We start from the raw sequence: 65,108 nt of genomic DNA, 5'->3' as shown, positions 1-65,108 counted from the left end.
CTACCCCCGTCTTTGTATTTATTTATTTATTTATTTATTTATTATTTATTTATTTATTTTTTATTTTGAGATGGTCTCACTAAGTTCCTCAGGCTGCTTTGAACTGTAGCCTGGGTGGGACTTGAACTTGTCATCCTCCTGCACTGGCTTCCCAAGCTGGTCTATAGGCTGTTTTCACATTATATTGAAACTTAGATGGTCTTTTAATAAAAAACCCAGAGCCAGATATTGGGGTATATTCTGAAAGATCAGAGAGACAGAACAAGCCACAGTCAACCTCACCTCGCCAGCTCCTCAGCTGATCTTGTTTCCTCAGACTGAAAGCCTCTGAGTCCTCACCTGAATGGATCTCAGTTGAACTGCTGCTAAAAGGTTCTAGTTCCTGGTCCTCATGCCCTATATACTTTTATCCTATTTTGGTGAATCCAATACAAAATTTGTATACAATATACAAAAATCCAATCCAATGAAAATATTTAAAACTAGTAGTTGCTTTCTAAAAGTAGATTCAATAATCGACCTTTTTATCTTATCATATCCATATTCTCTCTTTTTTCTTTTCAGAGTAGATTTAGTAATCTATCTTTTATCCTATTATTTCTATAGCTCTTCTTTTTATTTTCAGAGTAGATTCAATAATCTACCTCTTATCTATATTCTCTTTTTTCTTTTTCTTTTTCTTCTTTGTTTTTCAATCTTTTTTAGCTTTTTTTTTTCAATCCTTGTTTAGCTTTTTTCCCCCTGACCATTATCAATTAACAACTTGTAACCAACTATCCTAAACAATGACAATTATCCATAACCCACTGAATGACCAAAAACCACCTATCCCACCTCTTGGGAATGTGGGGATCATTTTCTTAAAATTACTTTCTGCTGTCTGGGGGCAAAGGCATCTTTATGGAATCCTGAACAGAAAATTTTTAGGTTGTCAAGTCCTGGGAGAGTTATCTGTATCATTTATTGTCCAGTCTCTGCATAATGTGAAAGTGCAGGGCTTATCTCAAGTCCTTGATTGAGTAGTCTGTGAGGCTGGATCATCTCCAAATTGTCCTGAGCAGTTTGTAGTCCAAAGCCGATCTTTGGGTGGTGTTTCATGACAGCTTATTGGTATTATCGTCATCCTGATGGAATCATCATTGTGGACATCTCAGCTAGCCATCTTGAAATTGCCTTGAGCAGTTTGTAGTCCAAAGCCGATCTTTGGGTGCTGTTAATCAGCTTAATGGCTTTATTATCATAGTCCATGTGGAATCATCATTGTAGGATCCCATCCTCTTTTCGGAGATTTCAAAGTCACTGTGAGGAGGGTCACGGTTCCCTGCAGATTTTTTTTTTTTTGTGCCCACTCTGTGGTTTGGAGTGATATCAGTTGTATCTGTGGTATCTCACAGATGTATCTTAGTTGTATCTCATAGCCGGTCCCAAGTTTGCAATACAACAGGCAACAGGTTCCATTCTTCTTCACCAAGATATTCTTTGATTTCAAATCTCTGTGAGCAACCGCTGGCTTTCCTTGGGTACCAACAATCTCCACGTGAAGATGGGCAAGACCACTTGCCACGGACAGAGCGAGTGTGATCAACCCTTCCACTGTACAGTGTATCTATTCAAGTAATCAAAAAGGGATCCACACTCATGATAATCGGACACCAGCCACAGCTGAGTCCATGGGCCATTGTCTCTGTTGTCTGCTGCTATAAATCCTAGGATGTTTTCATGGTGTAACATCACAGTCTGGTAAATCTCTGCCTCTCGGAACCACAAACGTTCTTCCCTAGAAGAGAAGATCTTTACAGCAACTTCTCATGGCCAGTTGCCTCACCAAACTTCTCCAAACCAACCTTACCTTTGCCAATGCTCTCTTGCAACACGATGGTCCCGGCAATTGTTCTCTGAACCAGCAGCAGTAACCCCGTCATCCCCTGCAGCAGCATCACCGCAGTCACCAACACGATGGGAAGCAGCTGCCAACGCCATGGTCCCGCCACCACCGTGTGTGGCCTGGCCTGGCCCCGGCCGCAGCTTCTCCTCAGCAAGCCTCCAAGGCTGGCCTTGAATTCGGGATCCTCCTGTCTCTGCCTCCTTCAGCAAATCCTACAGGCGTGCACCACCACAACTGGCCTCGTGCAGCTCGGGCGGGCCTGAGCTGGGGCCTGCAAGGCCAGAGGCAAGTGGCTTTTTCATGAATTTGTGCCACAAATGTTGAGCGCCAAATGTAACACGAATTGCTAACCGGTCTTATTAATAAAAAAAAAAAAAAAAAAACCCGGAGCCAGATATTGGGGTGAAAACTGAGAGATTGGAGGAATGGGACAAGCCACAGCCAACCTCACCTGACCAACTCCTCAGCCTCCAGAGAGAGCTACTTCCTATATACCCAGCCTATATACCTTTCTGTGCCCTGCCGTCTCACTTCCTCTCTGCCCAGCGTTATCACTTCTTTCCACCCAGCTCTATCATGTCCTGTCTGTCTGTACAGACCTCCAGGCCTCTATGGTTAACTAGTGCTGGGATTAATGGCGTGTGCCACCATGCCTGGGCCTGTTCCCAGTGTGTCCTTGAACTCACAGAGATCCAGATGAATCTCTGCCTCTTGAATGCTAGGATTAAAAGTGTATGTTACCACTGACTGGCCTCTATTATTTAATATATTGGCTGGCTTTCCCCCCTGATCCCCAGATAAGCTTTATTGGGGTGCAGAAATAAAATATCACATCGCATCAACTGTGAGTGCTGTGAATGCGGTTGTGGCTGTTGAGGTGGGTCTAGATAGATAGCCTGTCTGAAGCAGAGTTCTATACTGTGAATGTCCCGGCTCCCCCCAGTCCCCATCACTTGCCCAGTAAAGACTTGGGGAAAATGTGATTTGAGTATAGCCCACTTGGGAAACTTGAAGCTCTGCTTCTGTTCCCCTGGGGTGGAGTAGTCACACAGCTCATTTGGAAGTCTTGCAATAGACTTGCCCCTTATCCTCACTGATGAGTTCACCGGCTGTTTCTATCCGATGCATTCACTGGATACTTACATTCCTCTCCTCCAACCACTGACCTTACCATCATCTCCACAGTTTGGCTTTCCCCAGAATGTTAGACTGTTGGAATCACAGCATTCACCTTTCCGGATTGGTTTTGTTTTTCAAGACAGGGTTTCTTTGTGTAACCCTGGCTGTCCTAGAACGCGCTCTGTAGACCAGGCTGGCCTCGGACTCACAGAGATCCGCCTGCCTCTGCCTCCTGAGTGTTGGGATTAAAGGCGTGCGCCACCGCTGTATGGCCCACGTTGGTTTCTTTTACTTAGTAAGATGCATTTTTCCTCCATGTCTTTTCAAGGCTTACTATTGCATTAAAAAAAAAAACAACCTTAAATTATGGTAAAAATGTATGTAAAATGTACAAATTACAAATGTAATTTGGCCATTTTAAATAGTATTATTCAGCAGTGTTAGGAACATTCAGTGTTGTGTAACCAAATCCAGAACTATTCTCACTTTGCAAAACTCAAGCTCTACGTCTATTAAACAACTCCACCCTACCCTCTCCAAGCTCCCACTTTGTCTGTCAGTTTTATTATTATAGGTACATCAAGGTGGAATTATTCAGTATTTTATGTTGTAGCTCGTGTATTCAATTTAGCATGATTTCCTTAAGTTTTCCCCCAGTCGTAACGAGTCACATTTCCAGGACTCACCAGCAAGGAGCAGCAGTGATGGGAACGATGTGGTCAGGTTAGGAAAACCAGGGAAAGGCTTCGTGACAGCCCAAAATGTCTCCAGGGTGCTAACAGAAGCTGGTTTTGTAGGAAAGAGAGACAAAGGAGGGGTGGAGCTGGCTTCCGGGTGGACCAGTGGTCCGACTCATCTCCTTGGGTCTGGTTCTGCAAAGGGATCTGGCAAAGCTGGTATCAGGTCACCACTGAATGGAGCCATTTCTATGAGAGTCTTGCTCTGTGGGCAGCAGGCGGGGTGATTGTTCCCATGGGGGGGGGGGTGACCTGTCCTGTTAGACTTGGAGTCCCTGGCCATGAAGACATCTGTCAAGCTGAACTAAGAGTAACTGGGGAGGGGGCAGTAAATAAAGAACCAGAGGAGGGAAAAATGGAATTGGTCAGGCTAGTGATGGACATCCTTCATCTCCATTATGGCAGTACAAATATCTTAAGAAATTCCTTTCAATTCTTTTTGGTTATTTACTTAGAAGTACAAAACTGATTTTATTAAATTTTAAATTTCCAGAGAAATGGCCATATTGCTTTTCAAAGTGGTTATATCCATTTTGAATTAATTACACAAGATCTCCAGTTTCCCTACATCCTCATACAAGCATCAGTAATTTTACACACACACACACACACACACACACACACACACACACACACACACACACACACACACAGAGAGAGAGAGAGGGGGGGGATTCTTTTAAAAATATTTTAAAAACGCTTGAATGGAAAGTTTCGCTTACACCACCCTTCAAATAAAAGAACAGCGAAAGCACAAAAAATGTTACAAAAACGACATTTACTCTGCAACTTTATCATAATGAATTGCATCTCTTTGGTAAAAATAAACTTTATAAACATTTTAATAGTCAGAGATTAGATACAAAAACTAAACATTTGTAAGTCGTCTTACTATGAGTGAAGACTGGGAAGTGTGAAGCGGCTCACTTATGGCTGGTCATCTATTGGCAGTTAAACCCAGAAGTTTCTACGCTACATCAGAAAAGATGAAACAATTTAATAACAAATTTCTTTAATCAAAAAGTATTCTTATACTTTTGTTTAAAAATAAATAAGTTACAATGAATTGGCAATTATACATTTTATACACTATACGATGGCAACATAATACTTTAAAATGTAGCACTTTGTTTAATAAAAAGGTACAATTTTGAAAACAAGTTTGACAATGGCACTGGCAGTTAGATGCAAAGAATGTTCTTGAAAAATGGCAGGTATAACATTAAAATACTCTATTTTGCCTTTCAATAAATATTTGACTACATCATTAACACACTGGAGTAAACTTTAAGGAAAAAAAAAAACAAAAAACCAAACCCTATGACACATATGTAAACTGGAAAGCCTCAGAAGCCGCTTTAGAAAATGCTAGTTTCCCCAGGGTGTTAACTAGACTTCTATTTTGGATAACAGTCTTTCGGCTTTGTGGAACACCCCCACCTGCAGCCCGAGCTGATACGAAAGGCCTCCCAGTTACAAAGACGCAGACATTCCCCTAACACTCGCTCTAGCTTTGAACTGCGCTAACGTGCATTTAACTGACCATCTAGTATGAACCCTTTACAAATGCCTCAGAAAACAGTGGAAAAGAAAAAAACCCACACATATGCTGAACTTCACAATACACAAAGGAACCTACGTTAGGAGAGGTCATGCTGGTCTGAGAACAGGCAAGGGTCCCAGGCAGGAAGGGGTGACACACCCCTTGCTTTTCTACCCATCTAGGCAATGTTTTCATTCTCAATGAGAAAGCAAAAGATCAACTAATTTAGTAAGATATTGCACAAACAAATTTCAAAGATTACTCAAGAAACACTGATTCTCTTGGCGATGTAGAAAATAAAGACAATAAATAGTGCCAAGACACAGCTTTTCCTAGGGATCCTTTAAAACTGGAACTGGTGGCAACAAAATTCGTATTTTGATTGAAGACAAGTATACCTTAGCTAAAACAAGTTTAATATGTTGAAACATGTTGTTGTCCCTGGATTCTAGGTTGTGTTTAATACACAAAGTGTGTTCATTATTGGGAATTTCCGGTCCGTGAGGTTCAGAACGACTTCCTTAACTGGAAGCTTCCAGTTCCGTCTCTCTCTGAGCACTCCAAGCAGGAGTGTGATCCCCGAGAACATCACAAGGGGCCAGAATCAAGAAGGCTCTCCCCTTGAGATGGATGCCTGGACACAACAGCACGTGGAAAGTGAGACACTGAATTCCATACCAGAACTAAGTGCAAACTGTTAGGGACCCCTGCTGTTGGTGCACGGGCAGGTGTTACCCTTGCTAATGGCTCTAGCTTTAAGTAGGAGTCCACTGAAGAGGGAAAGGAAATCAAGGAACTCTGAATGCCTGACAGGCATTCTGAAGAGGTCTCTTAGAGCTCCGAGGAACTCCTTCCTCCTACTTCAGATATTTCCTCTCACACAACAGCTAATGGACAGCAACTTAGAGAAACACTTGTGGTAGCCAATTTCAGAACAGAATGCAATGAACTGGATCCTGGACGCTGCAGGCCAATCCAGAGGGCCGTGGTGATTAGCTTCAAACTAGTATGCTGTTCAGCCAACCTTTCTAACCTCTCTAGGAGCTACACCATGGTAAAACCACTTTTATTTGGTGTTTTATTCACCGTAGTAAAAGACTAACTTCACTTAGCTCTTTTCTGGAGAGAGAACATTTATGAGTTAGAAAAACTTCAAATTCTTCAACCTGCATTATGAATGAAAGAGGAAAAGTCTGTATTTTAGTAGCACCCATTCCATTAATGCGGCTATCCAGATTTAATCACAGCTAGCATGGACACAGGAGTGTACCAATGCTGTTATAGGTTAAAGTGTGGTCAATTAAGAAACATGCCGTAGTTTTTCTTCTCGTTTGACAGTGTTGCCAAAATAAAATTTATAAGTAAAAATTAAAACATTTGTCTCTTTAAAAAAATCCAAGAAAATGCTTTATAGTCCTAGAAACATTTGAAAGCAGGAAACTAACCTGAGCCTGTGTATGTGTGCATACAGCAAGTGTGTATACGCATATAAATGAGAAAACTGCCAACAAGGTCACTGTCTGGGATACAGGATGTATCATGAATTAAGACTCAACTTTCCCAAAGTTTCTCCCACCACTGTAAAAAAATATATTTGTGAGTTACAGTATTAGTATCCCTGTTCTGAATACTATAGTCAAACTGTAAGTGATATGAAAACTGTCTCATAGAAGCAGTTTTGTTCAAATACTTAAAATACCTTAGCCAATGCACTTTTGGAATAGTAATATAAAATCTTTTAGCATAGATTAATGGCACATATAGGTATTACATTGCCTCTCAAAAAGTTTTGTGTAAGACCTAATTTTTATACATATTTTGAAATCCCTGAAGATATTTATCTCTACAGTTTCCTATCAAGTATTTTAAATCTAATTCATTATACATATAATTTTAATTTACACAAAGCTTGGAAAGTTTTGCCCTCAATGACCTAGCTTCACAGTATTTCATTACACTATGTTTAGAAAGCAAATGCAAGATTCTCTTTCTGTCAAAGTGTGTAAAGATGGATGCTATCCCACGACACACTCTGGCTGAATCCTCTTGCTGGACGATTTTTACTTAACAAAGACAGCTAGCAGCTAAAACTTAAACACACTTGCAAAGTACTCCAGAAAGGGTAAAGGCCCCAGGGATGCTATGCATTAACTGTGAGGTAAAAACATTTCAAAGATACTATTGCAATAGGAATTGGAGTCTTGAGATGAGCCACACCCCCAAATGGCCTTTCCTAAATCTTAGAACTGGATTCTCTACAAACCAGAGAAACTTCTAGGCATCTAGGGTCTTTCCCATTTATATTTGGCCATGCTCATGCTGCAGAAAGAATAACTTAAAACAAGCATAAGACAAAAGATACACATTTCATCTCTGGATTGTGTCAGGAGAGAAGCACATGAGAAAGACGCCAGCATCTGCTTAGCTACATAAGTAACTACATTTAATTACAGAATGGGAAGAAAAATGAAATACTGAGTTACCAATTCTTATATTTTTGACCAATTAACAAAAGAGATTGATTTTTTTTTCCCTACAAGTTTAAGACAGAGGTTGAGAATTTTCTTATACAAAAATTTTCCAAATCTGGGAGACACTTATTCACAGAAACTATGTTTTGGGGCCTTTATATCAGATTTACAATTAGGCATGATCCTAAGAGCAACTGTTTAATTTAACAAAACAAAAAAGAAAGCAACCAAGAAATATCTAGAAAGAAACAAGTGGCACTCCTCGCCAACCCTCAAGCTAAAGAGGTCCGCTATGGCTCTGATATCCCTTGTGAAGAGTTTAGTAGGAGAGTATTGCCACACTTTAAAGTAACTTCACACTAGTAAGTATTCCTACTTCTTCCGGTGTTTCTGACTTTGTGCCTTTGCAGTACTTATGAGGGAACCAAGGCAGGTACGGATTCCAGCCAGGTGGAGCAGCGACCCTGCTGCTTCTTTGAGCTCCTCATCAATTTCCTGACAGGACTGTTTTCGTATCTTTTTGCCTGGCTGTCCTTTCGGAGCACTGTCCTCATGAGCCTGTGGGGCATAGCCACTGTCTCCAAGAGGATCGTCCTCATCGTCGGCATCGCTGTCTTCCTCACTGTGGAAGCCCTCGCTGCCGTCACTGCCCACATGGCTACTCTTTGGGATGAACTCAAACACCTCCTCCACAGAGGACAGGGAAGACACGCTAGCCCTGGACGCGCAGCGCTGAGCTGCCATGCTGCTGGCACTGTAATTGTGGTCGGCTTTCGGGTCGATGCTGGCGGCTGGGGAGTGGCTCTCCTGCAGTGCCCCCGCGCTGGGGGCACTGAAGGCGCTGCTGTAGGCCCTCTTCTTCTGCAGCGACGTTTTCAGAGGCAGCGGCTTCTCACCTGTGGAAACGGAACTTGTATCAGCAAGTCAGAGTATCTGACTGCAAACACAGACCCCCCAAACTCCCACTTTTGAGGAATAAGAGCTCGTAGTTAGTAGTTTTGTAGGATCCCCCCATGTATTATTCTATCTACAGGCATTAATCTGAAACATCTAAAAACCATTTGAAAGGTAGCCTGACTTTTATGGGACATAAAAGTTACTTTGTACTCTTTGCAAAGAGTGTCTCCATACGACTTCACCACTGCCTGACAATTTCCTTGTGGGTGTTGACCTTGTCCCCAGTTTGTACTGGCACAAGTAAGGCTTCAGCAGTGAAGTTGGTGGATACCCTCCCCACATGCTCACACTCTCACACACACTTCCTGGGGGGGTGGTAAGAAATGTGAGGGCTGAATAAAAGGGTAAGTGTATTTTAAATTCAAGTACGCTCAAATTACCCCTGGGGGCTGTAACAATTAACCAACAGCGTATGAAAAAACCCACTTTCGTACTACACTAGCCATCGTTTACATTTTGTTTCCTAAACTAAAGGCAGTATCTGAAACTTACTTTATATCTCCCCATACTTCTCCTTTTGAGAGTCACTTTCATGTATTTTGCTGACTGTTCTGCTTTACTTTAAAATGTGTTTTTTTTTTTTTGGTTTTTCAAGACAGGGTTTCTCTGTGTAGCTTTGCGCCTTTCCTGGAACTCACTTGGTAGCCCAGGCTGGCCTCGAACTCACAGAGACCCGCCTGCCTCTGCCTCCCGAGTGCTGGGATTAAAGGCGTGCGCCACCACTGCCCGGCACTTTAAAATGTTTTTATTTAAATATTTTTACTTCTCTCACATTCTTTCCTTTCTCTTAACTCCTTTCCACTCACCTACCCACATGGCCTTATATTCTTCCTCTCAAAGAATAAAAACAAAACACAAAAAACTGAAAATCAAAACAGACTAACTAAACCAAACAAATCCAGTAAGAAAAAAATTAAATTAAAATAAACAATAAAAGCAGAACACTGCTCCGGGCCATGGGGCCCACGACTGGAATGAACAGACTTTCCTTTCCCAGCCGGTATTAACTGCACATAGCTTCTCAGTTATGGGTTTTTGTCTGTTTGAACATGTCCAGTCTTGAGCACACTGCCAGTCTCTGTAAGGTCATGTCCACAACTGTATTGCTGTCCAGAAAACACGTCTTTCCACTACCTCTGGCTCAATCCCTCTGCTTCCTCTTCCACACAGACCCGGACCCGAGTGGCAGGCAGACTAGTGAGGCGCATGATATTAATCTTTTATCTATTATACATAGTTAAAAATTCTTCCAGTATTCTGCACTACTTATCTTAATTTTTTTTATTTATTTTATTTTTTTTTTGTGTTGCTTGAAGTCAAACTTGCCCAAGGCCTTGCATGTTAGACAAGCCTTCTAACACATGCTGAAGTCCCCAGCCTCCTAGCTTCTTATTTATTTCATTGTTTGGAGACAAGGTCGTATGTATCCCAGGCTGGTATCAAATTTGCTATCTAGTCAAGGGTGATCCTGAACTTCTGGTCTTCTTACTCTACTACCCAGTGCTGGGATTATACTCACCAATCAAAGAACTTTAATGAAATCTGTCCATCTTTTCCTCATGCAAGTTTCCTTTGCAATTTATATCTTGGCTCTTTTCCTATTCCAAACTCTAAACATCCTTCAAAAATTATTTTGTGTCACTATATAAACTAGTGGAGACACATGAACTGTGGACCAACAGCCGAGGAGCCCCCATGGAACTGGACTGGGCCCTCTGGATAAGCGAGACAGTTGTTTAGCTTGAACTGTATAGGGGGCCCCCAGGTAGTGGGATCAGAACCTGTCCCTAGTGAATGAGCTGCATTCTTGAAACCTAGTACCTATGGTGAGACACTTTGCTCAGCCTTGGTGCAGGGAGGAGGGACTCAAACCTGCCTCAACTGAATGTACCAGGTTCTGCTGACTCCCCATGGGAGACCTTGCCTTGTAGGAGGTGGGAATGGGAAATGGGTTGGGGGAAGACTCGGGGGACAGGAGGAGGGAGGCCAGGGGAATCTTTGGTTGGTATGTAAAATGAATAGAAAATCTCTTAATAAAAAAATTTTATTAAAAAAAATTATTTTGTGTCTGTGCACCTGGGCCTGTGTACGGAGTCAGAGGACAAGCCCTGAGAATCAGGTCTTCCCTTCTACCACCCAGGTCCCAGGAACGGAACTAAGATCAGACTTGGTGGCAATCATGTTTACCCACAGGGCCATCCCCCAGCCCAAATGGTAAATGTCTTTCCCATGGAGTCTTTGTAGCTTTCATCTTCCTTTTTAGCCTCTCAAGCTTACTTCTGAAAAGCATTTCCCCTCCATTTCTTGATCAACACAACAATCTCCCACAGCCTTAACTTCATTGTTTTCAAATGATTATATAAATGTTAATACAATACAACAGAAACTGAGTCATTCAGATTAAAACACAATTTAGTGGAAAAGAAGTAATTCTGCTATGACATGTAGTCATCTTGTATTTTAAAAGCAGTAGTTTGAAAAGGCACTTACAAGACTGATTTTAAAAGAAAAGGATGGTTGCTTACATTCTAGAATCTCTTGTTCTATTGAAGTATTTAGAAGTATCATCGCAGTGGCAGCGTCAATATCAGATTCTGGAAAGAGAGAAGAGTGGAGCATTAATATCCAAGATGTCAGCATTAGGACTAAGGTGGCCTGAAGTCATGACATAAGCCTTCAATCCCAGCATTTAGGAAGCAGAGGCAGATCCCTGTGAGTCCAAAACCAACCTGGGGCTGGAGATATGGCTCAGCAGTTAAAGGCTAGGCTCACAACCAAAAAACAAAACAGTTCTTGCCGATAATTTTTGAACAAGTATTTCATTTTCTGTGTATTAGTGTTTTGCCTATACGATGTCCAACACTTATGTGTCTGATGTCTGCAGAGGCTGTTCACAAGTGTCTCAAAAAATATCCCCCTCCCCCCAAATTATCACATGGTCTGGAACTTGCTAAGTAGGCTAGCCGATTGGTAAGGCAGCCCAGTAATCCCACCTGCCCCTCCCTAGAACTTGAATTACAAGCGCCTGGCTTTTCCCCATGGGTTCTGGGGCTCAGGCTCCAGTCCCTGTAAGAAAGTACCTTGCAGACTGAGCTCTCTCTCTCTTCCAACCCCAGCATTATACATTCTGTCTGTCTGTCTGGAGACAGGACCTCACTATATATATCACACAGGCTAGCCTAAGAATCCTGATCCTCTGCCTCCGGAGTTTAGAATTAAGATGTATGCATGCATGCCTCTACACAGGGTTTACAGAATGACCTCAAGCTGGGTATTCTAACAGGGGCACAAGAACCATGAACTCCAGACTAGACAGGGATACAATGAGAAATCTTGTCTCAAAAATGCATAAACAGGACCTGGAGACAGCTCAGAAGGTAAAGGTGCTTGCTGCCAAGTCTGACTAGCTGAGCCACATCACAGGACCCCATGTGGTAAGGAGAGAAGCAACTTGTGCAAGCTGTTCTCCGACCGTGCCCATGAATATACATCACATACTAACACATGTGGTGACTACAAGACTCTACTTCAGATAAAGACACCAGGCTGTCACATGTACGTTTTTCTTCCTCTTGTTGATAGTAGTCCAAATAACTATTTGAAGAAACAAATAAAATGGTGCAAGCAATGATTATAAACTTAAGCTTAAAAAATAAAAGATCTAGATATGAAGTTTCCATTCACTGTCTCTTAAAACTGGAAACGTTGAACCAATGACAACCAATGTTGGAGAGGATGTGGAGCAAAGGGAACACTCCTCCACTGTTGGTGGGAATGTAAACTTGTACAACCACTATGGAAATCAGTATGGCGGTTTCTCAGAAAATTAGGAATCAAACTACCTCAAGACCCAGCCATCCCACTCTTGGGCATATACCCAAAGAATGCTGATACATACCATAAAGATACATGCTCAGCTATGTTCATAGCAGCACTATTTGTAATAGCCAGAACCTGGAAACAACCTAGATGCCCATCAACGGAAGAATGGATGAAAAAAATGTGGTACATATACACAATGGAGTACTACTCAGCAGAGAAAAACAATGAAAGCATGAAATTTGCAGGCAAATGGATGGAACTAGAAAAAATCATCCTGAGTGAGGTAACCCAAACCCAGAAAGACAGTTATGGTATGTACTCACTCATTGGTGGATTCTAGATATAAAATGAACAATCAGACCACAACCCATAGAACCATAGAGGCTATATATATAGCATGGAGGTCCCTAGGATGACTGTGGCATATAATCAATTTCAGTTTTACTCAATTATTGAAAAAAAATTGCCAAATGAATGGAAACACATGAACTATGAACCAAAGGCTGAGGGGCTCCCAGCTGGATCAGGCCCTCTGAATAGGTGAGACAGTTGATTGGCTTGATCAGTCTGGGAGGCATCTAGGCAGTGGGACCAAGTCCTGTGCTCATTCCATGAGTTGGCTGTTTGAAACCAGGAACTTATGCAGGGACACTTGGCTTAGTCTGGGAGGAAGGGACTGGACCTCCCTGGACTGAGTCTACCAAGTTGATCACAGTCCTCGGGGGAGGACTTGTCCTGGAGGAGGTGGGAATGGAGGGTGGGCTGGGGGTAAGGGGAGGGCGTGGGAGGGGGGAGAATAGGGGAACCCATGGCTGATATGTAGAACTGAATGGTATTGTAAAAAAAAAATATATATATCACAAAAAAAAAAAACCAACAAAAAAAAAAAAGAAAAATAAATAAATAATTTAAAAAAAAAAAAACAAAAAAAAACTGGAAACGTTGATACTACAAAGTTTTCCGTTTTACCTTACTTCCTATTACTACAGACAATGAACCTTGAAGATGCTGACTTGTGTACACCCCAACATGACTGCAAATGCTCTTAGGTTAGGCAGTGTTACTGGGGTTTTGTTGTTACTTGTTTGGGGAGACAAGTCTATACATCCCAGGCTGGCCTTCAAATGCGTTCCTCCAGCCTCAACTTCCTCAGCACTGAGGATTAAAGACATGAACCACGAGACCAGGCCTATATCACCACCTTGGGTTCCCCCCCACCCCCCCACCCCCGAGACAGGGTTTCTCTGTGTAGCTTTGCGCCTTTCCTGGAACTCACTTGGTAGCCCAGGCTGGCCTCGAACTCACAGAGATCCGCCTGCCTCTGCCTCCCAAGTGCTGGGATTAAAGGCGTGTGCCACCACCGCCCAGCTCACCTTGGGTTTTAATAACAAGTTCATGTATATCTCACATGTCAGATACTACAGTATTTGCCTGTAATTCCAGCATTACAGAAAATTCCAAAGACAGAAAAAATGAGTTCTAGATCAGCCTGGCTTATCTCACACAAAGATCTTATTAAAAAAAAATAAACAGAAGGGCTCCCTAAAAATCAGGTGGGATGGTGGCTGGAGAGATGGCTCAGAGGTTAAAAGCACTAGCTGCTCTTCCAGAGGTTCTGAGTTCAATTCCCAGCAACCACATGGTGGTTCATAACCATCTATGATATCTGGTTCCCTCTTCTGTCATGCAGGCAGAATACTGTATACATAATAAATAAATAAAATCAGGTGGGATTTGTATTTCAGCAATGGGCCTCTGGAATGCAAGTGTTCAAGGACCAGCACTCCTCCTTAGTATTTAGTAAGCATCCAGGATTACAGTGAAAATTGTAGAAAATAATCAGAATACAATGTAGTCTCCATTCTGTTATTCATCTAGTAAGTTGAATGCCCTACTGTGAGCCTAACATTATTCCAGACTGAAAAAAATAGCAGAAAAAAAGAAACTGCCATCTCTCAGAATATAAAGAAACAATGAGAACATTAAGGCAGTGATAAGTATGAAGGGGAAAAAGCAGAGAAGGTAACGTTGGATGAAGGGCTCGGGGAGGTCGGGGAATGTCCAAAGGAAAAGCACAGAATGAACTGATAAGTCATGGTCACAACAGAGAGGCTGGACATACAGAGGTCTCCAGCCTCTTGAGACTTGAGACAATTAGAAAGAGTCCATCACGCTTTTGAAAAAACAAAAAACAAAAAACCCGCAGCTACTACATGTTGTCATACTGTGAAATGGAAAAGGCAAGCAGTTCTTTCTCCAAGTGAATGTTCCCAACTGTGGAAACAGCTAAGAGAGTGGTCGGTGGACTGGATTTCGAACCCCACTCATGCCCAGCCAAGGGTCCTGACACAACTCACAACTTCGCAGGACTACTATTCCATACATACTTCTTCTCTCCCTTAGAGAGGATTTAATCTTGTTCCCAATTTTATTTAAAAGGGAGGGGGGTAGTGAGAGAATCTAACAAGGAAAATTAGAGATTTTTATCATCTATGACTAAAACACCCAAAACGCTTCTCATTTAAAGTTAGTGTATTTGTATTCCCCTTTAAAAAGATTTTTTTTTCTATGTATGCACATGTGTGCAAGGTGCCTGCCGAGAGGCTAGCAGAGGTGCTGATCCTCAGAGCTGGAGTTTCTGGCACCTGTGAGCTTGGGTGATGGAAAGTAAGCTTGAAACAAGAGCAGCAAGCACTCTGTAAGAAAATCACACTGCTGATTTCATAACTGGGTCAAACAGCGATCATCCAAACAGTTCATTTCCTTCCTCTATTCCCCTCCTTTCTTTATGTTTCTGAAACAGCATTACTCTACAGCCCTAGCTAACTTCAACTGTTCAGCAATCCTCCTGCTCCGGCCTTTCAACAATTAGAAGATTCCAAGTATAAGCCACTTTGCCTGGCCACACCGCTAACTTCAACCTCTTGATTTATGTGTCCTTACTCTTGATCTTGGAATATTATTAGAAAATTTAAAAAAAACCTAGAATACCAATTTTAATTCAAGAGCCAAAACAAACATGTTCCTAGTGACTGATTCTCAGTTGATATGCTTAAATAATATGAGAACAACCAGTCATATTTAAATGGCTCTGAGCTTAGTAATAATTATAATTTACTTCTTCTATCAAAAGGAACACATACATTTACAAGTTATCCGAAAGGAGAAGCTGCCTCTTAGAATTCTTTAAGCAAGGCAGCAATTCATTAGAATTATCAATATTTTAATCCATCTAGTCTACTGGTTTACTTTCATTTAAAAATATGCTAACCTGCAACTATAAACTTGTAATTAGATGTGTAGTTAACTTTTAACGTGACCATCAACTGTTAAATTACGTATTTATGTGCAGTGCCCCGAGTGTTTTAGGAAAACAGACGGTGAAGCTTGGTAACCGGATGAGTTCACTTCTGTTTGCCGCGCTGTCCTGGTGTGCTCAGCAGCACTTTTCACTGTGCTGGCCCAGCTTTGCTGATGATAGCAGCTTCTCAAGTTCCCATAACTAACCTCTGCTCTTATGTGTCTAGTGGCAGCTGAAGAGCATGATCAGGAAAGTGATTCTATGGTGGGAGAGATGAATGTATTTTAATACTAGAGTCCCACAGGATGCATAAGTGATGTGTGTGAAACAAAACTAGTATTTTAGCCTCATTATTTGAAGATCTCTGGCAGCTTCTTCAGAGCCTCCCATCTTGTAGGAAGGAGCACAGGCCACAAGCTTCTAACTCCTGGATCCGAACCCCTCTATGCCACTTACCAGTTGTGTGACCTTGAGAAAGCTACTTAGATCTCTCTAAAGTTTACTCTCCTTGTTTGTTTACTTTTTAAGGTATAGGAACATCTCAAAGGACTGAATGAGATCATGCTGCAGGCACTGTGGTGAGCACTGGAAGCAGCTGTTCCCGCCCTCTGCCTCGGTTTCCCTCTGCCTTGTCCACAGGACACAGACAAGCACAGCGGCACGGTCCTCTCCTACACCTAGGCTGCAGTCACACTCACAGTATGCTTGCCAGGGGCCTAGCAATGAGCAGACAACTTTCTGAATGCTAGCACCCTGTCCTGTAACTAACTCTGCACGTCCTGCATCGAGCCCTCATTCAGAGATCAAGCAGCCTCGCTATCTGTGAGGCTCAGCAGCTCGAGCATCAGTTCCTTTCTGAAGATGGAATACTGCATGAACTTGTGACCATTCTGCACAGGCTCACTCTTTTCTTTTCTCCTGTTTATTTGAGACAGGGTCTCTCTATATTAGACCTGGCTGTATTTGAACTCACTGAGATCTGCCTGCTTCTGCCAGGCACACACCTCCACGCCTGGTCTTCATTTCTTTCTTAAAAAAAAAAAAAAAACAACAAACAAAACAAAAAAAAAAAAAAAAAAAAAACTTTCTGCCCAGATTAATTTCAAACTTACTACCTTACTACCTCTCCCCTCTGCATAATCCTGAAAGTCAACCTTCTTCAGTTAAACTATTTCTCTCTTTTCTCTTTCTCTTTTTTTAGGGGCGGGGGTGTTGCTGGGAATCAAACCCAGGGCTCTTTGCATGTGAAACAAATATTCTACCACTAAACATCCCGGTGAAACGTTTCTGGGAGCAGGTTGGCCTGAATCTTACCTTTGCAAATCTCAAGGCACCTTGGACAGTACCCAGCATGATATAGGAACTCAATAATAACTCGTGATGAATGTTTGATTTACTTGGTTATTTTTCAAACCTCTCCAGAAACAATTTAAGGGAAAAGAGGGAGCAAACTTTTCAGTTTATAAATATGCCCTAACCAACCAAATTTAAATATAAACTTCGTCAAACTTTTAAAGGTTCTTCCGTTTTGCCTCTTAAAATTCAGGAGAATTCTGTGTTCAAGTCCAGAACCGGTCTAGAGCTGTTTGAATCTAGAATATCAACCCTCCTCACCTAATTCACTGTGGGCTAGGAGAACAGGCCTCATATCCTAAGCAAGGGATAAAGGAAGTTGCTGTGAGCAGCAGAGAAGAGACATGACGTGCAAGCCATCACAGGTCAGGACAGAAAAACAGGCTGGAACCAAGGAATGTCTCCACAGGAAGAAATCCAACAGGGATGGAATGAAACAAGAGCAAGAAAAGATTCTAAGAAATCTCAGAATTCACAAAGAGCATGTCTCAGAATCTAGATGAAGTGAGCTTGAGGGTAAGATTCAGAAGTCACTTGGGATATAAAAACACAGAAGAGCTTCAGCAACCCCTAAGTAAAGAGAGATCCCATCTCCCTCACAAGTAACAGGAAACAGACGCTGGCTTCAGTGGAGGCAGAGTCACCAGAAACTGACCCCACCCACTAAATTTCTTTGCAAAGGTTTCTCCCTCTCTTATTTTCATAGGAAGCACAATGCCTCCAAAGCTCAGCTTTGTAAGCTTTCAAGAGCCAAAATAACTTACAACCCAAAGGCTTTCCTGTGAGGTTTTCATTTGTGAAGGACATGGAAATGTTAACTGAAACAACACTACAAACCTCATTAATTACCTATTAATTATGAGCAGAGAGAAAATCCACGACGTAAGAGTTGAGGGCTGGGGGTGTTACTCAGAGGTATGCAGTTTGCCAACATGCTTTAACACTCAGCAGTTTTAGGAGAGAAACAACAAACTTTTGGATTTGTTCTTGTAACTATGATGCAAGCACAGTTAAGGACTCCAGTCACAAAGGAAATAAGACCAACAATCGACAAATGGGGACTCTCAAAATTAAACAACTCTGTCCACACAGCAGATAAAGCAATTGATTCTCAGTGAAGAAGACAGCCTACAGGATGGAGGAGGATCTTTCCCAGTAACACATGACAAATTAAGTAACAAACAACCAAATCAAAAAATGAGCCAAGGAAGGCTGGAAATCTAGTTCAGTCTGTACAATATTTACCTAGCATGTCAAGCCCTGGATTTGATCCTCAGCACATCGGAACTTAGCATGGTGCATGCCTGTCTTCCTACTTTGGAGGTGGAAGTATAAGGATCAAGGTCATCCTTAACTACACAGCAAGTTAAAAGGCCAGCGGGGCTCCACGAAACCCTATCAGTACTTTTTTTTTAAGACTGAGATTCCACCTGGCCAATGGCAAAGTGGCTGCAGAAACCAGTGACGGCAGATGGTGGTGGGCATGGAGAAAGTGCAACCGTTCTTCACTGGTGGTCAAGAGTACAAGGGAAACTGGTGTGGAAATGCCAAGACTAGATAGACTCCTATGACCAGCTCTTACACTCCTGGGTACATACCCAGAGGACTCCACGTTTCACTACCGAGATGCTTGTACATCTCTGTTCACTGCTGCTGTATTCGCAATAGCAAAGCAACAGCATCAGCTGGACGCCCACCAGCGCATGAGTGGATAATGAAAATGTGGTACACATACACAACTCAGAAGTGCGGAAAATGGACGGAAGTGGAAAACACTCTTTTATTAAGTGAGGTCACCCAGGCTGAGAAAGATGAAAGAGAGCAGGTTTGCTGCTAATTTTCGTGTATGTGTGTCGTCTACGTGAGGATGAGACGGTGTAGATGCCTAGACACTGGTAAGGACCCAGGGGAAGGTGAAACGGGGCTTACGAGAGAATGATGAAGACGGTAATGAACACAGGTGATATAGACATAGAAGGTGGATGAGCAGGGCACCTGGGAGGCAGAAGCTGGTGGGTCTCTGTGAGTTTGAGGCCAGCCTGGTCTAGAATTCCAGGCCAGCCAGGGCTACACAGAGTCGTTCTCAAATCATAAACAAAACCAAACAAACAAAGAAAGGGGGGGCTGCTGGGGATGGAAGAGTTTGGGTGGGGATGGGGGCGAAGGCAGGCAGAAGGGGTGAGGGGAGATCAACCAAAACCCACCGAAGAATTAAATACTATAAAAATTAGGGGAGGGGACAAACATAAAAACCCTTTTAAAAAGATCAACCTATTCGTCTAAATTAGAGGCCTCCAGGCATAACCTATAAAAAACATTCTGAACTACACGCCAATAGCAAAGGGTCACAAGGCAAGTATTTGATGATTTGCAAACCAGGATACAAAACCAAAGGCATAACATGTAGGTCTCTGCTGCAGCTAATCCCATGCGACGTGCCAGACACCGCATCTCAAAATATTAGTGTTAGTTGTATTTTTTCTTCAGCCATTTCATAAATGTAAAGTTACCATGGGCCACATAATAATCGGCAAAAGTAACTCCATGATGATATTACTTAGAAATTAAATTTGGTCGGATGGTGGTGGCGGCGGCGGCGGCGGCGGCGGCGGCGGCGGCGGCGGCGGCGGCGGCGGCGGCGGCGGTGGCGCACGCCTTTAATCTCAGCACTTGGGAGGCAGAGGCAGGAGGATCTCTGTGAGTTTGAGGCCAGCCTGGGCTACAGAGTGAGTTCCCAGGAAAGGCTCCAAAGCTACACAGAGAAACCCTGTCTCAAAAAAACAAAAACAAAAACAAAAACAAAAAAAAAAAACAAAAAAAAAAAGAAAGAAAGAAAAAAGAAATTAAACGTGACTTTCAAGGAAAAATATATGTAAAGAGGAATTAATATAAGAGCAATGTAGAGGAACATAAAATACCCGTACATTATGAGTCACTGAAGAAAAACACGCACATATATACACTATACTAAATATTGGTAAGTGATGACTTTTCTCTACAGAAATTTATCACTTAAGTCTTCTACAATCCAAAGAGTCAGGATTCAGGAGGACAGTCTTCATACGTACCTTTAAGAGTTTGCACTTGACTTTGCTTGAGAACAGAGCTCAAATAGTGAGGCGATAAAGAACCACTAAAAGACAGGGAGGAAAGACACATGTGCTTACAAGTCTCACAGAGCCCAGCCACAAATACATCTAGGATGTACCATAAAACCACAACAAACAAGTTTTACTTTGTTTTCTTTGCTAATAGCACTCAGTTTAGAAGGAGCTACTAAAGAAAAAAGTGAGCAAGGGCAAAAATTAAAAATAATTATTTAGTTATTGTTAAAAAATAATTTATCTCTTAATTTCTTCATTTGTAAAGCAGAAATAATTACATTTCTCATACAGTATTTTTGCACCAGTTACATAATAATGTATTTTAAATGCTTTGAACAATAAATACATAAGAATTTAGTTTTATATATTTAAATTTGATATAATATCAACAGTTATTAGTTTAACACTAAGAATTTATCAAAACAAAGGGGCTGGAGAGATGGCTCAGAGGTTAAGAGCACTGGCTGTTCTTCTAGAGGTCCTGAGTTCAATTCCCACAACCACACGGTGGCTCACAGCTGTCTGTAGTGAGAGCTGGTACTCTCTTCTGGAGTGTAGGCAGACATGCAGACAGAACACTGTATACATAATAAATAAAATATTATTTTAAAAAAGATTTCTTCCTTAAAAAGAATTTATCAAAGTAAGTATTTAAGAAAAATTCTATATAATAATGCCACAGAATTAAGTTTCCAGGGTTTTTTTGTTTGTTTTTTTTTTGGGAAGGGGTTCTACTTGTGATAGTAGAGAAAAATCTTTTAAAATGAAATTAAAAGTATATTTCCTATTCAGTTTTTACATATACCTCATTCTTTCTCCCCAGAATTACACAAAAAACTTGTCAGAAGAAATCAACAAAATGGAACAAAATGTTTTTATTTTATTAAGGTTTTAAAGTCAACAATTGATAATTCCCATGCTGTTATTTACTCTTTAAAAAAAAGCCTACAAAATCACTTTTAATACCTAAGTTATGATAAGCCTAAAGATACAAACATAGATACAAGGCATAAAGATACAGTGGAATGTGATCTGTGGAGCGTCCAAAGGACAGTGCCATCTTCCCACTTTATCCTTAATTAAGACACAGCTAAAGTAAGTCACATAAGTAAACGTTAAAGATATTTCCTTTAGCTCTAAATTATTATTTAAATGGAATATCTCATAAGCACCAATAATAACTAAGAAGAAATCAACTTCTTTTTCTTTTTTTTAAGATTAGGGTCTCACCACATATAGATTAGACTGGCCTTGAACCCACAGAGACCTGCCTCCCTCTGCTTCCCGAGTTCTGGGATTAAAGGTGTTTATGCCTAGCTCCAATGAATCATTTCTTTTAAAACTTTGTTTCATAAGGATACATTACCTACTGGTTCCTCTTATAATGACTGATACATTGTCCAGTCATTTCAACTTTCCACCTTCAACTATAACCTTTCATTAGTAACAATTTACAAATTCAAATGAACTATAATGGGAAATTCTGAATTTGTTGCAGTGAGATTTTAATTTCATTTTCTCCCGACGCATGTATTTGAAAGTTTATTAACAAGTGATTCCTGAATTTGGAAAGGCTAAACAGGATTGCAATGAGTTCAAGGCTGGCCTGGGCCACAGCGAGCTTTAGGCTAGCCTGGGCTGTGCAGTGGTATGTTTTGTCCCCAGCTGAGAAATGTCTGGAACTGTTTAGGGAGGACTAGGTCTGTCCTTGTTAAAGCAGGAGTGTGGCTTGTTGGAAGGAGGACTGTCACTAGGAGTGGGCTTTGAAGTTTCAAAAGCCCCCCCAGGCCCAGTCTCTCTCTCTGCCTGCTGCCTGTGGGTGGATAAGGATATAAAGACCTCAGCTACTGCTCCAGTGCCATGATGACAATGGACTAAAAGCAAGTGGAAACTAAAAGCAAGTCCCCAATTAAATGTTTTCTTTGTAAGAGCTGCCTTGGTCACGGTGTCTCTCCATAGCAATAGAACAATCTTAAATGGTGCATCAAAAACGTTATGATTACAAACTGTGAATCATCTTATTTAAAAAATTTAAATATGCATTTAATTTGCTATGTAAGTCATGCAAACAATTAAAATGAGTTAGTCTTTTTGCAACTGAAGTCATATAACTTATTAGCTTACTTATAATATATTGCACTGACTTGATTTCTGAGAATTTATATTCAACTATCCAGCATTTTATTGTTGCAGGAGAACTGTTCCTAAAGCCATTCCACTGTGCCAACAAAGCCACCTTGAATCAAAAAATGGGAGTCAGCAACTGACTGACCAATATTAGCCATAAAGTTCTTGGAGGACCGAGGAGGTCTTGCTAGAGAGGACAGGAAGAAAAGATTTCCGGGGTGGGGGTGGGTGCCTGGAGCTGGTGGTTGGGGAAAACCGTGGAGAGAAGGTCATCCAATCAACTCTCCACCGTCCTTGGACTTATCAGGTCTTTATCTCAACTTCTGATTCCCAAGTTTTTATTATAATGGAACAATTTAGATATTTGTTACATCTGTTGCCCCACATTGGGTACAATGTGTACTGAGTCTTTCTCGGTCCACTCGTCGGCTCCCAATTCATGACACAGAGACTTATTAATTATAAAAGCTCGGCCTTAGCTTAGGCTTGTTTCTAACCAGATCTTATAACTTAAATTAGCCCATTTCTATTTATCTACGTGCTGCCATGTGGCTCTGCGGCTTTGACCTCTCTTCTGCATGTTTTGCTTCCTCTGCAGCACCAGGCTGGAGACTCCCTTCTTCTTCTCAGAGCACTCTCTTCTGGAAGTCCTATCTCTTGCCTAGTTACTTGCCTTAGTTCTTTATTAAATCAATCACAGTGACCTATCTTTACACAGTGTAATTAAATATCTCACAACATTTTATTTTCTAGAAAGAAGGAAAGTAACCAAGAGGAAAATCCCTTAGGTTAATGTTAGCTGTAAATACTTCTCTATACAATTAAATAAACACACAAATAAAACAAGGCCCTACAATTTTGCTTTTTCCATCTCACAAAATAAATCTAAATCACACAGAGGGCCCTTACCTTTGTGGAGAGGAAAAAGGTTGCTTCTTCAAGGCCTGCATAAGGTTGGGCTTATATTCTGGATCAACACACCATAAGGAACCTTTTCCATTAACCTAGAAAAAAGTGTGCAAGAATAGCCTGGAATTTTTATGTATCACAATTTATCAGATTGCTCTGAGTAAGTATATGGGGAAAGCCCTCCCACCTTTGAGTACATGCCAAGGCTGAAGTGAAGGCTTGTGCCTGCTGCTAGACGCTGATCTGCTGTAAAACCCACACCTGCTTCCCCAACGCCCCGCCCCCCAAAGTGGAAGTGAGCCTGCTATACACGACTGATTGAGTCACCACGAAATACATAGAACTTGTTCTAACCACACGATGAGAGAGGTTCAAACTCATCTACACCCAGGCTTATATAATGCTTAAACTTATTTATTTATGAGAGAGAGACAAGCCATGAGTGTGGGATGGAGGAAAACTTGCAGGAAACAGTCCTCTCCTTCTAAGCCATCTCACTGATTCTATGCTTTTTATATTACCAACAACAACAACAAAAAAAAAAAATCAAACTTTACAACTACATTAATAATTCTTTGAAAAACAATTAAATTTACTTATTTCCTTTCCCAATACTTCCATGTATAATATCTTGCATGATGTAAAGCTTAATGCAATTATCTCCACATTGCTTCCATTTCCTAAATTCTTTGTCAAGGCAATATTAGTCTACCATTGAGATCTTTTATCTTTGAATCCTGTTTCATTTTTATAAAATGGCATGATGAAAAAATATTGTTCCACAAGTTTAAAAACTAAGATCTGAGGCTGGAGGGATGGTTCAGCAGCTAATACTATACTGTACTGCACTTGCAGAAGACTCAGGTTTGATTCCCAGCACCCATACCAGAGGGCTCACACCACACAACTGTGGTTCTGGGGATTTGCTGCCCTCTTTGACCTCTGTTGATACTCACACACAAGGATACATACTCACACAGACTTAGACACATGATATGTAATTAAAAAGAAATCTTAAAACCCAAGTTCTTCATTACTACTTACTGCCTGATCATATGAAACTGGACAAATCATTCAATGTGGAGTTGGACACTTCACAATTTACCATAAAATAAAAGATCCAAGTGAGTTGCAATGAGATTCAAATAAAGTAATTCATATCCAAGTGACACAGTTCAAAATAAATGAACATTAACTGGCTATTTTGAAATTGACATGGGGTGTTTATGGAATGCTAGTTGAAGGGGGTTAATAATACCAACAATAGAGCTGGGCAGTGGTGGTGCATGCATTTAATCCCAGCACTCAGGAGGCAGAGAGGCAGGATCTCTGTGAGTTCAAGGCCTGTCTGGTCTACAGAGTGAGTTCCAGGACAGTCAAGGTTACACTGAGAGACTTTGTTTCAAAAAACCCAAAACAACAACAACAAACCAGTAAGAACAAAAGTAAATGTTTAGGTGATAAGCAGTAAGGGATAAACTAACTTGGGGGGAGAGCTTTTTATCTGTGGAAAAGCCATCCACTGAGAACAAACCAGTTTTAAACACCCTGGCAAATGAGACAGACGTGCAGATAAAGGAAAACTGAGCAAGACTTTTAACAGCCACACAGGGAGGAATGGGCTGAGACATCTCTTGCATTCAGTGGCAAGGCACCACAGAAAGCATTAGGACTAGGCAAGGGCAAGAGGACTGTCTCAAGTTCCAGGCTAGCCTGGTCTACATAGTGAGTTTTGTCCTAGCCCCAGCACTATATAATTTACTTACACACTTACACACACACACACACACACACACACACACACACACACACACACATAACAGAAAAAATTCAAGCAACTGACAAGTTTTTCCAAGAAATGCTAAAATTTGCAAATGTATTTTTAGATTAAGTGATAAAAACTAATTTGGATCTTTGTTCAGTCATTTAGACAAAATGATATGTTTTGACAATTGGGAAATAAAACTGTCAACACACATCTTTTTTTCCAATTAGGTTTCATATATACAAGTAATTTTTCATACTTTGACCAAGACAAGTCTATCAATAACTACCCATGTTCTATTTTGGTATTCCAGAGATATCTCCTACAAACTGGTTTAAGTCTTGTTTAAAATTCTATAGGAGGAAGTCTGAAAGTTTTGTTTTTTTTTTTATCACAGTAGAAAAAGCTATTTCTTTGAAACAGCACACTGTAAAAACTGAGAACTTGCAGTTTCAGTACAGTTTCAAATAACAGTCTGGCTTATGTTGCCATGGCAGCATTTCCTTCCACTGGTCTGTTCCTGAGCCACCAGTAACAAGAGATAAACTATGTATTTGCTCATCTATATTCCGAGTCTGAAAAAAGAATTTTTAACTAACTCTCACTTAAACTCTGGTTAGTGATAACCATAAATGATAAAAGTGTTAGAAATACTATTCTAAAATGAAACTTGCTGATAAGAAATAGACTGGGAAACAGAAAATAAGCATTCTCTCATTTATTATCATGAATTTTAAAACTTAAGATTGGTAGAAAAACCACTGAAGGTTTTGTAGAAAGGAATATATTAAGGGCTAAACTGCAAAGATTCATCTTAATAAAAGTTTAAATAACAAATTCAGAGAAGACACAATATTACTATGTCTGAAATGTTATGTTCTTGTCTTATACATTTTAAAAGTTCTGTCTTGTCTAATACCTTCATATATATGTAGAATCACCAAATTACAAAACATTAAAACTGTAACTAGACTAGCAAAAATTTAAGTCTGTATTTATAGACTAAAAATCACAGTCATAATGTTCACTTACATTCCACAAAAATTCAGAAAAACAGTATTGGATGTTGGCTGGGAACGTAACTCAGTGGTGGACGCCTGCCATGCATATGCAATGGCCATTAAGTCTGATCCCCAGACCTGGAAAAAAGGCCTTAGACCCTTTTTCTGAAGTGGTGTGGATAATTCAAAGGGGACAGAAGGTAGACAGACCTTGCCTTCCTCCTGTGGGGAGAAACCTCATCTCTAAATTCCATCCATTCAGGCACCAAATTCAACAGGGGCAAAGGAAAATACATTCTGAGACACCCACTCAAAAGGTTCATACATTTACACAAGACAAAACAAAACCTAGCTGTGGGGTGCCAACTGCAATCCTAACACTTGAGGTGGTGGCGGGACACCGGGAGTTCAAGGTCATCTTTAGCTGCCTATCAAGTTCCACTGGAAGCCAGCCTGAGCTACATTAAGACCTGCCCCCAAGCAAATAAATCAATAAATCCATAAGCACTTTCCTCTGCCCCTGAAAGGAATAACTCTCCTAAGTCTCAAACTATCAAGCACAGTGTTGTAGTTTTCATCAACATCAAGCGGTTTCCTCTGGGGTTGAAACATTCCATCCTGCAGGGGAACTCAAGACAGAAAGAAAGGAAACAACTCAAAACAGCTTCAGGAAGTCCTTGAAAGATACAGATTTACTAGGCTCCTCTTTCCCAGAGTAAACATAATTCTGAGAGTCACTCTCCCCACACATGACAAGCTACAAAGACCTTGCAGAAACCAACCAAGTCCATGAAAGCAGCAGAGACCACTGAGCTTTCCTGAGGAGGTGGGAACCACTGAGCTGCCTGAGGAGGTGGGGACCACTGAGCTGCCTGAGGAGGAGCTGCCTGAGGAGGTGGGGACCACTGAGCCACCTGGAAAGGACACCCGGATCTGCTGAGCTGCCTGAGGAGGGGGGGACCACTGAGCTGCCTGAGGAGGGGGGGACCACTGAGCCACCTGGAAAGGACACCCGGATCTGCTGAGCTGCCTGCAGGCTGTGCAGTGGGCTCCAGGCTTCCACCTTTGTGAGCGGTCACCTGTGCTGGGATGGGCTTGGGTGATGCAGCTGTCTCTGACTCATTTCTGCTCCTGTAAGTAACCCCTCACACATTCTTATTAAGTAACTCAAATAAAAATCACTGCTTCACCCAGTGGGACGTTGGTGGTGTACTCACAGCTTCTTCTCTTACCCTTACTTGTAATAGCTTGCTAAGTTTTGCTCCTGTGGTACAATTTCTACCTCATTCTTCATGGACAGGTATTTCTCTTTCTCAAATTCTACCTGAAACTGAAACAATATCCTTTCCCATTCCCTAGCTCTCGCCTCCTTATTCCTTTCTCTGAACAGTGCAATTGCTAGATAGGCAGGTGTGAAATACTAGCATTTAAGCAAACAGGCAGCAGGCAGATCAAGATCAAGAGACCAGGCCTGGAACTGGAGAGCTGGCTCAGGTTAAGAGCACTGGCTGCTCTTGCAGAGGACGGACCTAGGTTCACTTTCCAGCATCTGCATGGTGGCTTAGAGCCACTTTAACTCCAGTTCTAGGCATTAAATGCCTTCTGGCCCCTGCAGACTCCTACATGTACACAGAGCACACATTCACTCACTGACACACACACAAAATAAAATAGGCTGAAAGGCATCTCTGTGAGTTCTAGGCCATCGTGGTCTACATAGTCAATCTGAGGTCAGCCATGATTTAAATTTTGAAACACTGTTTCAAAAAAAGAAGGAAATCTTTAATGACTTCCAGGCCATTGTGGTGATTTGAATGAGAACAGCCCCCACAAGCTGGTATCTTTAAATACATGGTCCCCAGCTGTGAAACTGTTTGGGAAGGATTAGGAGATGTATGTGGCTTTGTTGGAGGACGGGTGTCTTTGGGGTGGGTTCTGAGGTTTCAGAAGTCCACGCCATTCTCAGCTCCTTCTCTCTCTCTCTGCCTCATGCTTGTGTCTTACCATGCAGGCTCCCAGCTACTACCTCAGCACCACACAGGCCTGTCCGCTGTCATCCCCTACCATGATGGTTATGGATTCAACCTCTGAAACTGGAATCTCCTCAATAAACACAGTGAGTCTGAGCCCAGACGTGCGACATGAAACCCTATCTCCAGGAAGGAAGGGAGAGAAAGAAGGGAGAGAAGGAAGGAGGAAGGGAGGGGAGGGTGAGTGAGCTCACTGTATAAAAATCAAACAAGTAAAAAATATAAATAGGGGGCTGGAGAGATGGCTTGGTGGTTAAGAGCCCTGGCTGCTCTTCTAGAGGTCCTGAGTTCAATTCCCAGCAACCACATGGTGGCTCACAACCATCCATAATGAGATCTGGTGCCCTCTTCTGGCCTGCAGGCATACATGCAGACAGAACACTGTATACATAATAAATAAATCTTATATAAATAAGATATATATATAAATAAATATATAAAATTATATATATATATATATATATATATATATATATATATATATATGACTAAAAACTTTCACTGTAGTAGTGTTTTTGGAAAAACCTAAACTCAGATGCCTAAGCACCATTAAATAAGGTAAAATAAATTATGCATTAAAATGGGAACTACTGAACTTTTTAAAAGGCTGCAGAATACTCCCTCCACCCCTCCACACACACCTTAATCTCTTCTCCCCTCTCTAACTTCAGGGAACAAGAGCCTGAGGATCTTTGCCTACCTTTTGAACCACTCACCTTTGGCTGAAAGGTTGGTTGAATCACGGCCCCTGTTACCAATCACTATGAGGCAAGGGATAAGTAGGAGATAACTATATAAGAGAGTTTATACCCACTCTGGTGGGAATAAAAACTTGTACATAGCTGTAATACGCAAAGGCACTCTAGCCAGCCCGCGCATGGCAAACAGGGCTCTGGCAGGCCTTGCCCTTCTCCCATTCCCTCTGCTGTGCTAAAACCATTAGATTACATCCCTAAACTGGCCAGCGCTTCCTCCTCCTGAGACTGACCACCAAGGTCCATCTATCAAAGTACTGAAGCCCAACAATCAAAAGCCCCTTTGGGCTGCCCCAATTAACCTGTCCAATCAAAATTAAACAGCTCATCCTAACACGGGGGTTCGCCTTGTACCTTTATAAACTGCCATTTGCCTATGTGCCATGTCTGTCTCCTCTCTATCGAGAGTCAGTCCTTTGTCCCTCCAGGACAAATACCCCGCCCCCTCTCCCTTATTCCCTTCCTCTTCTCCCTCATCCTCTATATCTCCTGTCTTTGTCTCTTATCCCCGCCCTTTGTCCCTCTGGGGCAAATAAATCCCTTTGTGCTGAGAACTTGGTCTTGGGCCGATTACCGGTCCCTTCAATATCTAACTATAGAAACAATAAAGGAAAGGTTACAGGAACCCGGAATAGATATACCAAGCAGCAAGTGCCTATGGGGGAGCTTCCGAACTGAGCTCTGAGGAAGTGGTTTCTCCACGGAGACTAGGAAAATGCACTCTAGATGGGATAGGATAAAGACCGCACACTGGAATAGCTAGTGTGGTGTGTGTGTGTGTGTGTGTGTGTGTGTGTGTGTGTGTAGCAGTAGTTCATGGAGTAAATTTTTAAACAGCATCAAAAACAGAGATCAGATTGAGAGAACCCTAAAAACTATTCTAAGGAATGTTTTTTATTCAAAGATTGACTATGTATGTATGTATGTATGTATGTATGTATGTATGTATGTGTGGTGGCTATGCCACCTGTGTGTGCTTGCCCAGGCTAGAAGAGCGCATCAGATCTCCTGGAGCTGGAGTTACTGGTGGTTGTGAGCTGCCTGCCCTGCCAGGTGCTGGGAACCAAACTCTGCTCCTCTAGAAGAGCACACATGTTCTCAATGGCTCAGCAATCTCCCCAGCCCTGGAGTTCTTTAATGTCCGTAACTCACCGTTTTACAATTTAGAATTCCCTCAACCACCTGAAGTGACATGAGGCTACTGTGAGCTAACTTCATGAGTTTACATATCTGGCTCTTGGAACATCTGATTCAAATTACCCACGCCAACTCCTGTGTGTGTGTGTGTGTGTGTGTATTATGTATGTATGTATGTGTGTGTGTGTGTGTGTGTGTGTATTATGTATGTATGTGTGTGTGTGTGTGTGTGTGTGTATATATATATATATATATATATATATACAATATACATATATATAAATAAAAGATGACCCAAAACACTAAACTAATAAGACAACAATGAAAAAAAAGTTTAAAAAAAAAAAAGGTTTAAAAAGTCAATGGTTGCCAGACAGTGGTGGCACACGCCTTTAATCCCAGCACTGGGAGGCAGAAGCAGTGGGTCTCTGAATTCAAGGCCAGCCTGGTCTACAGAGCGAGTTCTAGGATAGCCAGGGCTACGCAGAGAAAGCCTGTCTTGAAATACTGCCTGCCCCCCGCCCCCAAAAGGTAATTGTAAAGAAAAAGAATCCAGGGCTGGAGAGATGGCTCAGAGGTTAAGAGCACTTGCTTGTTCTTCCAAAGGTCCTGAGTTCAATTCCCAGCAACCACATGGTGGCTCACAACCATCTGTAATGAGATCTGATGCCCTCTTCCGGCTTGCAGGGATATGTGCAGACAGAACACTGTATACATAATAAATAAATAAATCTTAAAAAAAAAAAAGAAAAAGAATCCAGGCAAGTATGAACATGGTATTATGCAAATCAAGGAAAAATAAATTTCTAAAGCTATTATTACCATTTACACACACACACACACACACACACATATATATATACACACACACATACACATATATATGTGCATTTCAATTGATGAGAAATGAAGATCTAAACTAGGATCCTTGAGAATTTATAGGTCATTTATTTCCTAGATTCTAACTTGATTTTTGCAGGCAATGGTCAAATGACTTTACCTAGCTGGGTCTCATTTTCCTGGTTATGAAGTAAGAGACTTCAGCAGGCTAATGTATAAACCCCTTTCAAATTTTATGTCCAAGTAAGTAGGCATCATAAAGAAAAACATCAAACTTAGAATCTTGGATCCTAGAAGAGGGAGGCATAAAGTTCAACTTACATAAATGTCAACGTAACTCTAGATTAAACAATTAGCTGTAAATTAAGTCTGGCTTTAGGAGACAAACTTGAGTCATGAGCAACCAGATGCTAAGTGAAGCACTGGGAATGGATAAGATTACCCAAGAAAACACTAAACTAAAAAGACGACAGTGAAAACAGTTTTTAAAACAGGTTTAAAAAGCTAATGGTAAAGAAAACGAATCCAGGCAAGTCTGAACATGGTATTACGTATTCTGTAAATCAAGGAAAATGAATTTCTCAAGCTAGTCTTACCTTACAACACAATGTCTAACCAGGTCAGCAGAGTCATGAGGCAGGTGTTAGACTGTTCAAACCTGCATCTTTATTGAAACTATGTCCATGTGCAGTACTAAGTGTGATCCTCCTTTGACAGGGAATGGAGACATGTTTAGGAAAACAACGTACATATCACAAATGAAATGAAGGAAAACCTCAGAACTGAAGCCTAAGTAACTGATTATGACATTCACTAACCTTCACATCCATTGTACCTTTCCACTCTGCCTGCCTGCCTGCATTTCTCACTCAGACAGAATATACTATTGCCTTTATATAACTTCTATAGCTACAGAAAACTTATTATTATTATTATTATTATTATTATTATTATTGTTTGTTTGTTTCTTTTGAGACAGGGTTTCTCTGTGTAGCTTTGGAGTCTGTCCTGGAACTCGCTTTGTAGACCAGGCTGGCCTAGAACTCAGAGATCTACCTGCCTCTGCCTCCCAAGTGCTGGGAGGAAACTTATTTTTTAAAGCACCATTTAAAAAGCAAATTTAAAAACATAGAACAGAAAAAAAGCAAACTAAAAATAACTCCCGTCATATTCTTTAATGTAAATGAGCTACAGTTTCATTATGAGGTCGATTTTTATACTGAATAAATAGGATATATACTGATCTAGTTGTAAAATTAGGGGGAATCCACCCCATGGGACTAGAGAGATGGAACCAAGGTTAAAAGCATGCATGGCCCCTCCAGAGAACCCAGGTTCAGTTCCTAGCCCCCCATTAGGCAGTTCACAGACGCCTTTAATTCTAGCTCTGGAGAACCCAACATCCTATTGTGACTTCTGAAGACACTGTACTCGTGCCCAAACCAGAAACACACACAATCAAATAAAATCTTTTACAATGAGACACACCCCCTCAAAAGGAGAAACAAACGACTTGGTGGTCTAGATATACAGCCCAGTGGAGTGCTTGCCGATCACAGCAGTTTCAACTCCTGGTCGGGCGGGTGGTGGACAATGGCGTGAGGAAGGAGCACTGGGAAGAATCATCCAGGTGCCAAGGCAGACTGAATGTCATGCTAGTAAAAATGTCTCAACACTAAAACACTTTACAGCATCAGAAATGAAAGCAAATGATAAATGTAATTAGTCTCAAACTAATCTGACTTGGCCTCGCTTCTGTGGTTCCCCCGAATCGTAAGGGCCTGTATCACTCCCCCACCACACAGAGCAATGTTGATAAATACTGACCTTGCCATGGCTCCTCTCCACTTTCTGAAAACACTTATTCAGGGACAGGTTATGCCGAACAGAATTCTTCCAGCCTGTGGGTGCAGTGGCAAAGTACGGGAAGCGGTCCAGAATCCAGCTATAAATTTCTTTGACAGGCAAACATTTATTTGGAGAGTGTTCAATAGCCATATAAATGAGAAGACTAAAGGAGTATGGGGGCTTTGAAGTTGCTGACTTTTTTTCTGGGTTCTGGTAGCAGGACGGTCCAAAGGCCGGCAGCTCATCCCCCTCTATGTCGTACAATGGGCTAACCATTGGGAGACCTTCACTCCCAAGCCTGAAGTTGGTTAGAAGATTACTACTTTCATGAAGCCAGTTCAAGTTTGTCAGTTCGTCATCCGCCGAGTCACTGCCCACTAGGGTGGCCTTTGGCCTCGCAGCATCCCCGACTTCAGGCAAGCTTCCCATTTTGTAAATCTGACTTAGTCCTGCAACCTTCTCGGCTCCTGGGGTCTCAGCTCTCTTATCTGGAGTCATTCCAATTACTGGACCCATTTACTCGTATAGTTCTGCAAAAAGAAAAGAAGTTACCAATTAATATAAATCTTAAACTCTGGAAAAAGCAATTAACATTTACATATGCACATCCAAATCAAGAAAAATTTGCAATTGACTACGCCATACAAGTAATAAATACCATATTTAGGATTTTCTTTTTTCTTTTTTGAGACAGGGTCTCTCTTTGTAGCCCTGGCTGTCCTCAAATTCAGAGATTCCCCCTGCCTCTGCCTCCTGTGTACGGGGATTAAGGTGTGTACTACCATACCCAGCTCCTCATATAATATTGTATATTTAAATACAATACAGTTTTGACAGTTACAATGCATACAAAGAAGTAGTTGCTTAATATTATTTGAAACAATAAACATTAAATAAAACATAACTTGACAGCATCACATGTATTAGTGATAATAAAAAAATAAAACAATATAGCATCAATAGAAAAGTTCCCAGTCCATAACAACCAGTAGTAGCTCTTACTAAACATAATGGGGCTGGTGAGATGGCCTGCCAGATAGAGTACTCCAGGCCTGACAACCTAAGTCCAACTCTGAGAACCCATCAGGTAGAAGAAAACCAATGCCTAGAAGTTGCCTTTGGACCTCCACAAGCACACAGGGACAAGTATTATACAACTGTTCTCATATATAACTAAACTATGAACAGACTATGTCATGACTTTATAATTTATCCTAAGTATCTGTATTTTACTGTAATAATCATACATAGTGCTCAATCTTTAAAATACTAAAATTTGAAACAATGTTTAAACAATTCCAAGTAAATCTCCAAATCTTAAATATTTACCTTAAAAAAATAAATAAATCATTTCTAGGACTAGAGAGATGGCACTTGTTGCTCTCTCAGAGGGTCTGGGTTCAATTCCCAGCACTCACATAGTAGCTCACAATCATCCATAACTCCAGTTATAGAGGATCCAATGCCCTCTTCTAACTTCCATGGATACTAGGAATATAGTACACATACACGCAAGCAAAACATTCACACACTTAATATTTTTAAAAGCAAACTAGTTTTGTTTTTATATATTATACTAAGAAAAAAAACATTTCCTTTCAAATTATTTTTAATTGACACAGAATACAAACTTGCACATGTATACATTGTGAATGATGAAAACAGGCTAATTAGCTGAGCGTGGTGCATTCCTGTAATCTCACCATTCAGGAGGAAGGGGCAGGACGATAACTCCAGGTTCAAGGCAAGCTTGGTCTACATAGCAAGTTATAGGTTAGCCACTGTGGTAGCTGGAATGAAATCAGCTCCCATAAGGTCATATGGAGTGACCCTATTAGGAGGCGTGGCTTTCTTGGAGTAGGTGTGGCCTTGTTGAAGGAAGTATGTCACTGTAGAGGTGGGTTTTGAGGTCTCATATATACTTAAGCCACGCCCAGTATTTCAGACCACTTCCTGTTGCCTGAACAAAATGTAGAACTCTCAGTTACCTCTCCAGCACCATGTCTGCCTGCACACCACCATGTCCCACCATGATGATGAATGAACTGAACCTCTGAACTGTAAACCAAACACCACAATGAAATGTTTTCTTTTATATGAATTGCCATGGTCACTGTGTCTCTTCACAGTAATAGAAACCCAAACTAAGACAGCCAGGACTATGTAATAAAACCCTGATACAATGCGCGTGCACGCACGCACACAGACACAGACACAGACACAGACACAGACATACACACACACACACACACACACACCCCAACATAAAGAAAACAAATCACCTCACGTATTTATTTCTCTGTGGTAAGAACCTATTTAACACTTACTACTGTTTTAGCAGTTTTTATATTAGTAGTTTTAGCTGTTCATATTTTTATTAACGACAGTCCCTGTGCTGTATGAGAGAACAAGAGCTTACTCCTGTGTAACTACAACTCTGCATCCTCTGCTAATATTCCCGTCCCTTCTCCTGCTACAGTACCTGGGAACCACCACTTATTTTCTTCTGCAAGTTCAACAAAGTAACATTTCTTATTTCCTAAATTTACAAAAAATCTGGTATTTAACTGCATTCTGAATCCTCCCGCCCTCAGCATGCCCCATCACTGACATTCTCATAGGAAGTCTGAACTGCCACTATCTTAATCATGAAGCTGCTTCTCAACTATCCTCTTGCACGTCTAGTTTCTCAAATGATTTCTGTTTTGTTTTGTTTTTATATATATATATATATATATATATATATATATATATATATATATATATATATATATATATATATATATATATATATTTAAAAATTACTCCTCCCCGAGCATAAATGACCAGAGGGAAGTAAAAGAACTAATGTGCTGTTTAACTCATTTTTGTGTACATAACATGTCTCGTTTCTAAAGCCAGCAAAAGCCTACACCTATCCGTGTGGTTCAGGGTCGGCTAACTGAAATGGGGAGAAGTCCCTGCAGGGCTCCTCTCTGCTTAACGCAGTCACAGGCTACTTCAAGAATACGGAACTTGTCTATGTGGATCCTGGGAGTCACCACTAAATTCCTCAGTGATAACCTCAGCCAATGTGTCCAGGGCCAGACATTATACTAAACACCCTGCATGCTACGTGTCAGCTACCCATCAATTAAAGTTGAGACAACTGCAAACCTTATTTTATAGATGAGGAAAAGGACTCAGGCTAAGCATTCTGGCTAATATGCAAAAACAGACGGAACACCCATGCAGGCAAACTCAGAACCCAAACTCCAACCACTATATACCATGGTAACAGTATATAAACATCACCTATGGGTACCAATCCCCTCACCCTGGTATCTAGTTTGTCTTTCCTGCTGACTCAGAGTCAAGAAACTTCAATACAGCTGACACAAGCCAAACTTGTATAGAGATAATAGGAAGTTTTCCTAAAAACATCTCAAACAAGAGTGCTAAAATACTAAGTGAACTCTGCTTACTCAAGGCCAGAACCTATGTGGCATCGACCTTTTTAGTGCTGGAATTACAGGCTTACTCCTGCTGTAACGCCTGGTTTCTGAGGTGCTGGGGAAGGAGCCCAGAGCTTTGGGCAAGCGAAGCAAGCACTCCATCAAATAAGTCACATCCCCAAGTGTTTGTAGCCTCAACTTTCATATCAACAATCCTCTCTCATTCTTAAAACCATAACAAGATAAAAATCAACTTACAAATTAATTTACAAAGAATATTCTGAAAGAAAAATTGTAAATTGGCCCATACATTTCTATTTCCATTTAAACTTCAAGTTCTAAGCTTTGATTAATCTTAAACCTTGTTATAAATTACAGAATGGGAGCCACAGGATCACATGAGTAGGCATTGTCAAGACACCTAAAAGTGACTCTCTTAAGATGCCTCTCGCTGGGCGTTGGTGGCGCACGCCTTTAATCCCAGCACTTGGGAGGCAGAGCCAGGCAGATCTCTGTGAGTTCAAGGCCAGCCTGGGCTACCAAGTGAGCTCCAGGAAAGGCGCAAAGCTACACAGAGAAACCCTGTCTCGAAAAACAAAAAACAAAAAACAAAAAAAAAGATGCCTCTCATGTTCTGGGGCTGTTGACTGCCTCCTCCTCACCCCACATCTGTCTTAATAGTTAATGAACTATTGGTAACTTGTTACCAAACTCAGGGGGTACAGGCTGTGACTTCCTACATCTGAGAACACACTCTGAGCTCTGTTTCACTCCAGCTCTCCCCGCAAGCTTTCCTGCAGCGCAGTCATCATGAGCCTTTACCTGGGTGGAGGTCGTCAGCAGATTAGGAACTCCCTGGGATGCTGTTAGCGGTGATGGGCTGTGCCTCTTTGCTACAGGTAACACACGTGCATTAATGTGACAGGCACTCAAAAATCACTATCTCTTGACTAAATATTCTCAGAAACCAATTTAGAGGGGGCAAATATGGTTTTTTTTTAAAGTACATTTATAGAAATTCCTTTATTAGATCCTTTTTTGGTTCTTCAACACGATGTCTGGTATTCACATTCTACTGTGGCATGTGTGTCCCTCCAACCTGTCACAATGTTGGCATGTTACCACGCGGACATGATCTTGGAGTGGAGTATAAACAGGAGCCAGTGTGCTCTAGCATTCCAGGAAGTGCAGCAAGCAGAGCTGAGAACGCAAGGGTGACCCTGCAGAGTAGCATTTTCTTAGCAAGACTGGCAGTCATATTTTCAAGGAGAAACGAAGAACTCTTTTAAACTATCATTTTAGAGCAGTCACAACCACTCCCTATCCAAGCACTAAGTCTGCCACAGCAGATAAAGTAAGTGTCAACAGCAAAAATGTGAGACAATATTAGACTTCATTAGCAATCAAGGAAATGAAGAACAAAACAAAATCCGATGTTAAATATTATGTGGCACAGTCCATGGTATGTAGCAAACAAAGATATTAGTAATTAAAAAAATTTTTATTTCTGCCCAAAAATATGCAAAATTATATTATATACAATTATAACCCCCCTACATCCTTCCCTCTTCTTCCTCCACCCCCACAAATATCCAAAGAATCATTAAAGATTGGAAAACTACTAACTTACATATCCTGCAATAGAGGAATTGCCAAGTTACCTATTCAGTCTACTATTCAGAAGCCACTAAAATTGACTGTATAAAACAATAACTGAAATAAACAAAAGAACTTGTAAAAACTGGAGAGAAGTATATTTTAAAAGCTGTTTATACTACAAACTTGGTAATGGCCTTTGTTAGTCCTTTTGGATTTTCTTTTATGTATTTATTTTTATAGTTTAAACTTAAGCTCAAAGTTCTTGAGGAAAATGCTATGCTAGATTATTTCTAGTTTTAGTAGTTTCACATCTTTTTCACATGAACACACACACACACACACACACACACACACACACACACACACACACACACACACACGGTCAATTTATGGACTTAACAGAAAACTCAAGGCCAAAACAAAACCCACCTCTTACACGATTAGACTAGCCTATCCTATCACAAAGCTTTTTTTATAACATGAATTAGTTCATCAATTAATAGATAATTTTTCTGTTTTGGAATTATAAAAAAGATTCTACTAAGTACGCCTCTCCCTCATCACCCAATGGCAGCCATGACCGCAGGACTTCTCAGAAGGGTGCGCAATAGTAGCTGTCTCCCCTCTTCCTCATAACGCAACACTCACTTCCTCATTCTGTCTGGTTCACCCACTGCACTCACGATGGGGCTCTGCCAATCATATCACTTAACGGAATCCTTCTTCTCATCTCTGGGATTTAAGCAATTTCAAACAATTTCAATCTCAGGACTTTCAGCATTTTGTTATTAATGTCTTAACAGCTCTGCCCGGTGCCAACATTCTCAGACAGAAAAGAACTTTTTAACAAGAGGCTGCAGAGATAGCTCAGTGTTAAGAGCACCTGCTGCTTGTGCTGATCAGGTTCAGTTCCTAAAACCCACATGGTGGCTCACAACCACCTGTAGCTCCAGCTGCAGGTACACACACACACACACACACACACACACACACACACACACACACACACACACACACACACACCATGATGGCAAATATTTATACATACAAGTCTTTAAAAAAAGACAACCTAGGAAATTTAGAAAAAAATGTTGAGTTTTTACCACCATTTCAGTAACATAAGAAGATAAAGCAACAAATACAATATAAAATGAAAACAGTTATATAAAAATGTAGTTATATTCATTCATATTCAACTCAGAATTTACTGTCCTCTTTCAGAATTTGTATCAAGTAAAAAAAAATCCATCTATTATCAAGATAATTATGGCTGGGTATGGTGGCACACACTTTGTCTTTAATGTCAGCAGTTGGGAGGTAGAGGCAGGAGGATCTCTGTGAGTTCAAGCTAGCTGCTCCCTCTTTGCGGATCATGACATAGCTCTCAACTACTTCTCCAGTACCCTGCCTGCATGTAGCCAGGCCTCCTGCCATGATAAAGAACCTCTGAAACTGTAAGCAAGCCCCCAATTAAATGATTTCCCTTATAAGATTTGCCTTGGTCATGGTGTCTCTTCACAGCAAGATGTCACACCAAAAGATGTCCCAACTTTTCCTACAGATTTACATCATATTCTTTAAGGTTCTCCATTACAAATAGTGCCCATTCCAAAACACCCAATTCTGGGATTAGACAGATTTAAAATCCCAAATGCAGTGCTGGAGAGAGAGCGCAGTTGTTAAGAGAATTTACAGCTCTTGCAGAAGACTGGGTTTGGATCACTACACCCACATGGCATCTCACAACCACCTGTAACTCCAGTTCCATGGGATCCAGTGTCCTCTTTTGATCTTCTCAGGCTCCTGAATGCATGTGGTATAATATACACACTCAGGTATACACATCACATAGAATAAATAAAATAGATTTTTAAATCCCAAATGTACCGCACAAAAATGTACATCTGATCATAATGCTACACAATGTCATGTACCCAGGACAACTGAGGGATTAAACTGCCTCTTGGTCAGATTTAGGTGACACAGCATGTGATCCGTTGTCTCTGAACAACAACAAAAATGTGTGCAGCTGCATTTTCTGGTGAAGAGGAGACAGAGTTCTCATGGAGAAACTGCTTCTGAAATGAGGGTAAAAGAAATAAAACTGAGTGGGAAAAAAAATACCTTTCAACAATGCTAAAAGCAGAAACCACTAAAACTGAAAAAGAAAAGGTTGTAGGGCTACTTCTCTCTAAGTCCACTTTCTCTCTCCCAACTCACCCAGGTACATTTTGTAACCTGAGTTTATATTTCACATCTATGTAAATAATTTGCACACAGTATGGTATTCTATACATTGTTTCAGCATATCTCCAAAACTATGTGATAGTTAGTTTCTTGGGGAAGTTAAAAAGATGCATTATTTGATAAGGTAAAACATGAAACACCTCTAACAAATAAACAGCAAGCCAACCTATTATTTTCTGTATAAAAACATAAACAATGAAAGATTTTTTTAAAGAAAGGGAAGGAGGGAGGGAGGGAGGGAGGGAGGGAGGGAGGGAGGGAGGGAGGGAGGGCGCCCGCCTGGACTTTGGAGTCCCTCCTTCATGTCAGTGAGCACCTACCTACTTGAGCTTTTGTTAAGTTAGTTGAAGTATCCTTGCTAAAACTGGGGACAGCAGCTTGGAAACTTGAGGACCCAGGAATGTGCGATGACCGAGTATGAATAGGGCGATGCTTTTCCTTTTCTGTAGAACCTTGAAGTCTACCCAGCTGGTCATTCTTTTAAATGACATCTATCAAATTGCTAAATTATGTTGGTACACCATAGTGCTACACGCATTTCTCTCATTTATGTCTTGGACATCTCTTTAACTAACTGGTAAGTTCTGTTGAAGAACTCACCTTTCACATTAAAGCTCCTAGTTTAAAATTCAGGACTACTAGGGAAAAAAAAATACATGTATTTTTCTATGGGCTGACTTGTTCTTTAAATCCAAGGGCAAATTTTATCAGTGAAGTTTTATGTATTTAATGACTTCAAAGTTAGTTTCAAATCCATAAACAGAATAAGAAACTGTTAGGCATCAGTATGGTAATAAATATTCTTAAAATATAGGGGCTAGAGAGATGGCTTTGTGGTTAAGAGCACTTGCTGTTCTTCCAGAGGACTCACATGATTGCAGCTCATAACCACCTATAACTCCAGTTACAGGCATCTGATGCCCTCTTCTGACTACAGTAGGTACCAGGTACACATGTGATACACAGACATACATATAGGCAAAACACCCATAAACATAAGGCAAAATTTTTAATTAAAATGTTCTAAAAATACAAACATTAGGAGCCATAAATATTACTAAGATCTATTTTAAATGAGAGGGGGAAACCTGTAACATTTTGTTACAAGAAATCCCTGAATGACCCATAAATAATGACTTCAAAATACAATACCACAGAGGCCCAATTTGGTGGTATATGTCTTTAATCCCTTTAAATCCAGTACTCAGTAGGGAGAGGTAGGTAGATCTCGGTGAGTTCCAGGCCAGTCAGGCTACATAATGAGACCCTGCCATAAAAAACCAACGGTATCACAGGGCCAGAGAGATAGCTCAGTAGTTACACTGCTCCTCCAGATGACTGAGTCTGGCTCCCAGAACCCACACTGGGCAGCTTACAACTCCTTAGCTCCAGCTTCAGGGGGATTCTATACCCTTTCCTGGTTTGTGCACAACCTCCTTCCCCCACATATACATGTACTTTAAAAAAGAACAAACAAAAATTTAGAATAAATACCACAAATATCTCAATTGCAATGTGCCTCCACCCAACCAACCAAGAACGTTAATGTTTCTTTTTTTTTTTTTTTAAGTTGAAAACACAATTTGAAAATACTTTAAGTGTTTTATTACCTAGCCCTAGACCACCAAAACTGTAGTATATTTAGATGGACACTCCAATATACAGGAACTGTGATAGTATGTCCCTAGATTACGTTTCCTTGCATTTCTGTGCTTCAAACTGTTCACAGCATACCTAACTCTAGCTAGCTGTTAGTTATCCTTAACATTTCCACTCAGAAACTTTAAGAGTGTTCCAACACCCAGATTTGGGAGAGACTCTTCTACTCTCCCACGATTAAATAAAATTCCCACACCTAAAATGGTTTAATGTACATCTTTCCAACAGTTCTGCTATTATGTTACTTTGGTAGCTGAGAAATGGTATGATTCAATTTTTCTAGAATAATCTATGTAATAACAGAAACTGAAATTCAGGTGGTGCAGACTACCTTTTAACACAGCACTTAGGAGACCAAAGCAGAAGAGTTTAGGGTATGTCTACACAGCAAAGCAAGATGTTATCTTTAAACATACACACTCAAATTCAAATATTAACTGGCTTTCCTGTAGAGAAATGTACATGTGTGCATGTATTACAAGAGACTAAAAGAAGACTTGTTGATGCTCATTAATAGTAGGTATCGTTTTAAAATCTTTACTAAAACTAACTCACAAGCTCTGTAACAACCCTACCAGATAGTGACTACTATTGGGTTCTAGTTTATATGTGGAAACAGACACAGGGCAGTTAAGTGGATGCAACTCCCTGAAGTGCGCTGCAGAGCCCACGCTCACTTCTGCCTGGGCGCCATCCTGCCTTCACTGCTCTGTCAGTGCAAAAGCCTGGGAAAGTACATGCTGCCATCAATATACCCAACCCAGATCTATAGCCTTAGGATACTGTCCTCTCTCTTCCTGAAGTCAATTCAAACTATACTAATCCTGATCAAGTGTTTACCGATCACTTCTCTGTAAGCTTGCTACTACGTTCCCTACCATCTTTCAAAGTTCCAGTCTATATAGTTGGGCCTTTGGTACATACTTGTAATCCAGCACTCAAGAGGCAGGACGATTAGTGGGTCAAGGTCAGTCTGAGCAATATGAGACACAGTGCTGGGGAGATGGCTCAACTGGTCACGAGTGATTACTATGCAAGCATGATGACCTGAGATCAAATCCCTAGCTCTCCTGTAAAAAAAAAAAAAAGACTGGTATGGGCCACACATGCCTGTAACCTCACACCTGTGCGGACAGGAGACTCAATAGGGTTTTCTGGCTACCAGCCTAGTCCCAGGATGATTCAAAATAATAAGGCAGAAAGTTAAAGAAGGAGATACCCAACACCCACCTGTGGCCTCTGAAATGCAGAGTCCAGCACACACATGTGCACATACATCACAGAAGCCTAACAATGACAACTCTGCCTTATAAATCGTATCTAAACTTCTATTAAAGACTTTCAATCTCTCCTACCATATTCCTCTACTGGTTATTAGTGTAAGTAGTTCAAAATAAACAACAGATACTGGATTATCTTATAAACACTACAGTTCAATACCCATGAGGTACTTAATTGAGATAAAGTCAGACCAACTGCTAACCAGAGAAAGAAAACTGAAAACAATAGACTCAACACCCCTAAGCAGAATCCCTCAAGTATAACCTGCCTGTAACTTGCTGTCACGCTAGATGAGAAGCACAAAGGGAAAAGCATACCCAAATTATGTCACCTTACATTTGATTTCAACTAAACAAAGGAGATATATTAATCTAACTGTGAAACAAAAGTCAAGGCTGGAACACCGTCTCTCCATTCACTGAGCAATTTGCCGTCCAAGTACAGAACATCATGTCTGGCACTGTTTCCCATTCTGCTTTGTGGTGGCACTTGCCAAACTTTTCTTCTCCTTTAAGAGGTATTCTGGTCAAGGTTTCTTGTAGAGGCAAGTGCTCCATCACACAACTGCGCTGCAACACTAAGTCACATTTGGAAAACTGTATCAGGAAGGAGGACAGGCAGGCAGGCAGGCAGACCACTGGAACATACTATTTTCAAATAAAACTGGGCTCTCACAAGATGGCTCAGGGGGTTCAGGCACTTTTCCACCAAGCCAGATCACGTGAGTTAATAGATCCCTTTACCTCTGGAGGAAAGCCAATCCCTACTCCCCATATCCCCTCTGTAACCAGGAATCTAAGTCGACAATGTCTAGAAGAATCTACGCTCCCCTTTTCAGTTGTGGCACTGGGGATGAGTACAGAAGACTGGTTTATGCTACAATTGTTTACATACAGCTGATTCCTAATATATAGCAAGCATCTGACATGTTAAGTCATCTGTATACAATTTAGCCTCTTTGTTCTTCTGAACATAAAAAGAACTCTCCACTGGGCTAAAAAGACAACTCAATGGTTAAGAGCACATGGTGCTCTGAGGAGTGGTTCCCAGCACCCATGCCAAGTAAGTCCCAAGTCCTGGAGACTCCAGCTCCAGGAGATCTGCCCCCTCTTCTAGCCTCTGTTGGTACCCACAGACATGTGCATACATATAAAAGAACGTTTGTTGCTGTTTTTTCAAGACAGGGTTTCTCTGCGTAGATCTGACTATCCTGGAACTCATTTTGTATACCAGGCATTTAACCTCTCACCACCCGCCTCTGCCGGAGTTCTAGGATTAAAGATGGGTGTCAGCACTGCCCAGCAAGATTTTTTTTTTTAAATTAGAATTCTCAAGCCCAGCAGTGGTGGTTCACACCTTTAATCCCAGCACTCAGGAGGCAGAGGTAGGAGAGTTTCTAAGTTCAAAGCTAGACTGGTCTACAGAGAGAGTTCCAAGACAGCCCCCGCCACACAAAAAACCTCTGTCTTGAAAAAACAAATTAACAAAAAATTCTCCATTAGCTTTCTGAACATTTAAGTTAGATTTTCAAACTATCTTTTATTTATCCTTAGAGATTTATCTCATTTTAAATTATGTGTCTGTGTATGAGTTATGTGCATGTGTACTGCTGTCCATGGAGGCCAGAAGCATCAGACCCCTGCATGCTGGAGTTACAGGTAGTTGTGGGCCACCTGAAAACCAAACTTTAGTCCTTTGCAAGAGCAAAGGTGCTCTTAATCACCAAGGCATCTCTCAGCTCCTAGTTATTTTAAGATAGGGTCTCAATATGCTGCTCTGGCTAGCTTCCAACTGTTGGAATTAAGTGATCTTCCTGCCTCAGCATCTCAAATATCTAGGAGTATGAGCAAGCATGTCTCAATCAAATCATCTCTAAATAAATAAAATCCAGCAAGTTCCCCAAACACTAACCCATCAATATTGAGCTACTTAAATCTAATTATTTCTCTATAAGTTTAGAAAGTGTCTAGCTCTGTACCATGAGTTAGCTACTAATTACTACTAAGAACTCGGGTGCCAGCTGGTGGTGGTGCGCCCCTTTAATCCCAACACTTGGGAGGCAGAGGCAGGTGGATCTCTTGTTGAGTTTGATGCCAGCCTGGTCTACAGAGTGAGTTCCAGGACAGATTCCAAAGCTGCACAGAGAAACCCTGTCTCAAAAAACAAACAAACAAAACTAGAGCAATCAAGGAACTATCTGAATAATCCTAGGATCGCCTCGCCAAAGAACCTTGACTAGATTCTCAAATGCCATCTTAACAAGAAGAAAAAGAAAAAAAAATAATTTGGGGCTTTTTGCTATATAAATTATGGTTAGAAAAATTAAATGGTAGTAGTTTTAGGGAAGAAGGATTCACCAAGATTTTAAGACAAAATGATGTGATCATTCCAGAAGTTAAAATCTGCTCTAGTGCAGCCAATTTCTGATTCTTCACAATCGTCACATAAAGGCACTAAGGTTGGAGGGCAGCTCAGGGTTAGAATACTTGCCCACCATGTGCAAGGCCCTAGTTTCAGCCCCAGCCCCATCAACAGAAAGCAACTGGAGAGCAGATCCCAAACTCATTAACCCGCAGAGCACAACAAACCAAGAAACAAAGGGCTGAAATCCTGGCCACAGCCTTGTTTCCCATCCACGTCTAAATGAGAGAGAAACAACGGAGTGACTGGTGGAACTGGAACACAGTCAACCAACAGGCATTCCCTGGGACGCCCCAGGGACCACTGGTCAGCGGGGCTAACAGGCTCCAATGGCAGGGAGTGCCACGCACCCACGTAAGGTCTCTAGAGCTGGGTTGTTGCAGTCTGTCTGAACTCTTAGAGCTGACCCTGGAGCTCGCTTCCAGGACAGAGCCCACACTTAGTATACAGTACTGCGAATGGAAATAAAAGGAGAAGAGGGCCAAGCAAAGAAATAGTCCAGATAGGAATAAACTACACATGGTGGCACATACCTATAATCCCAGCACTAAGCCTGAGGCAGGAAAATTGTGAGTTCAAGGTCAGCCTGGGCTACAACGTCAGACACTGTATTTAACAACAACAACAAAAAAGCTGGATTGTCAGCACGTGGGAGGCAGACAGATCTCTGTGAGTCTGAGTCCAGCCTGGTCTATACAGGGAGTTTCAGGGAAGCCAGGGCTACAGTGAGACCCTGCCTCCAAATAAAAATTTTAAAGTGCCTGGAAATCTTAGAAGCCTATCCAAATAAAACTTGAATGATAGATAAATGCAGCAGAAGAGAAATCCATGAATTTTGACTTATCAGAGTCACTGCCAGAAAATTTAGAGCTCCTATTTTAAAAAATGGCTAAAATACGAATATAACCCTATTTATAAAGTTACAATTAAAAATAAGTAAAATTATACCCTTTTAGATAATAAAGCATACTTGAGAAAACTGCTCAGCAAGCTGGCTTACTTCAGCACCCCATTAAGTCCACCACTAGGAAGGCAAGTAGAAGGTCAGCTCAAGTTCTGGGCCAGGAAGGGCAAGAGTGAAACCCTGTCTCAAAAAACAAAGGCCTGGAGAGGGGGCTCGGGGTTTAAGGGCAGTGGCCGCTCTTGCAGAAGACTGAGTTCAATTCCCAGTACCCTCTGTAACTCTAGTCCCAGGGGATCCAATGCCCTCTTCTGGCTCCCTCAGGCAATACACAGAAATAAATGAAAGATTTCAAAGCAAGTTTAAAAATAAAAAGCCATAAAAGAAAAATAGCAGAAGCAGAAAGGAATCAGAGACATCAGGATAGCTTGAACATGAAGTGACAGAGTTCAAGAATACTAAATAAAAGGGGAGAGGAAAATCCCAATCACACAGCTCATGTTTGCAAATTACAGGAAAAGAAGTGAACGTATTATATATATCCAACCTCAGGAGACACATAAGATGAAAAAGTTGATAATCAAGGTGTGGGTGGGGTGGGAAATGGGGAAGATAAAAGAGGAATTATCAGAAGACACCCCCAAATAAACAGGCCTAACTGCTGGCTAGGGATACATACCAGTATGTACATATACATACATACATACATATTTTGCATAGCTAAATCCAAACCTAATTTTTTTTTTAAAGCCAGACATGTAATCCACTTGATAAAGGAAGGACACGTGATTACAAGTCTGGAAGGGCTTCTTGCTGGCACCTTCTAGTCCCTACTTGGAAGGAGGTTGTGTGGGTGCTGGATTTACAGTAACTCATTAAGTTATGTATTTGCTTTAAATGGTTTTCTGCAACTACATTTCACTTTACAACACATATAACGAAACATTTTTGGGATAGTCTCTAATAGTTTAATAAAACGAGAAGGCAAACCAAGAGACTGGCTGTTGCATAATATTTAACTATAACATTTGGCAGTGTAATAAGTCTATAGTACCTATCTGTTGTTCCTCAAATATAACACATTTTAAAAGCATCTGACCTTTATTCGTAGACCAAAGTGCAAAATTTAAAAATACATAAAACCTATCTTTTTAGTTAAGAGACAATCTAGAACTGCCAAGAACATTTATTTTTCAGACATAAACAGGAGAGTCTCAAAAACCAATATAATTCAACAAGTATTTACCCAGTGAATATCACAACGAAGTATTTCAATTTAGTGGAAGGGACACACAGATGACTGTAACAGAACGACATGTTTAATAAGTGCTTTGAGAAAGGCACAGAGCACGATGGCCTCAGAAGGAAAGGCCAACTCACCTGCTCTACTGCACTGGCATTCTAACAGGCTCTTCTCAGATTCCTCCAACCCATCCTCCCCAGTACTGGGAGAAACCATCTTCGAAAGACCCAAAGCCCACTTTGAAAACACAAAGTACAGCGCGAAGAAGGTAACTGAAATGACTCCCATGGCCAAGTAAGCAATAAATGAGTAAAGATGGGCTGGTGTGTACATAGTGATGGGGCCTGCCTGTCTAAACCAGGGCAGCAGCTTTCTGTCTGTCAGTTATTACACTGAAACCAACACTTACTTATCACACAAATGCTGGATACAATTCTCTACACTGACTCTAGCATGTATTTAAGAAATACTCAAAATGTGGAGATAGGGGACACCATGAATACCAGTAATACCAACACCTGAAAAACAAGTTTAAGGTCAGCCCTTCCCTGCATAACTAGTTCAAGGCAGCCTGGGCTACATGGCACCCTGCCTCAAAAAAATACAGAATTGGGGAGGGAGAAGTGTGGATAAGCAGAGAGACATTAGGCTATATAAATCACTGTTGGCAGGATACAATGCATTCATTTTTATGCTCCAGCAAAAACCGTAATATTAGTGAGCAAACATTAAAAAAAAATTATAGCAGAATGTCATGCTAGGCAACTGAACAGTGAGATTTGGAATCAAGCAAACCCACCAGCTACCAACTCACCTACAGCCTGACAGATCGCTGAACCTCCCTGAATCCCAGGGAGCAGCACCCATTATTTAACTCACATGAACAAGAAAAGTAGCGGGATTCCTGCCAGTGTAGGCATGTAAATAACAGTTTCTCTATCAAGCATTCTTTACTGCTCCTGCTTGGAACAAATCAATATGTAAGCATTTCATTCTGACAAATAACCCATTTTCTTAAGAAACTTCAGATTGTAATTCAAAGAAAACATGGATCTTTACTATGATAGATTTGTATTCAAATACCCACCATTACATTTACATAATTTCTCCTTATTTGTTTCTTATATATGCAAAAATACAATACTCTCTGAAGGGTTGTTGCTGAGAATTATATACTCATGGGCCTAGTAGCATAATACCATGCCAGGACACAGTAGACAATTAAAAAGCAGTAGAAATTCTTGCTATGATTATTAATAAATGTTCAATCAGCATAAAAGAAAGGTGCATTTAGACTGGAAAGAGATGGCTCAGCAGTTACAAGCTCATACTACTCTTCTAGATGACAGGAGTTCAATTCCCATGTCCGGTGGCCCACAGCCATCTGTAAATCCAGATCCCACACTCTGATTTTAATGTATGTGCTTGTCAGGGGTGGGGTATCACTGAAGTGAACTTTTATGGATGAAACAAAGCCACAGTGCAGTGAAATCTTAATTTAAAAGAAACTTCTTCCCATTTTTATTTGTATTTCTTCTTTTACGATAAACCACATGGAGCTGGGCGGTGGTGGCTCACACCTTTAATCCCAGAACTCAGGAGGCAGAGGCAGGTGGATCTCGGTGAGTTCGAGGCTAGCCTGGTCTACAGAGTGAGTCCTAGGACAGGCTCCAAAGTTACACAGAGAAACCCTGTCTCAAAAACAAACAAACAAAAAGATAAACCACAAGGGTATGTTTTTATCACTTTCCTAAATTCCTTACCTCTAATGTTATGTATAAAATTCAAAATAACTATATTAGCCACCCATGGTAACACACGCCTTTAATCCTAGTACTTAAGAGACAGAGGCAGACAGATCTCTGTGAGTTCCAGGCCAGCCAAAGCTACACAGTGAGACCCTGTCTCAAAAACAAAACAACAAAAATCTGGACAGCCAGGGCTACACAGAGAAACCTTATCTCAGGGATGGGGGTGGGATGGGTGGGTGATCTCTATCAGTGGTATAGCACTGCAAAATCTAATATTAAGTCTACTCAGTGAATCCATAAAAGTATATTTATACAATTTAGAAAGAATTTCAAAGCTGGGTGTGATGCTACCTACATATCTGTGATCCTAACATTCAGAAAACTAAAGCAGGAGAATCAAGATTGAGAGACCAGGGCTAAACAGTAAATTTGAGGCCAGTTTGGATATGCAGCTCGAGTGTGTCTTAAAAGAAGAGGGCCAGCAAGATGGCTCACCAAGTGAAAGCATCTGCCACCTCCTGGTAACCTGCATTTGATTCTGGAAAACCAACTCTCACACATCCTCCTCCGACCTCTACCTGGGCGCGTATCCCTGTTCTTTTCCCAATGTGGTTTCACACATCAACTTAGGAGCACTTCTCCAACAAACCAAACAGGCTTCTGGGGGCCAAAAGAACCAAATGCATAGATAGTATCAGGTAGTAACTTTCAGGAAGCCAAGAAGTGCTGGAGAGATGGTTCAGTGCTTAAAAGTGTCTGCTACTCTTGCAGAGGAGCAAGGTTCAATTCTCAGCAACCACACTGGGCAGCTCACAACTACTTGTAACTCCAGGTCCAGGTGATCTGACAACCTCTTCTGGTCTCCTCAGGCACTTGTACACAAGTGATGGGCGGATATACCTTTAGGGGTGTGTGTGTGCATGCACATACACATGCACATGCACACACACACAAATTTTGAAAAGGCAAGAAAATTCTTAACTTCTTTAACACCTGAAAACTCTAATTTGGCATGGTAGCACACACCTGTAATCCCAGCACTCAGCATATAGAGGAAGGAGGACCAGGAGCTCCAGGCCAGCCTGATCTACATAGCAAATTCCAAGGCTAGCCAGAGCTATGCAGTGAGACCTTGTCTCAAAACAACCACAAAAGATGCAAGAGGTCACTCCAATTTCAAAGGCAGTCAGGACTGCATAGTGAGAGCCTTTTCAAAACACATACACATACACACACACACACACACACACACACACACACACACACACACACAGCTTTGAAGACAGGTGACAACAGTTAAACCCTGCTGGTAACTTATCAGGAGTGTTAACTACTTGGGAAGAATGAAAACCTGTGTTGATAACAAAAGGACAGCTATTTTTAATGGCACACATACTAAACTACATGACAGTAGCTTACAATCAGCCACTTTTAAGAGCTTTATTTAGACTTTTAGGGCTTTGGTAACTTTTTATTTATAAATACTAATGAAATCAGAACACATAGTAAGGCAGTTAATCCTACTTTATGATTAAATCAGGCATACACCTGGGGTATAACAATGTCTTTCTTGAACCTAATTCAGTAGATGCTCAAAAACATCAGTGCAGGTTTAAATTTTTTTTAAATGTAAAAGAAAATTAGGTTGAAGGAAAAAAAAAAAGATCAGAATTTGATCAAGGCCTGTGAGCATGGGCTATACTGAATACTTTGCTTCCAAAGCAGATCTGGTATGGAGAGGTGGATAAGATATATATATTATAAAATCTGGCAAGCAAAGATCATAATCAATGATGAAGGTTATCCATTCTATGGTATGTCAGGATGTACCCTTAATATACTCTAAAGGCACTTTACCTTTGATCTTCCTCCCTAAACCCACAAGCCAGGGCTCATGATGAGAAAGACATCAGGTACGTCTCAACTGAGGAACAGTCTATAAAATTTCTGATTAGGTCTTGAAGTTCTCATGTCATCAAAGTCCAGAAAACGGTAGGTATGAGATAAAAAGGGACATTAGAGAAAAATTAGAGAAATCTGAATGGCATGTTTAATAGTAATATAGGAATCCTGTTTCCTTAATTGTGACAATGTACCAGAGCACAAAGGCGCTATCAGGGATACTGGGTAAGGTTTTTGCATGTTTTTTGCACATGCAAAACTATTCTAAAACAAAGTCTGTTTAAATAAAAACTAAATGAGGATAAATGTTCTTTTGGTCTTTGTTTGGTGGCAAGACAGTGACAGTATTCTACTGTAGTGGAACTAAAAGTATCCGTAAAGTAATACCATAGGCATGATACAAGTCTTGATACAGTATTCATTACAGACCTCATGTCACCAAAGCAAAGCCCATTACATTCTAGTTTCCCAAGCAACATTCTTAGCCCTCAACTCTCAACCGCTACCTCTCATGACAATTCACACCACTAGCTGCCACCCCTGCATTACCCTGAACCTCTATGGGCCATTCATTCCTCCAGGTCATGTTCACTCTGACATTTGCCACTCCTCTACATCCAGCAAGCTAATCCACCAGCTTCCTGTCATTAAACATCCTTCCTAACTTCACTCAGTTATGACTTCTTCCTTCAATAAGGCTCTTTCCAGTTCTTCCCATCTCCTCTGAGCACTGCACACACTGCAGTCAAATGAGCCTTCCTCAAAAAAGGATTTCATCATCCTCCAACTCATTCTGGAGGAAATGAGATCATATTTAAATTCAGAAGTGGTTCCTTTTCCACCTTTACTTATAAAGACAGATCTAGTCATCTTCACCTCTCACACACTTCTTTATTCAGACTAGGCCAGGTATACATATTTAAAACAAGGCCCTAATAAGTGGTCAAAGCGTACAATCTAATTAGGGTTATAGAATCTAAAAGATAATAAACGATGAAGGAAGGAATTCCTTTTGTTCGGTTCGGTACTATTCACTGCTCCTGTAGTACAGGCTGGCACAGGGTTAAGTACTCAATATTTATTAATTTTAGAAAAGAGGCAGTAGAGAACGCTATAGCCTAAAGAATTATATGCTCTTACAGAAGAAAAACAAATTACAGTTGGAAGTAAAGGTAGGTCTAAAAGTCTATCAAGCCAAGTGCTGTGGGATGTCTTTCTGAACGCTGTGAATATGTATTGCTACCATTGGCTAATAAATAAAGCTGTATTGGCCTATGGCAGGGCAGGATGGAGCCAGGAGGGAAAATCCAAAAGAGACAGTGAGAGGAGAAAAGAGAGTTGAGAGAGACTCCAAACCACCGCCGTCCAAGGAACAACATGGAATGAGATGCAGGTAAAGTCACAGAACAAGTGGTGATACATAGATAATAGTTATGGGTTGAGTTAAGTTGTAAGAGCTAGTTAGCAAGAAGCCTGAGCCAATAGGCCATAGAATTGGTAATTAATATAAGCCTCTGCATAATTAATTATTTTATAAGTGGCTGCAGGATGGTGGGGCTGGGTGAACCAGAGAAACACTAGTACTCAGGGTCAAGTGGGACCAGAGAAACTCACAGCTACAGCCAAGGCTCACAGAGCAATCAGCATTTCAGCCAGGCCTAATGCTGGAATGTCCAAGTGTGGTTCCAACCAATAAATAAGTATTGTCAACAGAGATGCAAAGTAAATTGTACACCATGCTGGGGTGTACATCATTAACAGTTTCTACAGGACAGTGGAAAAAGACTGGAGCCAAAGTATGAAAGTTAAGAAAAAACTCACTTTCATGGTTGACTTTTAAAAGGAGTGTGGCCATTTGGGTGACATCATCTACTCTGGAGGTAGCACAGAAGTTCCCTTTAGAAAGGGATAACCTTTCTCCTCCAAGAAGCCTCTCTCTCCTACCTACCCAAGCCTTCTCCAGTTCCCCTCTCCATTTACCGCTCACACCGCCTACTTTCCACACAGTTTAATTCCTCTCAGTTGAAAAGTTTCCTCGCCTGTGTTTAATTTCTTCAACCCAAGAAAAAGATCAGATCTAGGTATCTTTTTCTTCTCCAAATGAGTAAAGTCCTGAGGTCTCATGGAAGATTGTATCTACATAAAACCCAGTTATTAAATTACACACACAATCTAAAAGCAGCAGCAGCAACAACAAAAATGGACATTTTAAAAAAAATACCATTCTTGCCATGCAATGTGGCACATGCCTTTAACCCCAGTACTCCGAAGGCAGAGGCAGACAGAGCTCTACTACTTAGACACACAGAAACCCTGACTCAAAAAACCAAAACAAACAAAAAACCCAGAAACCATGGGTTTAAAAAAAAAAGAGAGAGAGAGTATATGAATTTGGGTAGGTATAGATGTGGGGTTGGATCTGGGGAGTTTCATTGTATGAAATTCTTGAAGAATAAAAATTTTATTTGAAAAATGACCCTTCTTTTGAATTGCTGAAACAAACAGCAAAAAAACCCACATACAAGCCAAGCGTGGTGGTGTGCACCTGTAATACCAGCTCTTGAGACACAAGCAGTTGAATCGGGAGTTTAAACACACACAAGCCAAGTGTGGTGGTGTGCACCTGTAATACCAGCTCTTGGGACACAAGCAGGTGCATCAGGAGTTTAAAGTTGTCCCTATCTATACACCAAGCTTGGGGCTAGCCTGGGCTTATTTTAAGATCCTGTCCCAAACAATCAAAACAAAACCACATGCAGCCGCCATCCATGGTGGTGCACACTGTTAATCCCAGCATTCAAGATGCAGATGCAGATGGATCTCTGGAGTGGCAGGCCAGCCTGATCTACATATCAAGTTCCAGGCCAGCCAGAGCTACATACTGAGACCTTCAAAAGATGCAGAGGCAGGAGGGTCACTCCAATTTCAAAGGCAGCCAGGACCATATAGTGAGAGTCTTGAGAGAGTCTTGAGAGAGTCTTGAGAGAGTCTTGAGAGAGAGAGAGAGAGAGAGAGAGAGAGAGAGAGAGAGAGAGAGAGAGAGAGAGAGAGAGAGAGAGAAAGACTTCCAGTTTGAGTAATACTTTTAAGTTTCATTTTGCTATTAGACCTCATCACAAACAGCGTAAGTTCCATCTTCCAGCATGTTTTCGGTCTTCCGGCTTCACATAGCTACCTCTTCAGTTCATTTATTTTCTTTCTCGACTAAGCACTGTTCTCAGTGCTCAGCACACATTCATTTCTCAACTCCATTTTTTCTACATTAGCCAGCCCTCCAGCACCTCTTCAATACCTTCACAACCATTACAGAATAATCAAAAATCCAGTATATGGAGTTGGAATGATTTCTCTCCCCAATTCTTTACAAATCTAAGGTGTTTCCTTCCCATGGCTCAGCGATCAAGTAAAACTAAGTATTACAGAAACAAATCAAATTGCCAAAGCCAAAAATGAAAAATAAAAAAAAAAAATGACGCATTGGTATCTAGGAATGTACAGACATTCTAAAAATTTACTCTCCAAAGTTTATTTTTTAACTTTATTTCCCTTTCACCTCTATATATTCTAAAAAGTAATTTCCCACTTAAGATGAATTCTTTTCATATTAACTAATATCTCAAATCTGACTGTATACAAATCATACTAGTAGTTATCCCTAAAGAGGTATTTTCATCGCTAATCTATGTAAAAAGGAAAAAAAATGAGTTTCTTCATAAACTCCAAACACCAGAATGTGATCATTTTACATTCATTAGAATCTCTCGTTAATGGTTTTGAAATTCAAACGACTTGAGAGTCAGGCAAGTCTATAAAGTGATACCTAACACTGCTGAAATTTTAAGATGAATCATCAAAGCTGCAAAGGACGGCAGAAATGTTAATATGCACACCTTACCAAAAGTGCAAAGCAAAGCCACCAGGCGATTAAGGTGAAACACTTAGACACACGATCGGTTCGGCTCTTTCCACTACCCGGGTATCAGAGCGCACCAAGAGAAGTCTGGGGCAGAACCCAAGACTATAAGCCATTACAAAGCCCCTGCGACCGGAGAAGCCTCAAGCCCTCTGGCCGCCAGGGCACTCTATTGCACTCAGCCGGCCACGTGGCTGTCACAATCAGACGACAGGAGAAAGAGCACCAACTAACCTGGAAATAATTAACCGCGCACATCGGAGTTGCGAGTAGGAAAAAAAAAGTCTATCATTTCTCCGCACTTAGGACTCCCTCCACCCCACCCCACCCTGCACCACCTATAAGGTGGAAAAGGCAGGCTTTAAAGCAGAAACGAAGTGCAAGAAGACCTCGAGAGCGAGGCTTCCCTGTGAAATAGCACCCCAAGTCGCGTGAGGTGCACGGTGGGGACAGTGGCTTTTTTTTTTTTTGCAAGAGGGTAGCAGGGGGGGAGGCGGAGTTTGGAGTGCAGACGGAGCACCTCGCACATGGACTACCTCCCCCTACTCCCGCCGGGTGCGGGGTGCCAGGCCGCCCTGGCCGCTGCACTCGGGGCCAGCTCCCAAGCTCAAGGCCGTCGACCACCGCGGATCTCTCCGGGCGCAGCCGAGGACCCCAGGGGCGCGAGGAACCTCGTCCGCCCCGGAGGAGATGGCGAACAGGAAGTGTCCATATTGCAACGCTTGAAACAGTCCCAAGTCCCAACCCACCCGGCCAGCGAACCCTCGGGGGGCGCCAGCCCGAGGAGCGCGGGCCGGGGGTCGGCCACCCCACATCCGGGCCCCGCGCCCGAAGTTCACGCGGGTGGCGCGCGCGCGCGCGCGCGGGGCTCCTCCTGGGCACTACTTGGCCCGGCCCAGCCCTTCCCGCCCGGGGCCGGACGGGGACTCCACGCCGCGCGCCGTCCCGCTCGGATCGGAGTGCCCGGGAGGCGGCGGCGACGTGGCGCGGGGCTCCCCGGTCTGGCTCCGAGCAACTCCCCGGCCGCGGGTCTCAGCCCAGCCGAGCCGAGCGCGCGCCGTCCATCCGTCTGTCCGTCCGTCCTCTGGGCTCGCCCACTGGGGCTTTGGGCCGCGCGACGCCCCCCTCTCCGGACGGTCATTACCTCGGGAGAAACTCCTAACTCCTCACGGGGCCGTGCTCGCCTCAGTTCCACACCCCCGGGAGGTGTGGGGTGGTGGTGGTGGCGGTGGCGGCGGTGGTAGGGGGGGAACCCACGCTCCGCCCGAGCCCGCGCGCCGGGAACACCCCCGCGCCGGGCGCCAATTCTTCTTCACGGGACAAAAATGTCCCGGCGCGTCACGGGACAGCCGCCTCCGCGCCCCACGCCCTTGCGCCGCCGGCCGCACGCGCTGCCTTCCGCCCGCGCGCCGCTCGGGCCCCGGGACTCACCGTCAGCTCAGCCGCCGCGAACCGGAGGCGAGGGCCGGGCCGGGCCGGGCCAGACACAATATGGCAGAGCACCGCAGCTGCTCCCGCGGCTCCCAGCAGCCGCCTCCGGGACACCCAGCCGCGAGCAGGCAGCGGCAGCTGCGGTGGCGGCCGCCGCAGCACCACATCCCCCTCCCTCCCCTCCCGCTCGCTCGCTCGCTCGCTTCCTCCCCTCCTCCCCGCCCCGCTGCCATGGCAACGCGGCGCCAAGGCGCTTAGCCCCGCCCCTCCTTCCGCCCCGCCTCCCGCGGCCCGCCCAGGCCTCCCTCCCCGCCCGCCCGCTACCAGGGCGGCGGCCGCCCCCTCCGGGCTGCCCTGAAGGCGGCTGGGGGGGAAGGTGGCGTCCGGAAGGGCGGGGCGGGCTCGGGAGCCCGGGTGGGGACGCCCGGGGCCCCGAGCCCAGCCCAGCGGGCGGGAAAAGGCAAAGCCCTCGCCTGTCCCCCCGGAAGGACCTATGGGAGGGCGGCGGAGGCGCGGCGCGGCTGCTGAGTGGACGAGCTGGCGCGGGGCGAGCGAGGGTGTCCTCCCGCCACGCGTGTGCCCGGGGCTGCTGCGACGGCCAAGCCCAGCCCTGGGTGCCTTCCAGCCCCCCGAGGCTCTCCACCGTCGGCCAGGCTTTGAAAGTGCGGGAGAGACCGTCCAGCTTGAGTGGAGATCGCGCTACCCTCCTCCGGCCGAAACCCCAGCCGCCGTGGAAACTCTTTGTAGGGCGGGCTTTGGTTTTAGGGGGGAAAACGTGGACTTTGGAATCAGACACAGATTTTTACTAAAGTAACATTTATTATGGGACTGTCTCGCAAATTAAAAAAAAAAAGTAACAAAAAGCAAAACAAAAAAAAAATGTACAGAGGAGCCCTTGCTGATTGCTTTGGAGAGTCATGAGGACTTTACACGTATTGTACGCGTATTGCCTTTCCGGGTACAGTGCTGCTAGATAAAACGGGAGTGCCCAGTTAAATCTGAATTTCAGACAAAGGTTGAATAATTTTTAATATTAAGGACATTGCCTTTGGGGTATACTTACTGCGTGTTTCGTGGTTTTTGGTGAATCTGCCAATTCTGTACTTTTAAGGACTTCCACTTACAGAAAAGGACGCTGAAGCCTAGAAAAGTAGCCTATCAAACCACCCATGATGGCGCAGTTTTATATCCCTGTACTGGGTAGGGTGAGGCAGGAGGATTGCCATGATTTCGAGGTCAGCTTGGGCTTCTACCTCAAAGAGAAAGCCAAGTATAGTGCCTGACTTCTGTAATCCCAGAATTTGGAAGGTGGACATAGGAGAGTCCAGTGTTTAAGGTCATCTAATACAGAACTAAGTTTTTTGCAAAAAGAAAAAAAAATTCCATCGAATGTATGCCTTCATAAGAAGAAGCAAAACTCTGACCAGTTTACTGTTGTTATTATGAACCTGGAAATTAAATCTTTCCATTTCTATATCCACTTCTTCAAAAACTACGCTACTGATACCCATTTACACAGATATTAAGTGGATGAAGAGAAAAGGTATCAGAAATGGAGACATTGCCTGCCTGAGTATGCTCAGTAGAATTTCATTTGGTTCCTGATGTTGACTAGATATTCAGTATGTCTCAGGCTTTGCATATAAAGTGACCTGGACATGAAGCATGCTACCTAGCTGTGGGGATGTCAGAGCTATAGAAGAATTATAGGCATCCTGATATAAAGAAGGAAAATGAGAGTATTTGGTCCCCTCATTCCACAGATGAAAACACCAGAAGACTAGAGTCATCTACCAGTTCCTCCCTCCCCCCCGCCCTTACAATGTTCGGGAGAGCCCCAGCTTTTTTCAGAGTAAGAAGCCACAAGGCGAATGTAAGCTGTGCTTCAGCTGGAGCAACAGTTTACTGCAAGTCTCTTTCCCAGCCATTACTGTTGCCCCCTCCTGTGGACAAACTGAAGGAAGTTCCTGGAAGACGATGTAGATAGAAGAGAGAAAGCACAGGGAGGAAGGAAGGGAAGGTTAAAAAAGGCTGGCTTTTAAAAAGCCACAACTCCAGCCGGGCAGCTGTGACACGTCTTTAATCCCAGCACTTGGGAGGCAGAGAGGCAAGCGGATCTCTGTGAGTTCTAGGCCAGCCTGGGCTACAAAGTGAGTTCTAGGACAGCCAGGGCCACACAGAGAAACCCTGTCTCAATAAACAAAAACCAAACCCAAAGCCCCAACTTTAGTGCCTCAGTTGTGTTTATCTGCTCCTGACGATACAGACTAATATGGTATTTGATATAGAGAATGAATTTTAGTTTCTTTTCTCATTTTTATTTTTTTTATTATCAGCTTGATACAGTACAAATTCTTATCCTAATAGTGAAATGCTTCATTGAGGCTTGCCCAGAGATTGAGTAAAACCAAAACTTAAAAGCCACAGTCACCCTAGGACCCGCCCTGCTATGTAGCCTTCCTGGTTCTGTGGGTGAATTTGAGTTTTCTTTTTCAATCATTGTTGCGTCTATTTTAAACTCAAGTAGTTAAGCACTCTTCCTGAATCATAAAATTTGAAAGCTGGAAGATACTTTAGAGTTAAACCACCTCAGGAGCCAACCTACCATAAAATAAACCCCCTCCCCAAAAGTATACACCTTATCTGAAGTCAAGTAATTAATCGTCTGCATCTTCACCCATTAAAACCCTCTCCGCTGGTCCTCTGTAATGACTGGTCCCACCCTGGGAAGGCTGGCGCATCTATACAACCCCAGTCTGGAAAGCTCAAGACTGTTACAATCTGTTACATTCAGTTCAAAGTCCGGGGAGTCTTGTATACAGAGAGGCTTATTTAGAGGACTTTGAACATCCACCAAGGAAAAGATTTGATTAAAGATAATGATGATCCAGAGGGAGTAGCTTTTCCCTTGAGTTTACCAGAACAAGCAGTCTGGAAGAACAGAATCTTAACTCTTGACAAAAAGGAGCCCTGGGAGTCAAGATTTCTTGCGGAGTTTTATTCTTTTTCCAGAATGCTGCTTCTTTTTTTTTTCTGTGCATTTTTTAAAAACATGATTTCTGTTGTAGAATATTATTTTAAGGTGTGTTACATTTGATTATGCTGTGGAACATTTGTTTAATGATACAAAGATGTGTTGCATTCTTCTATGTTGCATTTGTTTAACTCTGTGAAGCAGTGTTACTTTGCCTGTCTTAAACACCTGATGGTCTAATAAAGAGATGAACAGCCAATAGCGAGGCGGAAGAAAGGATAGGCAGGGCTGGCAGACAGAGAGAAGATATAGAAGGAGAAATCTGGGAGGAGAGAAGAAGTGGCCAGAGAAGGAGGGGCCAGCCACCCAGCTATACGGCCAGCCATGGAGTAAGAGTGAAAGTAAGATCTATAAAAGTAAGAAAACAAAAGGCACAGAGGCAAAAGGTCGATGGGATAATTTAAGTTAAGAAAACCTGGCAAGAAACAAGCCAAGCTAAGGCTGGGCATTTATAATTAAGCATAAGCTTCTGTGTGTAACTTATTTGGGAGCTGGCTGGCAGGCCCCCCAAAGAGCCAAAAGAGCAAAGAGTAAAAACAACTGAGTACAAATTTCTTTATTGATTCTTTGGGAATTTCACATCATGTACCCTAATTCCACTCACCTCCTGGTCCCCCCCATATCATCCCTACCCGCCTGCAACACCCCCCAAAAGAAAAATTTTAAAAATCAAAACAAAGCAAGCAAACAAAAACAAGAATAAACCAAAACCAAACCAAAAAACCTCTTCGCTTCTCCTCCTTTCCTGCATCTCTAACATTTCTTCATTCATCCTGGTGGCATTGGGAGTGGTATGTCACATAGTATACCCTTTTGTCCAATCAGTTTTTCTAGCAAATGTTCATTGCAATGAGTCACTGCTATAGTTCAAGGCCTCTGGTTTCTGTTACACCATAATCACTGGATCCTCACTGGAATTCCTCTGGGATATCCCACAGCTGCCTGAGTAATGGAGACCCTGTGGGTATCATTCCACAGGACCAGTCCCTTCATGAGCTCCAGCAGGTCCTAGATGGTGTAGATGCTAGGGTGAGCCAACCCAAGGCTGGGCTGTGGACCTGGGTGGTAGCTGAGCTGGTAAGTCTGGGCACTGGCACTACCCACCTCAGGTGAGAGTGTGTAGTGAAATATTTAACTATGTGAAGATGTGTTACATTTGTTTTTGCAGTGGAATATTACTTTAACTGTGTAAAGGTATGTTACATTTGTTTCTGCCGCCTTTGTTTAATTATGAAAAGATGTGTTACTGTTTCACCTTGCCTGCCTAAGGCACCTGATTGGTCTAATAAAAAGCTGAACGGCCAATAGCTAGGCAGAAGAGGGATAAGCAGGGCTGGCAGGAGGAGAGAAAAATAGGAGGAGAAATCTAGGCTTGAGAAAAACCAGAAGAAGAGGGGAGAGAAGGAGAGAGAAAGAGGGAGAGACTGGGGGGCCATCCAGGCAGCTGCCAGCCAGAAGACACAGAGTAAGACATACAGGAAGAAAGGTAAAAAGCCCCCTGCTAGCCAGCTTTTCTTAACTTAAATTATCCCCGTCTATCTTTTCCTCTGGTCTTTTACCTTTATTTCTGTGTATCTTTTCTTTCCTTCTTGTTCCATGTCTAGCTGTGTAGCTTGTTGGCTGGCCACTAGCATCCTCCTCTCCTTGTTCTTGCCCCTCCTTGATCCCAGATTTCTCCTCCTATTTATTCTCTGCCTGCCAGCCCCACCTACCCTTTCTCCTGCCTCACTATTGGCTGTCCATCTCTTTATGAGACCAATCAGGTGTTTTAGACAAGCACAGTAACACAGCTTCACAGAGTTAAACAAATATAACATAAAAGAATGCTGCCAGTGTACCATGAACTAAGCCATGTGGTGGGTTCCTGAAGTCTCTCATGCTGGCCACAGCACAGAAAAGTGTCTCCTGGCAGCTGCCAGCCACCAACCACCATGCGCTAAACTGAGCAATTCCAGTAGCTAACATAGCAGTTTAAGATTTGCCTCATGCAATCAAAAAACAATACTAATGCTTGGTAAAAACAGATCCAGGTAGGAAAAAAAAAAAACCCTCTGAATGGGTTACAGTGTGTTTATATATATATATGCTCAGGAGAGAGAATAGAAAGTATATACAGTCATAGATTTAAAAAATGTAATTTTAAAATAATATTCCTTAAAAAGGGAGTAAAGTAATTTTTAAAAAGCCACATAAAGATGTAAAATACACAGAGTCTGAATACCATGTGTTATTGTGTTGTCTTTGAATTTTTTGGCCTCTGAGGAAGGAACAATAGCTGCTAAGAGACATTTGATTGTAAATGCTAAACCAACCTATATATTTTTAAAACGTCTTAACTTCAAAATGGAAGTCAAAAGATATGTTACATTGGGAAAGAGGTTCTGCTTTTATTTCCACAGAAAATAAAAGACTATGGATTCATTCAAAGTTAAATATGATCAGGTTTGATCAAAGAAGACCTGAAAATCCTGGCTACAAACATAAAGAAACCTAAAGAACTATAAGACTTGTGATGTATATTTTACTTGTTCAAACATAAAACAAAAAATCATCTTTGGCTGAATTGTGTACAATGCACAGTCTATATTTGTATTACTACAGATATATGTTACCTTTCAAAGTTTATGTATTTTTGGAGTTAAATGCTCAGTGGTAGAGCACTTGCCTAGCAAGCCCAAGGCCCTGGGTTCAGTCCTCAGCTCTGAAAAAAAAAAAAAAAACAAACCAAAATGTATGTATTTTCAGAACAAGGAGACCAGATACCAATAAAAACAGATGGCCCAGGTGATCCAGCATCTAGAACAGCTTCAAGGCTGCTTGCTGGCTGAAATGGTCCAGCCTCACAGAATACTCCAGCCAAGACTTAACATTTATCTGATTTTCTCAAGGTTTCCCCAAAGATGTCAGCACCCCCAGACAACAGAAAGCAGTGTAGAGAAAACAATGACCACATTCCCAAATTATTGGCTATAGATGTTTGTTATCATTTAAGGGGGGTTGGTTACAAGTTGTTATTGGTCATAGTAAAAAAAAAAACCAAAACAAAAACCCAAAGACTAAACAAAGGAGTTAAATTCAAACATCTCTTTCTGAAAGAAAAATGGAGGATATAACGTCGAAGAAATAATAGGAGAAAAGGGTAGATTATTGAATCTACTTTAATCCCAAAAACAACTGTTAATCTCAAAATATTTTACATTGGTATACATTTTGGTTTATTAATACAAATTTAAAGTTATTTTTGCTATACTATATGTTTCTACTCATGTTTGGGATATTGTGCTTATGTAACTCATTTAAAATGTAATATATAATAAAAAATACAGGTCATCTATAATATTCAAACTTGTAGTTTAGTCATCTATAATAATCAAACTTGTAGTCATATTAGGTATGTTTTCAAGGTTAAACAGATATATTTAGATAGATAGATGGTCTTAAAATACTTCAAAGACCTACAAATATGGCATTTAAAATGTTTTAATAACATAAGGCTTTTCTTGACAGTGAGATACCTGCTCCTGACAGCACCAATTTACTTCAAAAGAAGATGATGGGCATCTAAGGACCTCTGTATGGAGTTTGCTTTCTTTTTTTTTTTTTAATTTTTTATTTATTCATTTATTTTCTTACTATTTATTTCAGGGGAGAGTGCGAACGCAGTCCCCCACTACCACAAATTATGCGGTCGAGTTTCCTGCATTTGGGGAAATCGCAGGGGTCAGCACATCCGGAGTGCAATGGATAAGCCTCGCCCTGGAAAACCACCTTGGTGATCATGGTATCTCCTCTGCCAGGTAAGTATGGAGTTTGCTTTCTTTATGCAAAAGCTAGCCATTTGGGCAGAGAAGTTGCCATTGCTTCAGTTGCTGACAGTATACTGTCCAGACTGGACCAGAAGGGCACAAAATAGGTAACTGGCAAACTTTGCCAAGACAAGGTAGGACAGTCCTTCAAAATTCCCTGCTTCTCAGAAATGTCTGTTAGATATTCTAGGCCTGTAGGCCAAAGATGGATGTCCCAACATTATAGAAAAACCTAGGGTGACTGTCCAGGCAGCCAGATGTCCCTGTCGTTAGATAACATTTCACCCTTCTGGGGTCTTTGATGGAGCTGAAGACTAGAAAGTCATAGTCAATGTTTTCCTTAGTTATGATTAAAGGTAAATTAGGTATAAAATGTTAGAGTCACAAAAATAAAATAGATAAAAGAATTTTTGGTCTAATTTTGCCAAATACAAATGGACTAGAAATTGTAATTATAATTCTTACTTGATAACTATTTTTGTTGTATATAATTTTACTATGTTAAAGATAAAACAAAAAGAGGGGCTGGAGAGATGGCTCAGACATTAAGAACACTGACTGTCCTTCCAGAGGTCCTGAGTTCAATTCCTAGCACCCGTATGGTGGCTCACAACCATCTGTAATGAGATCTGGCTCCCTCTTCTGGCCTGCAGGGATACATGCAAACAGAACACTGTATACATAATAAATAAATAAATCTTTAAAAAAAAAAAAAAAGAGCTGGGCGGTGGTGGTGCACGCGTTTAATTCCAGCACTCGGGAGGCAGAGGCAGGTGGATCTCTGTGAGTTCGAGGCCAGCCTTGGTCTACAAAGCAAGATCCAGGACAGGCTCCAAAGCTACAGAGAAACCCCTCACCCCCCCCCCCCAAAAAAAAAAGGAAGAAAGAAAGAAAAAGAAACAAAAAAGAAAGAAACAACCTTTGGAAACAAATGGGCGGGGTGGGGTGGGGTCTCTGAACTAGAAGGGAGAAAGGAATCCCACCTAGCAAACCCCAATGGTATTTACAGCAGAGCACTGCCAGTTATTTGCAAAGTTGGGCAGAAAAGGTTGCTCTCAAGTTATCGGGTGGCAAGAAACAGAAATGCAAGCCAATTGGCTCCATAAGAGGTATCTGATACAAAAATAGGCAGGGATTATGTGAGAGGCAGCTAGAGTTGCGGGAACTGGCCTCTCTCTCCTCATCAGGTTGTCTTGACATTTCTCCGTGAGCTTGCTTCACTCTTGCAGAGACGGGTTTCTTTGCTCACTTATCTGCTCCATGCCGCCCAATAAAGCTGCCCCAAATAACTGCGTCAGCATTCCATGGCGACCCAGTTCGCCTAGCCAGTCTGCTGAGCAACCTCCAGTCATGACCCGACTGGGTCTCACGGTCCACCAGGAGTTGTAATCAGTCTTCTGTAGCATCTAAGTACTCACAGATGCCCTAATAGCTACACCTGGCCTGTTTCCTGTAAATTAAATTACAAATGTTTTTACATTTTTTTTTTTTAAAAAAAATTGCTTTGGGGTGGGGGTGGGGAGGCATGGGCCACAGCACAAGGGTAGAAGTGAGCGAACAAGCTGTAAGTGCAAAGGTCAGCCCTCATCTTCTATGACGTGAGCCCCTGGGATCAAACTCTGGCCATCGGGCTTGGCAGCAAGTGCCTTTATGCATGGAGCCATCTCCCTGGCCTACAGAGGACACTTCAGTGCAAGGGTTCTCAACCTGTGGGGTGCGACCCCTTTGGGAGTTGAATGACCCCTTCACGGGGGTCACCTATCAGTTATCCTGCGTATCAAA

The 65,108-nt window shown here is 41.9% G+C and overlaps 1 protein-coding gene, 1 long non-coding RNA gene, 2 other non-coding genes and 1 pseudogene across 6 annotated transcripts; 1 reads left to right on the top strand and 4 right to left on the bottom strand.

Annotated features, from left to right (window-relative positions):
- Positions 1–78: 78 nt before the first annotated feature.
- Positions 79–1,947, bottom strand: LOC102904580 (TGF-beta receptor type-1 pseudogene; annotated as a pseudogene).
- A 2,552-nt stretch (positions 1,948–4,499) lies between these two features.
- Positions 4,500–56,711, bottom strand: Foxn2 (forkhead box N2). 3 transcript variants are annotated; one of them, XM_006985797.4, is made up of 6 exons: positions 56,487–56,711; positions 32,684–33,234; positions 23,329–23,423; positions 20,257–20,321; positions 11,238–11,306; positions 4,500–8,651 (listed from the first exon to the last, which is right to left on the bottom strand). In XM_006985797.4, exons 2-6 carry the CDS (start codon positions 33,218–33,220, stop codon positions 8,128–8,130), a joined length of 1,290 nt encoding a protein of 429 aa, XP_006985859.2. In that variant the 5' UTR covers positions 33,221–33,234; positions 56,487–56,711; the 3' UTR covers positions 4,500–8,127. The 3 variants fall into 3 exon arrangements, with proteins under 3 accessions (XP_006985859.2, XP_006985860.2, XP_076415350.1); XM_006985798.4 differs by lacking the exon at positions 56,487–56,711 and adding an exon at positions 56,200–56,414; XM_076559235.1 differs by lacking the exon at positions 56,487–56,711 and adding an exon at positions 55,038–55,487.
- LOC143270209 (uncharacterized) lies at positions 25,467–28,520 on the bottom strand. Its single transcript, XR_013047235.1, has 2 exons — positions 27,086–28,520; positions 25,467–26,999 (listed from the first exon to the last, which is right to left on the bottom strand). It is a non-coding gene; the product is annotated as an uncharacterized LOC143270209 (long non-coding RNA).
- On the top strand, positions 37,169–37,270 carry LOC121825249 (small nucleolar RNA U13). Its single transcript, XR_006067375.2, has one exon. It is a non-coding gene; the product is annotated as a small nucleolar RNA U13 (small nucleolar RNA).
- A 6,451-nt stretch (positions 56,712–63,162) lies between the features above and the next one.
- Positions 63,163–63,325, bottom strand: LOC143270325 (U1 spliceosomal RNA). Its single transcript, XR_013047468.1, has one exon. It is a non-coding gene; the product is annotated as a U1 spliceosomal RNA (small nuclear RNA).
- Positions 63,326–65,108: the final 1,783 nt, after the last annotated feature.

Source organism: Peromyscus maniculatus, chromosome 22 (genome assembly GCF_049852395.1).
Source record: "Peromyscus maniculatus bairdii isolate BWxNUB_F1_BW_parent chromosome 22, HU_Pman_BW_mat_3.1, whole genome shotgun sequence".
NCBI lineage: Eukaryota > Metazoa > Chordata > Mammalia > Rodentia > Cricetidae > Peromyscus > Peromyscus maniculatus.
This window is presented reverse-complemented; position numbering and strand designations above follow the sequence as displayed.

What these genes read in the sequence shown, in the direction of transcription:
- Foxn2 (XM_006985797.4), bottom strand. Translation starts at nt 33,220, where the DNA reads ATGGGTCCAGTAATTGGAATGACTCCAGATAAGAGAGCTGAGACCCCA. An exon ending in TCAAGTGCAAACTCTTAAAG is followed by an intron (nt 11,307 to 20,256) that starts GTACGTATGAAG and finishes CTCTCTTTCCAG; the next exon opens with AATCTGATATTGACGCTGCC. An exon ending in AGAACAAGAGATTCTAGAAT is followed by an intron (nt 8,652 to 11,237) that starts GTAAGCAACCAT and finishes CCGTTTCCACAG; the next exon opens with GTGAGAAGCCGCTGCCTCTG.